Source organism: Tachyglossus aculeatus, chromosome 1 (assembly GCF_015852505.1).
Source record: "Tachyglossus aculeatus isolate mTacAcu1 chromosome 1, mTacAcu1.pri, whole genome shotgun sequence".
Lineage (NCBI taxonomy): Eukaryota > Metazoa > Chordata > Mammalia > Monotremata > Tachyglossidae > Tachyglossus > Tachyglossus aculeatus.
This window is the reverse complement of record NC_052066.1, coordinates 13,982,181-14,054,269: the sequence shown is the minus strand read 5'-3', so window position 1 is coordinate 14,054,269 and position 72,089 is coordinate 13,982,181. Positions and strand designations below refer to the sequence as shown.

Genomic DNA, 72,089 nt, shown 5'->3' with positions numbered 1-72,089 from the left:
CCGAAGGTCACACAAAAGACGTGTAGCAGAGCTGGGATTCGAACCCATGACCTCTGACTCCAAAGCCCATGCTCTTTCCACTGAGCCACGCTGCAGCATCCAATCTGATTAGCTTATCTCTACTCCAGTGATTACTACAGTGCATGGCATACAGTAAGCGCTTAAAAAATGTTTAAAAGAAAAAAGTGCTTATTAAATAGCTGGAACCACAAGGGAACCAGTGTCTGGGACTCCAATCTTGACTCTTCTAACTTGTTAGATTGCAGGTTTTCTTTTTGTCTGGCAAGATGTAGGCAGGGGCCCAGAAGAGAGCGGGCTGTGAGGGGGCGTCCACTGAGAGCCAGACAGATGTTCACCAACTGGAGGTGATGGTGGAATGACCACCAACCGTGGCTCAGTGGAAAGAGCCCGGGCTTTGGAGTCAGAGGTCAGGGGTTCAAATCCCAGCTCCGCCACTTAGCTGAGTGACTTTGGGCAAGTCACTTAACTTCTCTGGGCCTCAGTTCCCTCATCTGTAAAATGGGGATTAAGACTGTGAGCCCCCCGTGGGACAGCCTGATCATCTTGTAATCTCCCCAGCGCTTAGAACAGTGCTTTGAGCCCAATGTTGGGTAGGGACCGTCTCTATATGTTGCCAACTTGTACTTCCCAAGCGTTTAGTACAGTGCTCTGCACACAGTAAGAGCTCAATAAATACGATTGAATAAATGAATGAATGAATTATTATTATTATTATTAATGACAGGGGGAGCAGCGTAGCCCAGTTGATAGAGCCCAGTCCTGGGAGTCAGAAGGACCTGGGTTCTCATTCCAGCTCTGCCACTTTGCTGTGTGACCTTGGGCAAGTCAGTTCACTTCTCTGGGCCTCAGTTGTCTCATCTATAAAATGAGGATTGAGACTGTGAGCCCCATGTGGGACAGGGACTGTGTCCTACCTAATTAACTTGTACCTACCCCAGTGCTTAGAATGGTGGCTCGCACATTGTAAGCACTTAATAAGTATTATTATTATTATTATTATTATTATTATTATTATTATTATCACCATCACCATCATCATCATCATCATCATCATTTTTAATAAACACCTACAGGTGAGAACATGGTTCATGGTCACGGTCATGGTCATGGGTTCTAATCCCAGTTCCGTCACTTTCTGCTGTGTGACCTTGGGCAAATCACTTCACTTCTCTGTGCCTCAGTGACCTCATCTGTAAAATGGGGATTCAGATTGTGAGCCCCACATGGGACAGGGGCTGTGTCCAACCCAATTATCTTGTATCTACAGAGCTTAGAACAGAGCCTGGCACATAGTAAGCACTTAACAAATACCGTCATTATTATTATTAGAAGATTCCCACCTTGCCTCCTGGAAGCAACCATTATTACTTACTTTGGGAAGAGTTGCTTGGAGACCTGGTTTATTTCTAGATCCTTTCCAGTGGAAGCAGTGTGGCCTAGTGGAAAGAGAACCGGTCTGAGAGTCAGCGGACTTATCTTGGGTCTGCCAATTGCGTGCTGTGTGACCTTGGGCAAGTCACTTCACTTTTCTATGCCTCAGTTACCTCATCTGTAACATGGGCACAGAGATTATATCCATCCTGATGATCTTGTTTCTATCCCTGCATTTAGTAAGCACTTACCAAATACGAGAAAAAATAAAACAAAAGTGACTCCCAGTTTTCTGGTGGCCTGCGGCATTATCTGTGGTTTTGATTTACGTTGGGGCCTCTTCCACCCTCTTTGCTTTCAGTTTCCCCATTTACACTCTCCCATTTCAGCTTCTTGGGTCTCCTGCTGTCACTCAGTCTCCTCACACGGCCCACTCAATGAAGCTGTATTAAGGTGAGCAGAGACTGACAATGTTTCAAACTTCAATGCCGATGATCTTGTCTAGCTATTTGATACTGATTCCACCCCAGAAGTGGAATTGCTCCAGGATCCATACTGAGCACCTCTCTGGGACCCAGGTTCCACAGACATAGAAAAAGTTTTACAACACTCCAGCTCTGTTGTTCTTTGGTTTTGTCTGGAGCCTGATAAAACCCTGCTGCCACCCTCTGCTGGAATTCCTCCAAAATTTGAGCTGGCCTTCCAGATTCTATTTTCTGTTTCTTTTTTTATTATTGCATCATTGGTCAGTGTGCTGCCTTGCCACTGACTTTAAAGAACTCCATCACCTTGCCCCTTCCTGCCTCACCTTGCAAGTCTCCTACTACAACCCAGCCCATAAACTTCACTCCTATAGTGCTAACCTTCTCACTGTGCCTCCATCTCATCTATCTTGGTGCCAACCCCTTGCCCACATCCTGCCTCTGGCTTGGAACGCCCTCCCTCCTCAAATAATACTACTAATAATAATGATGGCATTTATTAAGTGCTTACTATGTGCAAAGCACTGCTCTAAGTGCTGGGGAGGTTACAAGGAGATCAGGTTGCCCCATGTGGGACTCACAGTCTTAGTCCCCATTTTACAGGTGAGGTAACTGAGACACAGAGAAGTGAAGTGGCTTGCTCAAAGTCACACAGCTGTCAATTGGCAGAGCCGGAATTTGAAACCATGACCTCTGACTCCAAAGCCCGTGCTCTTTCCACTGCGCCACGCTGCTAAAATCCAACAGATAACTCTCCCCCGCTTCAAAGCCTTACAGAAGGCCCATCTCCTCCAAGAGGCTCTCTCTGACTAAGCTCTCCTTTCCTCTTCTCCCTCTCCCCTCTGGAACCCCCTAATTTGCTCCCTTCATTCATTCCCCGCTCCCAGCCCCACACATTTAATTAATTGTTGTGTTTTTTAGCACTTACTATGTGCCAGACACTGTGATGTACATATCTGTAATTTATTTATTTGCGTTAATGTCTGTCTCCCTCTCTAGACTGTAAGCTCACCGTGGGCAGGGAATGAGTCTGTTGCATTGTTATTCATCCATTCATTCACTCAATCTTATTTATTGAGTGCTTACCCTGTGCCGAACACTGTATCAAGTGCTTGGGAAAGTACGATACAATGATAAACAGAAACATTCCTGGCCCACAATGTTGTATTGTACTTTCCCAAGTGTTTAGCACAGTGCTCTGCACACAATAAGCACTCAATAAATGCGACTGACTGACTGCCTGCCTCCGTCATATCATTCTGTCAAAGCTTTCATACTGTATTGGCAATAAAACAATTTCATTGCTTGTACCACTTTTCTGATGCAGGTTGATACATTCCCTCAGTTTTCTTCAGATTTATTATCAGCCCATAATGCCTGAATGATTTGGTGAAATGCTTTCCAGTTGATACCTACAAAAGGTCGAGGGGAGGTTTTGAGAATAGCTGTTGTCTTTTCCTCTCTAGACTGTAAGCTCATTGTGGACAGGGATCGTATCTAGCAACTCTGTTAAATGGAACTCTACCAAATGCTTAGTCCAGTGGTCTGCACACAGTAAGCGCTCAATAAATATGGTTGATTGATTGATCAATCATAAACACAGGGGAGACAAGGGTTACTTATTTATATTAATGTCTGTCTTCCCCTCTAGACTGTAAGCTTGTTATGAGCGGGGAATGTGTCTGCTATCTCTGTTTACTGTAATAGCACTTAGTACTGTGCTCTGCACATAGTAAGTGCTCAATAAATGCTATTGGTTGATTGACAGGGACTTGAGCCGGGGGCTGAGGACTAGGAGATAGGCTTTCAGGAGCTCACAGACCAGACAAAAAGCCACCCTTCCCTAAGTGCTCGGGTCTTGTCAGAGACTTGTGGTGGGAGAGACTGAGAGCTCACAGCTCAACAGCTGTGGAGCGAAGGCCTTTTGTTTCACTGTGTCCAACCTGATTATCTTGTATCTCCCCCAGTGCTCAGAACAGTGTTTGACAGAGTAAGCACTCAATAAATACTATTATTATTAGCAGTATGGTCTGGTGGATAGAGCATGGGCCTGAGAATCAAAAGGTCATGGGTTCATTCATTCATTCAATCATATTTATTGAGCGCTTACTGTGTACAGAGCACTGTACTAAGTGCTTGGGAAGTACAAGTTGGCAACATATAGAGATAGTCCCTACCCAACAGCGGGCTCACAGTCTAGAAGGGGGAGACAGACAACAAAACAAAACATATTAACAAAATAAAATAAATAGAATTGTAAATATGTACAAGTAAAATAGAGTAATAAATATGTACAAACATATATACAGGTGCTGTGGGGAGGGGAAGGAGGTAAGGCGGGGGGGTGGGGAGGGGAAGGAGGGGGAGAGGAAGGAGGAGGCTCAGTCTGGGAAGGCCTCCCTGATGAGGTGAGCTCTCAGTAGGGCTTTGAAGGGATGAAGAGAGTTAGCTTGGTGGATGTGCAGAGGGAGGGCATTCCAGGCTAGGGGGAGGACGTGGGCCGGGGTCAATAGTGGGACAGGCGAGAACGAGGCACAGTGAGGAGGTTAGCGGCAGAGAAGCGGAGGGTGCAGGCTGGGCTGGAGAAGGAAAGAAGGGAGGTGAGGTAGGAGGGGGCGAGGTGATGGACAGCCTTGAAGACGAGAGTGAGGAGTTTTTGCCTGATGCGTAGGTTGATTGGTAGCCACTGGAGATTTTTGAGGAGGGGATTAACATGCCCAGAGCACTTCTGCACAGAGATGATCCGGGCAGCAGAGTGAAGCATAGATTTAAGTGGGGAGAGACAGGAGGATGGGAGATCAGAGAGGAGGCTGGTGCAGTAATCCAGTCGGGATAGGATGAGAGATTGAACGAGCAGGGTAGCGGTTTGGATGGAGAGGAAAGGGCAGATCTTGGCGATGTTGCAGAGGTGAAACCGGCAAGTTTTGGTGATGGATTGGATGTAAGGGGTGAATGAGGGAGCAGAGTTGAGGATGACACCAAGTTTTCAGGCTCGTGAGAGGGGAAGGATGGTAGTGCCATTCATTCATTCATTCAATAGTATTTATTGCATCAACAGTGATGGGAAAGTCAGGGAGAGGGCAGGGTTTGGGAGGGAAGATAAGGAATTCAGTCTTGGACGTATTGAGTTTCAGATGGTGGGCAGACATGGGTTCTAATCCTGGCTCCAACACTTGTCTTCTGTGTGACCTTGGGGAAGTCACTTTATTTCTCTGAGTCTCTCAGTTCCCTCATCTGTAAAATGGAGACCAAGACTGTGGGCTCTGTGTGGGACAGGGACTGTGTCCAACCTGACTGTCTTGTATCTACCTCAGTGTTTAGAACAGTGTCTGTCACATAATAAGTGCTTAACAATAACCATAATTATCATTATTACTATTATTATTATTATTCACAGTGTCCCACACTGTGGTTTGGGAAAAGACCAGAAATGAGGTTCTATTCTACACACCCACCATTCCAATCCTTTCTTAACACAGTTGTTTAAATACCTGTGCTCCTTTCCTCCTTAATCAATCAATCAACCAATCAATGGTATTTATGGAGCACTTACTATGTGCAGAGAACTGTGTTAAGCACTTGGGAGAAACAACAGTTGGTAAACACATTTCCTGCCCATAACAAACTTATAGTCTAGAGGGGAGACAGACATTAATATGAATAAATACGTAATTTTTAATATATGATTTAAAGATATGTACAGTATTGCTGTGGGGTTGAAGGTTGGACAAATATCAAATGTCCAAAGGTCGCAGATTCAAGTGCATAGATGATGCAGAAGGGAGAGGGAGCCAGGGATAGGAGGGCTTAGTCAGGGAAGGTGTCTTGGAGGAGATGTGAACTTAATAATCCTGATATTAGACTGTGAGCACCATGTGGGACAGAGACTGCATCCAATTTCCTTGTATTGTATCTAGCTCAGTGCTTAGGATGGTCCCCGACACATTCATTCATTCAATCGCATTTTTTGAGCACTTACTGTGTGCAGAGTACTGTACTAAGTGCTTGGGAAGTACTGCAACATATCGAGATGGTCCCTACCCAACAATGGGCTCACAGTCTAGAAAATACCACAATTATTATACTTGTTATTCAGTAGGAAGGAGGCAGAGAACACAAGCCTGGGTGTCAGAGGACCTGGGTCCTAATTCTGACTTTATTATTATTATTATCATGTGTTTGTTAAGTGGTTGCTCTATGTAGAGCACTGTTCTAGATTACTCTATCAGCCTGCTTGCTGACCTCCCAAAAAGGGGATTTGGAAATTTGTGGGGATCAGGGTGGGGTGAATAAAAGGGGAAACTCCAAGCACAAGAGTGACACAGAAGAGACCGGTAGAAGAGCAAATGAGGGCTTAGCTAGGAAAGGCCAAATTTATTCAGGGAAAACCCACATAAACACATGCTTAGGGGTGGGAAAGATGGTGGCAATGCTATAGAGACTAAGCTAACCCTCCAATCAACCAATTCATTCGCCTTGTTGGACGGTACTTTGGATCCCAGGTGTTAGAGACACAGTGGGACTGGCCGGTTTTGAAAATTGGCAGCCTTTTGAACAGAATGGAGTTAGAGTCATTGTTTACATCCATCGCTTTTAAGTGGTCATTTGTTTGCAGACAATGTTATTGCAGTTGGAACAAACATGGCAATCTGCTGGATTCTTTTAATAAACAAAAGCTATTTAACTCTAACCATAAATTACTCTGCTATGGCTAGAAGATACGATCAGTCATGCTGAAATAACCCAGCTGGTATGAAATCTGTCATTTGAAGATATTTTGTTTCCCTATCACCTCCACATATTTGTATATTTTAAAAGAGGATGGAGTGGAACAATGAGGGAAAGAAAAGAATTCAATTTTCTCGGACCTCTGACTCCATATTTCCTGCACTAAATTCCTTTCACTGTGTCCAACCACAAGAGTTTTGTACATCAGGGATCTCGACCACTGGTCCTGGAGAGACAGTGTGTAGATCACAGTTGGTCTTGCTAAATGCCACATATTTTATATTTGATATTTCCTTAGCTGGTTGTCATTTTTGAATGTGTCATTCATTCATTCAGTGGTATTTATTGAGCGCTTACTGTATGCATAGGTTTACAGATGAGGTAACTCGTAGTGGAAACACCACAGGCTGGGAGACAGAAGGGCATGAGTTCTAATCCCGACTCTGCCACTTGCCTGCTGTGTGACCTTGGACAAGTCACTTGACTTCTCTGGCCTCGATGGGGATTGAGACTGCAAGCCCTGCATGGGACAGGGACCGTGTTCAACCTGATTAGCTTGTATCTAACCCAGCACTTAGTACAGTGCCTAGCACATAGTAAGTGCTTAAAAAATACCACAATCATCACTTACACTATACTGTATAACCTTTAATTCATTCATTCAATCATGTTTATTTATTGCTTAGTGTGTTCAGAGCACTGTATTAAGTGATTGGAAAATACATGGCCTAGTGGCAAGATCAGGGGCTTGGGAGTCAGAGATCATGGGTTAAAATAATAATAAAAATAATGGCATTTGTTAAGCGCTTACTATGTGCCAAGCACTGTTCTAAGTGCTGGGGGAGCTACAAGGTAATCAGGTTGTCCCACGTGGGGCTCACAGTCTTAATCCCCATTTTACAGATGAGGTAACTGAGGCACAGAGAAGTTAAGTGACTTGCCCAAAGTCACACAGCTGCCAAGTGGCAGAGCCGGGACAAGAACCCACGACCTCTGACTCCCAAGCCCATGCTCTTTCCACTAAGCCACACTGCTTCTATAATCCGGTTTCACCACATGTCTGCTGTGTGACCTCGGGCATGTCACTTAACTTCTCTGTGTGCCTCAGTTATCTCATCTGTAAAATGGGGATTGAGACTGTGAGCCCCTTGTGGAACAATCTGATTACCTTGTATTTACCCCAGCACTTAGAATAGGGCTTAGCACATAGTAAGTGCTTAACAAATTCCATAATAATAATAATTATTATTATTATTATTACAATTCGGCAACAAATAGAGACAATGCCTACTCAATGGGCTGACGTAAGAGGAGCACCTTAGAACTGCAGACTCTCTAGATTGTAAAGTCATTGTGAGCAAGGAATGTGTCTGTTATATTGTTATATTGTAGTCTCCCAAGTGCTTAAATATGATTGAATGAACGATTGACTGCAGAAAGAACAGGAAAAGGAATCAAAGATCTTGCCACTGGATTTGGTAATAATAGTAATAATAATAATAATACCAGCATTTGCTGAGCATTTGCTCTGTGCCAGGTACTATACTGAGTCCTGGGAGAGACACAGCATAAGAAGATCAGATAAAGTCCCTGTCCACATAGTGATCACAATCTAAGGGGGAAGGAGAAGAGGAAACTTATACCCACTTTTACAAAGGAGGAAACTGAATCACAAAGAGGTGACTTGCCCAAGGTCACACAGCTGGTAAGCGGCAGGGCCAGAATGAGAAGCCAAGTCTGCGCTCTTTCCATTGGCCCACATTGCTTCTCATCCTTGACTTTGGTCAAGTCACTTAACTTCTCTGTGCCTCGGTTACCTCATCTGTAAAATGGGGATTAAGACTGTGAGCCCCCGTGGGACAACCCGATCGCCTTGTAATCACCCCAACACTTAGTAAGCACTTAATAAATGCCATCATTATTATTATTATTATCATTATTATCCTTCTCTTTGGGGGATATTAGGCAAATCTCTTAGTCATTAGTAGCCTCAATTTGTCCCTCTATAAAATGGAACTGATTACATGGCCCTACGAATTTTCAGGGCTGAGGTGAGAACAGGGGAGCTAATGACACTGATGGTATTTCTCAAGTGTTCAGTTTGCGTTTACTATCCCAAGCACTGGGATAGAGACAGGGAGCAGTGTAGTCTAACGAGCCTGAATGTCAGAGGCCCAAGGTTCTAATCCTGGCTCCAACACTTACCTGCTGTGTGACCTCAGGAAAGTCAGTTCACTTCTCTGGGCCTCAGTTCCTTCCTTTGAGAAATGGGCATTCAATATCTGTTCTCTCTCTGTATGTTGCCAACTTGTACTTCCCAAGCGCTTAGTACAGTGCTCTGCACACAGTAAGCGCTCAATAAATACGATTGATTGGTTGATTGATTAAACTGTGAGACCCATGTGGGACCTGATTGTTTTATTCATTCATTCATTTATTCATTCATTCAGTCAGTCATATTTATTGACCGCTTACTGTGCAGAGCACTTACTAAGTGCTTGGAAAGTACAATTCAGCAACAAAGAGAGACAATCCCTGCCCACAGCAGGCTTACCATCTTGGTGTACAGAAAGCATTTAAAGAATACTACAATGACTAGTATAATCAGATTATACTAGTCACAGACAGGAAAGTGGGTATTTGCAACTCCTTTTTATTGATGCAGGAATCTAGGCACCGAGAAGTTAACTGACTTGCCTCCCAAGGTCACATTGATTCCAAATTCTGTGCTCTTCCCACTAGGCCATGCTGCTTTTCCTCTGCATGAAATGCTCTTTGCTAAAGGGGCTTTGTAAAACAAATGAGTATTCCAGATTGATGACTGGGTGTTTTCTCCTCACAGTGCATTTGAGCAGCGGTGCTTTCTGGGACTGATTGATAATGATATCACAACTGTTAGGTCTACATGACAAACATCTGACGTTTTTAGTTCCCAAACCAGCCATAACTTCTTGAAAAATCAAGTTTTGCCAAACCTCTATTTTTGATTTATGACTTCCCAGATGCTGATTCTTGGGTGATGGGCTGTGGGCATTTTGTGTGTGTCTCTCCTTACGGCATTATGCAAAGAGCCAAAAATGGAATACCAGCATGTCAGTGACTCGATTCAAGTCAGCTGCAGTTTTCAATGTTGTCTAAACCTTGAGCGGAGTGAAAAGATCATGCCGCTAGAGATCAGTTTGGGACCATCTGTCCACTTTAAAGGGATCTATCCTATCCCTGGGTAGATGCCATGTATCTGCCACTTAATGATTTTAAAAATAATTCTGACATTTGAGCACTCACTATGTGCCAAACTGTAGTAAGCACAGGGATACATGTTAGATAATCAAGGCGGACAAACACCCTGTCCATGTGCGATGCAGTCCCTGTCCCACATAGGACTCACAGTCTAAGGGAGAGGGAGAACAGGGATTGAATCCCCATTTTACAGATGGGGAAACTGAGGCTCAGAAAATTTAAGTGACTTGCCACAGATCACACTGTAGGCAAATAATAGAACCAGAAGTAGAACCCAGGTCCTCTGACTCCAAGGCCCATGCTCTTTCTGCTAGACAACACTGCTCCTGCTGTGCAAACTTAGGCAAGTCAATTAAGTCAATTAAAATTGACGATGGGATGAAGCTCCTGCTTATACAGCAAGGGATTAAAAATTGTCTAATTATCTCTGAGGTGTAACTGTTCATTATAATTGGGCCTCAGTTTCCTCATCTGTAAAATGGGCATTAAGTATGTGTTCTCCCTCTCCCTTAAACAGTGAGCCCCTGGAGGGACAGGGGCCATTTTGATATGCTGTTAGCCCGTTGTTGGGTAGGGACCATTTCAATATGCCAACTTGTACTTCCCAAGCACTTAGTACAGTGCTCTGCACACAGTAAGCGCTCAATAAATATGATTGAATGAATGAATGATTATCCTATATCTACCTCAATGCTTAGCGTGGCGCTTAGCACCTGATGAGCACTTAGAAAATTCCACCATTATTTTCATGGAATCCCAGGTGGACAGAAGGTCACATGTAGTCCCCTCCCCACAGGGCTGGACCTGGAAGACACCCCTCCACTCAAGAGTAAATGTTGTTGCTGAAAAAATTCCATTTTTCCAGACTTGTAAAGAAGAGGGAGAGGGAAAATGGGATGGGATGAAACTCCTGCTCACACAGCAAGGGCTTAAAAATTGTCTAATTATCTCTGAGGTGTAACTGTTCATTATAATCATGAAGGTATCTATTAAGAGCTTCCTATGTGCTAAGTGCTAATAACAATACCAAATAACTGGATTGGACACATCTGTGGCTCAAAATACAAGAGGGAGGAAGGGCATGCATTTTATCCCCATTTTAGAGATGAGGAAAACTGAGGTCCGACCAGGTTGAGTTACTTGCCCAAAGTCACATCACAGATTGAGGGTAGAGCGGGAACTAGAACTCAAATCTCCTAACCCACAAGGCCATGCTTTTTCATTCGACTACATCATCACCACAGATCGGACCAATTTGTAAGCAAGGACGGTCCTCAATCGTATTTTCTTTATCTATGTTCAAGGAGCTCAGACAGCTTCAAAGTGTATGCTGCTCAACTCATAATTGATTTAACTACAGCTCAAACATTGTCCAGGGGTCAGAGGATCTGGGTTCTAATCCTAGCTCCACCACTTCTCTGCTTTGTGACCTTGGGCAAGTGACTTGACTTTTCTGGGCCTCAGTAGCCTCATCTGTAAATTGGGGATTTAGATTGTGGACCCCATATGGGACTGAGACTGTGTCCAAACTGATTTGCTTGTATCCACCCCAGTGCTTAGAACAGTGCCTGGCACATAGTAAATGTTAAATAAATACCACCATTAATGCCCTGACAACCTCTAGGTCATGTAGAAATTCATTCATTCAATTGTATTTATTGAGCGCTTACTGTGTGCAGAGCACTGTACTAAGTGCTTGGGAAGAACAAGTTGGTTGGCAACATATAAAGACAGTCTCTACCCAACAACGGGCTCACAGTCTAGAAGGAGGAGACAGACAACAAAACAAAACATGTGGATAGGTGTCAAGTCGTCAGAACAAATAGAATGAAATGTCCCCTTCTTCTGTTTGCCTCTCCTACTGCACTGTAAAATCCTTGAGAGGGGTGAAGAGATTATACTAATTTACCGTACTATAGTCTCCCAAGTGCTTAGGACAATGTTCTGAACACAGAGGATGCAAAGCAAGTATTATTTCTGATTGACTGTTGGATTGATTGATAGAAATGAATGACTGAATGGAGAGCCAGAGATAGTAGGAAACTACTTCCACTGGCCAGTAGATGACCAATTTTGTCTTAGATTTTTTTGCCATCTGAAGCTATGAGAGACTTAACTCTAATCTTGTCAACTCAACATTCACCAAACCCTTTATATATTTAATGCTTCAATCCTTAGCATTTCTATGCCAATGATCTCATTCTTGCTGAATCCAACAGCTCCTACTCCATCCTGATCCTCCTCGACCTCTCTGCTGTCTTTGACACTGTGGACCAGTGGACACTGGATACATTATCCAACCCTAGCTTAAAGGACTCCATCCTCTCCTGGTTCTCCTCTTATCTCTCTGGCCATTCATACTCAGTCTCCTTCGAGGGCTCCTCCTCCCCTTCCCATCCCCTAACTTGAGGGGTCCCTCAAGGCTCAGCTCTTGGTACCCTTCTATTCTCCATCTTTACTCACTCCCTTGGAGAACTCATTCACTCCCATGGTTTCAACTACCATCTCTTTGTGGACGACACTCAAGTGACTTGCCCAAAGTCACACGGGGGACAAGTGGTGGAGCTGGGATTAGAACCCATGATCTTTGACTCCCAAGCCTGTGCTCTTTCCACTAAGCCACACTGCTTCTACTTGGCAGAAAGGGATGCAGCACTGAGATACACATTTTCAGTTTTATCCACATGAACCAGTGCCAGCCAGAGGATTGAGACTGTGAGTCCCATGTGGGACGGGAACTGTGTCCCACCTGATTTGCTTGAATCCACCCCAATGCTTAGTACAGTGCCTGGAAAGTAAGTGCTTAACAAATACTATTAGGTGAAAGAATAGAACCTATGTGTCCGTCTTCCCAGAGCACGGCTCCTTCTACTGGACTTCCCCTCACAAATGACAGACACACAAATGGAGATTTTTTCAATGGTATTTGTTAAGTGCTTACAGTGTGTTAGACTTGTACTAAGTGCAGGAGTAGATACAAGTTAATCAGGTTGGACACTGTCCATGTTTCATGTGGGGCTCAAAGTCTTAATCGCCATCTTCCAAATGAAGTGACATGACTTGACCGAGGTCACAACAGCAGACAAGTGGTGGAACAGGCATTAGAACCCAGATCTTAATAACTCCCAGGATAATGCTTGTTCTCCTTGACCACTCTTGTATACATTCTGCGTCTCAACAAAGTCTAGCACCAGAGAAAGAGAATGAAGTCTGAATTAAAGCAGTTTTGACATATATATGAATTCCATGACCATCTGTTATTTCAAGAGAGAAGTGTTCCAGTCAGCATTAAGTCCCTGTATTTTGATGAATAGAACTGCAGAACCTCCAAATATCGCTGTGAGTTTATTCTTCTGGCCATAAACTAACACAGTGTCATTGCAAATCACCCAGGATCTCAGAGACCTCTTCCACACCAAAAAACTCAATATTCCTTGATCAGTTGCCTAGGGCTACTATCATTTCACTACAAATATGACTCATCTTTCTATAAGCCTCTCAATCTTATCCTAAACAATCAATGGCATTTATTAAGAGCTTACTGTGTGCAGAGCACTGTACTAAGCGCGTGGGAGAGTATAATACATCAGAGCCAGCAGGGACATTCTCTGCCCACACGGAGTTTAGAGTCTAGAGGGAGCTTAGAGAAGCAGCGTGGCTCAGTGGAAAGAGCATGGGCTTTGGAGTCAGGGGTCATGGGTTTGAATCCCAGCTCTGCCAATTGTCAGCTGTGTGACGTTGGGCAAGTCACTTAACTTCTCTGTGCCTCAGTTCCCTCATCTGTAAAATGGGGATTAAAGCTGTGAGCCCCCCCTGGGACGGCCTGATCTCCTTGTAACCTTTCCAGCGCTTAGAACAGTGCTTTGCACATAGTAAGCACTTAATAAATGCCATTATTATTATTAATGTAATCTATTTTGGGTACCTACACTCTGGGATAGAGAGGCTCCTGAGGCAGTTTCTGTTTTCAGTCATTCATTCAATTGTATTTATTGAGCACTTACTGTGTACAGAGCACTGTACTAAGCACTTGGGAGAGTACACTATAACGATTTAACAGGTACATTCCCTTCCCATAACGATTACATCACAGGAGACAACGTGGAATTAGAATTAAAATATCTCAAAGAGAGAGACCGTGACTGATCTCTGCTCTGAGATCAGTATCATCAATTGAATTTATTGCACATCTATAATGTGCAGAGCACTGCGACTTTCAGATTACTTAGAACTATTAAGGGTGCTCAATAAGTTATTGCCGATGATGGTCATTCCAGATATAGACATCATGATCCTCATCAAATATTCTCAGGACTGTGAGCTCTTCAAGACTGTAAACTCCTAGTGGACAAAGAATGTTTGCCAAGTCTGTTATATTGTATTCTCCCACGAATCTAGCCCTGTGCTCTGCATGCAGTAATCACTCCATAGATATGACTGATTGACTGGTAGATTCTCAAACACCCACAGATGCAGGTGCATAGCTTTGCAGTAAATAGCATATTGAGCGTGAAGGTACATTTTGCTCATTTTAAGTCCCCTGCAATTCCTAATTGAAGATTTTCCACCCAAACCCAGAGTAGAACTGCAGAAAATGTCACAGAAAACCAAACCAATACTTTAAAAAACTTACTATCATTATTATAGTATTCATTAAGTACTTACTATGTGTCAAGAACTGTGAAGCACTGGAGTAGATACAAGTTTTCAGGATAGCTCAAAGACATGAGTCTCAAAGACGAAGTAGGAGAACAGGTATCAGATTCACTATTATACAGATGAGGTAACTGAGAAATAAAGTGACTTGCCCAACTAACACGGCAGATAAATGGAGGAGCTGGGATTGGAACCCAAGTCCTCTGATGCCCAGGCCCCGGATATTTGCAGTATGGCCTGGTGGTAAGAGCACAGGTATAGGAATCAGAGGATATAAGTTCTAATCAGGGCCAATTTGTACTTCCCAAGCGCTTAGTACAGTGCTCTGCACATAGTAAGCGCTCAATAAATACGATTGATGATGATAATCCCGGCTCTGTCACTTGTCTACTGTGTGACCTTGAGTAAGTCACTTCACTTCTCTGTGCCTCAGTTACCTCATCTGTCAAATGTGGGACAACCTGATTACCTTGTATCTACCCCAGCTCTTACAACAGTGTTTGGCACATAGTAAACACTTAACAAATACCATAATTATTATTACTTTTCAATAGCAATAGCTAGAGAGGCGGGTCAAACTTGGAATGTGTTAGGGCAGAGCAACACAAATCATTGCTTGAGGAGGAAGTGTGGTCTGGAGGAAGGGGTTCAAAACAAAGAGTCAAGGGACCTGGGCTCTACTGGCTGATCATAATCAAATTACCTGCTTCCCCTGACCCCAACTTGATCATCAGTAGAAATTAAGATAAAGTAGGATGTGAGCCCTGTTTGGGATAGGGATTGAATGTGGTTTCAAAAGGTTTAGTTTTTTTTAACGATATTTGTTAAGCATTTATTATATGCCAGGCACTGTCTAAACGCTGAGGTAGATATAAATTAATCAGATTGGAAACAGTCCCTATCCCACATAGCGCTCACGGTCTTAAAAATGGGCATTAAGATTGTGAGCCCCACGTAGGACCACCTGATTACCTTGTATCTACCCCAGTACTTACTACAGTGCTTGGCATATAGTAAGCACTTAGATAATACCATCATTATGTTATTCATGACTATTTTACAGATGAGGGAACTGACGCCCAGAAAAGTCAACTGAATTGCCCAAGGTCAAACAGCAAACAAGTGGCCGAGCCAGGATTAGAACTCAGGTCCTTCTGATTGCCAGACCCCTGCTCTATCCACCAGGCCACGCTGCTTCTCTATTTGCATCTACATAGCACATTAGTATTGTTATAGGTAGGTGAATTGTACTTTCCAAGCACTTAGTACAGTGCTCTGCACACAGTAAGTCCTCAATAAATACGATTGAATGAATGGAAGAAAAAGTAAAAGAAATTAGTATCATTTAGTTTAGAGAAGGAGAAAAAAAGATTATATTGTTTTGAAGAGTTATGAAGATTATGAAGGATTTAGAAATGGAGAGGGTGTTCCATTTTTCTCCAGTCCTAAGGGTAAGAGAACAAATTGGAACCTCAGTGGTACTGGTACTTGCCAAGAGTACTGGTTCTGTAATTAATGGGAAATGCCAAAATGGAGTCTCAAGAGCAACTTTGTAAAAACAATAGTGGTATTCATTATACACTTACAAGTGCCAAGCACTGGGGTAGATATATCAGACATACTATCACTCTCATCACTTTAAGTCCTAATTGAAGGCACATCTCCCAAGTGGCCTTCCCCAACTAAGCCCACATTTCCTCTTCTCCCACTCCCTTCTGCACCATCCCTGCACTTGGATTTTCACCCTTTCTTTATTCACATTTTCCTCAGTTCCGCAGCGTGGCTCAGTGGAAAGAGCACGGGCTTGGGAGTCAGAGGTCATGGGTTCTAATCCCGGCTCCACCACTTGTCGGCTGTGTGAATTTGGGCAAGTCACTTAACTTCTTTGTGCCCCAATTATCTCATCTGTAAAATGGGGATTAAGATTATGAGCCTCACATGGGACGATCTGATCACCTTGTATCCCCCCAGTGCTTAGAACAGTGCTTTGCACATAGTAAGAGCTTAATAAATGTCATTATTATTATTATGTCCATATCCATAATTAACGTATTAATATTAATGCCTGTCTCCCCCTCGAGACCACAAGCTCTATGTGGGCAGGGAGTATGTCTGCCAACTCTGTTGTACTGTATTCTCTCAAGCGTTCATTCATTCATTCATTCATTCAATCTTATTCATTGAGTGCTAACTTTGTATAGAGCACTGTACTAAGGAGAGGACAATACAATAATAAACAGGCACATTTCCTGCTGACAATGATCTCACAGTCTAGAGGACTTAGTACAGAGCTCTGCAAACAGTAAACACTCAATAAATTAAATTGATTGGTTAGATATAAGATAATCAGGTCAGGCACATTTCCTATCTGACATGAGGCTCACAGTCTGAGTGAAACAGAGAATGGGCATTGAACACCCATTTCCATGTGTAAACTGAGGCACAGAGAAGCACAGCATGGCTCAGTGGAAAGAGCATGGGCTTAGGAGTCAGAGGTCATGGGTTCAAATTCCACCTCTGCTGCTTGTCAGCTGTGTGACTTTGGGCAAGTCACTTAACTTCTCTGTGCCTCAGTTACCTCATCTGCAAAATGGGGATGAAGATTGTGAGCCCCACATGGGACAACCTGATCACCTTGTATCCTCCCCATTGCTGAGAACAGTGCTTTGCACATAGTAAGCACTTAACAAATACCAAAATTATTATTATTACAGAGAAATTAAGTGACTGGCAAATGGTCAAAAATACATAGTAAGCTCTTAAATACAACAGTAGTTATTATTAAGTTCCCTTGCTACTGGAAAAAGGAGGAGGCTAACAATAGCTGTCGAACAGATGGGGGAATAGAGGTAGATAATAAGTTGCAGTCATTCAAAAAGGTACGCAGAATCAGTGTCCAAATTTATAGCCCTTTCGTATTTGATTATTTATAAATGTCAGCACTTATGTACATATCTTTCAACTCTGCTGCTTCCCCTACCTGTAATTTAATTTAGTGTCTGTTTCTCCAGCTAGATTGTAGATTCTTTGAGGGCAAGGTTCATGTCTACTAGTGCTCTTGGACTGTCCTAGGTGCTTAATGCAGGCCTACTGTACAGAGTACATGATAATAATGATAATTGTTGTGTCTGTTGTATTGTACTCTCTCAAGTACTTAGTACAGTACTCTGCAAATAATAAATGCTCAATAAATACGATTGTTTGTTAAGTGCCAAGCATGGAACTAAGCACTGGGATAAATACAAGATAATCAGTTCCCATATGGTGCTCACAGCTGAAGTAGGAAGGAGAACAGATATTGAATCCCCATTTTTCAGAGGAGGGAACTGAGGCACAGAGAAGCTGAAATGACCGAAGACACACAGCAGGTACGTGACAGAGCCGGGATTAGAACACAGGCCCTCTGACACCCTGGCCTGTGCTCTTTCTCCTAGGCCATGATGATTCTCATTAATAATTCAGTGATTGATAACAACTATTGATTGATTGAGCAGATAGGGCTTTCCAACAGTGCCTAATTTAGGAATTTCTTAGGCTCTGTGGGAACCTAGCTCAATAAATACAGGCATCAGAGGGCTAAGTGCTATGTTCTTTTAGTCTTAATACCGACAGAAAATGATGACATGAAGTAAGTTCCCTTTTGATTTTGCAGGAGCGATTTATCTCACCTTATCCGTATTGTCCCTTTATAAATAGTTTGCTCTACAATGCTAAAAAAAACTCTCATGCATTTTCCCTCATTTCTTCTTGGATAACCATCTATGTTTTGTTTTTGTAAAACAATCCAGCAATCAATGAGATTATTAAGCACTTATTATATGCAGAGCAACCAATCAATCAGTCAATCAGTGATTTTTGTTCAGCACTTATTGTATGCGCAGCACTGATCTAGTCACTTGTGAAAGTAAAATAACAGAGTTGGGAGACACAATCCCTGCTCCCAGGGAGTTTCCAGTATACTTGTTTTGTCTTATGCTGCCCAGCACAGGGGAGTCTTGACTTGGAGCAGATTGCCTTCCACTTGCTAGCCACTGGCCCGCCAGGAATGGAATGGGTAGGCCTCTACTTGACTCTCTGTCTCCCAAAGTTGAGATTGGTAGAGTACTGGAAACTCTGCAGGTGCAACCCTGAGAGGGTGTTACAGTCTATGCTTAGAACAGTGCTTTGCACATAGTAAGCACTTAATAAATGCCATCATTATTATTATTATTACAGGGGGAAGTAAACATTGAGAAGTGGCATTGCTTAGTGGATAGAGCATGGGCCTATGAGTCAGGAAGAGCTGGTTTCTAATCCCAGCTCTGCCACATGTCTGCTGTGTGACCTTGGGCAAGTCACTTCACTTCTCTGTGCCCCAGTTATCTCATCTGTAAAATGGAGATTAAGACTGTGAGCCCCATAAGGGACAAGGACTGTGTCCAACCTGATTAACTTGTATCTACATCAGTGCTTAAAAACAGTGCTTGACACATAGTATGTGCTTAACAAGTACCATTATTATAATTATTATTGAAGTAAGTTACAGATATGGTAAATTCTATATTAAAAGGATATTTATGGAAGTGCTGTGGGGCTGGAGTGAGTTGCAAAGTACGCAACCAAGTACATAATAATAATAATGGTATTTGGTAAGCACTTACTTGGTGACAGGCTCTGTACTAAGCACTAGAGTCCAGAGGGAGGATGCGAGCAAATGATCCTAAGTGCTTGGGAGAGTACGATATAACAATAAGCAGTCATATTACCTGCCCACAGTGAGTTTTCAGTCTAGAGATTGTTCACTGGGACAGTCACTGGAGGTTCTTGAGGAGAGGGAAGATATGGATTAAGTGCTTTTTCAGAATATTGATCTGAGAAGCAGAGTGAAGAATGGAGTGGAGTGAGTAGAGACAGAAGGAAAGGCGGTCATTGAGGAAGCTGATGCAGTAGTAAAAAAGGAAATGATAAGTGGTTGGATCTGCATAGTAGCAGTTTGGATAGAGCATTTAGTACAGTGCTCTGCACACAGTAAGCGCTCAATAAATATGATTGAATTAATGAATAGAGAGCAAAGGATGGACTTCAGTGTAAAGGTTGAACCCAAAGGATTTGAAGTTGGATTGAATGTTGTGGTTGAATGAGGGAGATGAGTTAAGGATAATGCCAAGATTATAGGTTTGGGAGACAGGGAGGATGGCTGTATTGGGAAAGTCATGAGGAGGACAGTGTTGGGGTGAGAAGATGAGGAATTCTATTTGGGCATGCTAAATTTGAGGTTTTGGTGGGAAAGCCAAAAAGAGATATCTTGAAGGCAGGCAGAAATAAGAGGTACTCAATGTACCTTGATCTCATCTATTGCCAACTACCACTCAATCTCATCCTGCCTCTGGCCTAGAAAGCCCTCCCCCTCTATATCTGACAGATGATCACCCTCTCCACCTTCATAGCAATTACTGTTATAATTATGGTATTTGTTAAGAGCTTACAAAATGCCAGGCACTGTTCTAAGTGCCAGGGTAGCTACAAAATAATTTGGTTGGAAACAATTCCTGTCCCACAATGGGCTCACAGTCCTAATCCCCATTTTAGAGATGAGGGAACTGAGGCCTAGAGAAGTTAAGTGACTTGCCCAAGGTCACAGAGCAGACCAGAGGTGGAGTCAGGATTAGAACCCATGATCTTCTTTCTCCCAGGCCTGTGCTCTATCCACCAAGCCTTGCTGCTTCATAACCTTACTGAAGGCACATCTCCTCCAAGAGGCCTTCCATGACTAAGCCTTTATTTCCTCTTCTCCCACTCCCTTCTGTGTCACCACAGTACTTAGACTTGCAACCTTTATTCAGCATTTCCTTAGCTCCACAACACTCACATACATACATAATGTAATTTATTTACATTAATGTCTGCCTCCTTCTCTAGACTGCAAGCTCCTTGTGGGCAGGAGTACTCTCATGAGTACATAGTATAAAGCTTTGCTCTGAACACAGAATGCACGCAGTGAATACAATTGATGGATTTCTTGATTGATTGATTGAAATTTCCGAGAAAATGAAAGATCAAGGTTGGAGAGTTGAATCTGGTAATCATCCATAGTGATGATAGTTGAAGTCACAGGAGCAAATGAGTTCTACAAGAGAGTGGGTTTAGAGGGAAATAAAAGGGGACCCAGAACTGAACTATGTGGCACTCCCTAGTCAAAAGGTGGGAGGCAGAGGAGAAGCCTATGAAAGAGACTGTGAAGGTGTAGTCAGAGAGATAAGAGAACCAGGAATGGACATTATCAATGAAGCCAAGGCTAGGTAATGTTTCCCACAGAAGGAGGTAGTCTACCATGTTGAAGGCAGCACAAAGATTGACAAAGATTAGGTTGGAGTAGAGGCAGTCAGGACCTCAGAGAGTCCAGTTTTTGTGGAGTAAATGGGGCCAAGGAGAGAATTGGTGGAGGAGTGGAAGCAATGGGTATAGACTCACTCAAGGACTTTGGATAGGAATGTTAAGAGGGAGATGGGGTGAAAACTGGAGGGAAATGTGAGGTCAAGTGATGGGCATTGGATAGGGGAGACATGGACATATTGGAAAACAGTGGGAGAGGAGCCATTGGAAAGTGAATGGTTGAAGATGGCAGTCTGGGAGGAAAAAAGGCAAAGCATGCATGTTTTGATAAAGTGAGAAGGGATGGGATTGAAGGCAAGGGTGGAGGGAGTAGAATTTTAGAGGAGAAAGGATATCTCCTCTTGGGACACTGTTGGGAGAGATGGGAGTGAAGAAGAGGGAGCAAGAGGAGGAATGAATTGGAGAGGAGCAGGGGAGTCCTTGGGAAACCATGCCAGTTTCAAATTTAATGACAGACGTGCTTGGCCAGGTCACTAGGGAAAAGAGATGGCGGAGGAGGGTGACAGAGTGTTTAAGGAGGAAGGTAAAAGTGAAATAGCTGTTGCACACAATGACATGAGAGTCAGGAAGGACGGGGAACTAACATTGGTGGATGGAGGAGCGGGCAGAGTTAAAGCAGGTGGGGATTAATTTATAATGGATGAGGTCAGCCTGGGGTCTGGATTTCTGAAAGCAGTGCTTCACAACTCACGCATAGGCATGGAGGAAGTGGACTGTGGAGGTGATCCAGGGCTGCGAGTTAGTGGTTTGAGATTGATGAAGGGACAAAGGAAGAGAGCTGAGGTTAGTGGAAAGAGTGGTGTTGAGAATATATATTTGTGCACCTACAGAAGGGAATAGGGTATGGAGACCAAATAGGGCTTGGATTACTCTTCCATAAGTGTATTCCATTTCCATTCATACTGAGATCCTCATTTTCCATTTCTCAAGAGCATTAAGCAATTTTACAGCTGAGAAATGGGCAGATTTTCAAAAAATTAAAGTAGGGAAAAAGATCCGGTTTACAAATGGTCATCTTCGGGAGGCCTTCCCAGACTGAGCCCCTTCCTTCCTCTCCCCCTCGTCCCCCTCTCCATCTCCCCATCTTACCTCCTTCCCTTCCCCACAGCACCTGTATATACATATATATGTTTGTACGTATTTATTACTCTATTTATTTATTTATTTATTTTACTTATACATATCTATTCTATTTATTTTATTGTGTTAGTATGTTTGGTTTTGTTCTCTGTCTCCCCCTTTTAGACTGTGAGCCCACTGTTGGGTAGGGACTGTCTCTATATGTTGCCAACTTGTACTCCCCAAGCGCTTAGTACAGTGCTCTGCACACAGTAAGCGCTCAATAAATACGATTGATTGATTGATTGATCTCATCTCCAAGGTTTAGGGCACCATAATAATTCACTGCCTCTTGAAACAATTGATACTGAGCAAAACCAAAAAGGAATGTCCACTGGAATGGTTAGTACTCTACTGCAGCATGGACCTGGGAGTCAGAGGACTTGGGTTCTAATCCCCGCTCGGCCACATGCCTGATGTTTAACCTAATGCAAGTCATTTCACTTCTCGGTGCCTCATCTGTAAAATGGGGATTCAATTCCTGTTCCCCTTCCTACTTAGATTGTGAGAACTTGGTGGGACAGGGATTGTCTCCAACCTGATTATCAAGTTTCTTCCCCAAAACTTAGACCAGTTTTTGACACACAGTAAGCACTGAACAAATACCACAATTATAGGTGTTATTATTATCATTATTATTATTCTTATTGCTTCCTTCAGTGAGCTATCAAATGAAGACCCGTGGTTAATGGCTTAGTTCATTTAGCTTGAAAAATACCTTGCATGTGTATTGAAGTTTTGTTTTACTAAAGCATGCTTTTTTTTTCAGCGGTACTTGTTAAATGCTTACTATGTTGCAGGCACTGAACTAAGCACTGGGGTAGATACAAGCTAATTCATTCATTCACTCATATTTATTGAGCGCTTACTGTGTGCAGAGCACTGTACTAAGCGCTTGGGAAGTACAAGTTGGCAATAATCAATCAGGTTGGACCCAGTCCATGTCCCATATGGGGCACAGAGTCTCCTACCCACTTTATGGATGAGGTAACTGAGGTACAAAGAAGTGAAGTGACTTGCCCAGGTCACACAGCAGATAAGTGGTGGAACTGGGATTAGAATCCAGGTCTTTCTAATTCTCACTAGACCACACTGCTTCTCATATTTCTCATATAGCTTATCCCATTTTGTTCTCCAACCTTCCATGGGACGTGTGTTTATTTACCCATCCCCATTTTAGAGATGAAAAACAAGAGGATGAGAAAAAGTCTTAAAGGTATTGAGTGAGATGAATAATTGTTCTCCCTTCTCTAAACCTCATTGTCTATCAGTCATGTGATCCAGGAGGAAGCCAAGGGACAGGGATACCACAGTGGATTCACAAGGTGAGAGGATGGGGCAGGGCCCAGAATAACTTCCATCTGCCTGAGAGAGGGAAGGGCTGAGCCCCAGAAAAATTGCTGACCAGTGGGGAAAGGCCAGGGCAGGGCCCACGAACAGAAGATGACTGGTAGGGAGAGGCTGGGGCAGAGCCTGGGACAGGGCCTGGGAACAGCAGACAACTGGTGAGGAGAGGCCGGGGCAGGGCACAGAAAACTGCCACCTGGTGAGGTGAGGCTGGAGGAGGGCCCAGGAATAGTGGACGACTGGTGGGGAGAGGTTGGGGCAGGGCCCAGGAACAGGACAATCAACGAGGAAAGGCCAGGCCAGAGCCAGGGATAGGGTCCGGAGACAACAGCTGAACAGTGGGGAGGGGAGGGGTCAGGGCCCAGAACAACTAGAAACTGGTGGGGACAGGGCCTGGAAACATCGGTTGACTGGTGGGTAGGTGGGCCCAGAGTACATTTAGCAACTGTTAGGGCTGTGGTGCACAGAGCATTCTGGAAGCAGAGTCCTGGTTACCACATAAAGTGTGGCCAATTCCAGAAGGAGTCACATGCCCAATCTGGTGGAGAAAGAGATGAAAATAATCAGATAAAAACACAGAGAAGCTGCGTAGCCTAGTGGAAAGAGAGCTGGTCTGGGAGTCTGAAGGACCTGAGTTCTTATCCTGACTCCACCGCTTGTCTGTTGTGTGACCTTGGGCAAGTAATTTCTCTTCCTCTGTGCTTCAGTCCTAATAATAATAATAATGATGGCATTTATTAAGCGCTTACTATGTACAAAGCATTGTTCTAAGCGCTGGGGGGATACAAGGTGATCAGGTTGTCCCTCTTGGGGCTCACAGTCTTAATTCCCATTTTACAGATGAGGCAGCTGAGGCCCAGAGAAATGAAGTGACTTTCCCAAAGTCACACAGCTGACAAGTGGCAGAGCCGGGATTTGAACCCATGACCTCTGACTCCAAAGCCCGGGCTCTTTCCACTGAGCCACGCTGCTTCCTCATCTCATCTCATCTGTAAAATGGGAAGTCAATATTAATTCGTCCTCCTACTCTAACTGAGCCCCATGTGGGACAGGGACTGTGTCCAATCTGATTAACTTGTGTCTACTCCAGGGCTTAGACCAGTGCTAGGCACATGGTAAGTGCTTAATAAGTACTATAGTTATCATTCTGGCCTAACCGAAAACCTATTTATGGAGACAGTATACCCTACTGGAAAGAGTGGGGAAACAGGGGTTCTTAATCCAGCTCTACCATTGGTCTGCAAGTCTCTTATTTATCTTGAGCCTCAGTTTACTCATCAGTAATCTTCTCTCTTCTCACCACCTCACCCTCCCTCTTACATTTTCACCCCAATTTTGACCAATGACTAGCTGATTTGATTATCTTGTAGCTAACCCAGTGCTTTATACAAAGTAATCACATAATAAAGTTTAACAATTACCTCACAAAATCAAACAATTATATATCATTGAAATGGGCAGATAAAATATTGGAAAAGACACGTGAATGTCAAATGCTTTATGGAAGCTTGAGAAATTAAGCTGTAGGCCCAATGATATTGCCCCCAGAGTGACTGTGGCTAGTTTTTAAACCCAGATGATAAAGTCAATTAAAATCACCCAGATTTTGAAGAGACTGTTTAATAGGTGTTCAAGTTAGATAATTATCCTATTCCCAAGACAAAATCCATTTTGGAAATAATATGTTGGGGGAGGACAGAAATTGATCTAGCTGGACACATTCTAATAGCTTGTTTAAATTAATCCTTAACAAGGACTCAAAAAACTCCACTGTTTATTAGAATAATACACTGGGGTATTTATCAAAGATTCTCTTTTGGCAGCTTTAATAAACTACTTATTCTGGAGCCAGTAAAGGTCACTCTGATGGTTCCAACACAGAGTATTTCTGGAGAGCCAAGTTTTCATCCTTTGTATTATGAATAACATATTTTGGTCAGTAGCAAAGTGAATTTTAAGAAACGTTAGCACGAAGAGGACTTGGAGATGGAAAAACATGTAGAGGTCAAGGATCCCGATGGGGATTCCTTCAAACTGAAATTTCCATGCTGAGCCAACTTCTCACAGCAGTTTCTGAAACAGGACTCTAGACTGTAAGCTCATAGTTGGCAGGGAACGTGTCTACCAAATCTGTGGTATTCAAAGTGCCAGCTTACTCACTGTGCCCCCGTCTTGTCAACTCCTTGCCCACATCCATTCTCCCACTAGCCTGGAACTCCCTCCCCCTGTCTCTATATAACTTCAAAGCTTTACTAAGATCACATGCCCTCTAAGAGGCCTTCCTGGAGTAAGCCCCATTTTCCTCTGCTCGCTCTATCTTCTGCGTCATCTATGGAGTTCAGTCTCTGACCTTTGGACATCTGAAATTCACCCTTCCCACAACCCCACTGCACATATGTACATATCTTTGAATTAGATATTATAAATTACTTATTTATTCATACTAACATCTTTCTCCCCCTCTAGACTGTAAGCTTATTATGGGCAGGGAAGGTGTCCACTAATTCTGTTGTAATGTACTGTCCCAAGTGCTTAGTACAGTGCTCTGCACATAGGAAGCGCTCAATATATATGACTGATTGATACTCTCCCAAGTGCTTCATACAGTGTTTTACACACTGTGAGCACTCAATAAATAACATTGATTGAATGTACTTCCCAAGCACTTAGTACAGTGCTCTGCACACAGTAAGTGCTCAATAAATAGGATTGAATGAATGAATGATTGAACCGAGGCAGTGGATCATTGTGATTTTGGCTACCCAATAGCTTGATCTTGGGGAGGCAGCTGTGTATTCTAGATGATACTTTGCCATCAAAGGGTAAATCTGCAAATAATAATGATAATACTAATAATAGTAATAATAATTCTTATGGTACTTGTTAAATGCTTACTCTGAGACAGGTACTGTTCTAAGTACTAGGGTAGATAAGTCAATCATGCATTGTCCTAAATGCCGGGGAAAGATACTGGATAATTAGATTGCACAGTCCCTCCCCCACATAGGACTCACACTTAAGGGAGAAGGAGAATAGGGATTGACACCCCAGTTTGACAGCTGAGGAAATGTAGAAGTTTTAGTGCCTTGCTCGAGGTCACATAACAGGTATGTGTTGAAGGCATGATTAGAACCCAGATCCCCAGAGTCATTCATTCATTCATTCATTCAGTCAGTCAGTCACATTTATTGAGCACTTGCTATGTGCACAGCATTGTACTAAGCGCTTGGGAAGTACAAGTTGGCAACATATAGAGACGGTCCCTACCCAACAACGGGCTCACAGTCTAGAAGGGGGAGACAGACAACAAAACAAAACATGTGGACAGGTGTCAAGTCATCAGAATAAATAGAAGTAAAGCTAGAGGCACATCATTAACAAAATAAATAAAATAGTAAATATGTACAAGTAAAATAAATAGGGTAATAAATCTGTACAAACATACAGGTGCCATGGGGAGGGGAAGGAGGTAGGGTGGGGAGCATGGGGAAGGGGAGAGGAAAGAGGGAGCTCAGTCTGGGAAGGCCTCCTCACCGTACCTCGCTCTCGCCTGTCCCGCCATCGACCCCCGGCCCACGTCATCCCCCGGGCCTGGAATGCCCTCCCTCTGCCCATCCGCCAAGCTAGCTCCCTTCCTCCCTTCAAGGCCCTGCTGAGAGCTCACCTCCTCCAGGAGGCCTTCCCAGACTGAGCCCCTTCCTTCCTCTCCCCCTCGTCCCCCTCTCCATCCCCCCATCTTACCTCCCTCCCTTCCCCACAGCACCTGTATATATGTATATATGTTTGCACATATTTTTTTACTCTATTTATTTATTTATTTGATTTATTTGTACATATCTATTCTATTTATTTTATTTTGTTAGTATGTTTGGTTTTGTTCTCTGTCTCCCCCTTTTAGACTGTGAGCCCACTGTTGGGTAGGGACTGTCTCTATATGTTGCCAATTTGTACTTCCCAAGCGCTTAGTACAGTGCTCTGCACATAGTAAGCGCTCAATAAATACGATTGATGATGATGATGATGATGATGAGGTGAGCTCTCAGTAGGGCTTTGAAGGGAGGAAGAGAGCTAGTTTGGAGGATGTGTGGAGGGAGGGCATTCCAGGCCAGGGGGATGACGTGGGCTGGGCTCCCAGGCCTGGGCTCTTTCCACCAGGCCACATTGGTTCTAGCTCTTCTAGAGCACCCACGATGTGTGGAGGGAGCCGACTACTTCTGTGTCAGGGTGATAGCTCAGTCAGAATCTTAGGAGATCAGGTGATTGCCTGTGAAAATTGCAGAGAATTGCTTGGCTGGCTAGAACTCAACCAAGGCCTATACTTTGTCCAACACTATCAGATTTCAGAATCTCAGATTTCATAATGTCCAGCTGATGGGCTTTCGGAGATTTTTCCCTGTCAGCCATTCCCCTGTCCCCACTGCTGTGGGAGGAGGCTCTCTGTGATCTTCAGAGCCCCGGGGGACAGGTGGTGGAGTGTGTGGTTTAAATTGAGGGACTCTGAGGAAATTAGAAAACATGCAGGAGGCCTAGTGGAAAGGCCATTCAAAAGCAGCATGGCCTAGTGGAAAGAGTTCAGGCCTGAGAGTCAGAGGACTTGGGTTCTAATCTCAGCTCTGCCACATTCATTCATTCATTCAATCGTATTTATTGAGCGCTTACTGTGTGCAGAGCACTGTACTAAGCGCTTGGGAAGTACAAGTTGGCAACATATAGGGATGGTCCCTACCCAACAGTGGGCTCACAGTCTAGAAGGGGGAGACAGACAACAAAACATAACATATTAACAAAATAAAATAAATAGAATATGTACAAATAAAATAGAGTAATCAATATGTACAAACATATATACATAACCACAAAAGAACAATAAATAATGATCTAGAAACAGAGAAATGTGGAACCAGAGATGTCACAATTACAGATGGAGATCTAGGAGGTGTCAGTCTACACTTGGAACTGACACCGAGGGAGCTGATGAGCGCACCATTCATTCAATCATATTTATTGAGCTCTTACTGTGTGTAGAGCACTGTACTAAGTGCTTGGGAAGTACTGTGTGCCACATGTCTGCTGTGTGACTTTGGACAAGTCACTTAACTTCTTTGTGCCTCGGGTCTCTCATCTGGAAAATGGGGATTAAGACTGAGCCCCATATGGGACAGGGACAGTGTCTGACCTGATTACCTTGTATCTAACCCAGTGCTAAGAACAGTGCTTGGCACATTGTCTTGTCATATGCCGTCGAGTCATTTCTGACCAATAGCGAAGCCATAGACACATCTCTCCCAGAATGCCCCACCTCCATCTACCATCATTCTGGTAGTTTATCTATAGAGTTTTCTTGGTAAAAATATGGAAGTGGTTTACCATTGTCTCCTTGCAGTAAAACTCGAGTCTCTGCCCTCATTCATTCATTCATTCAATCGTATTTATTGAGTGCTTACTGTGTGCAGAGCACTGTAATAAGCGCTTGGGAAGTACAAGTTGGCAACATAAGGAGATGGTCCCTACCCAATAACGGTCTCACAGTCTAGAAGGGGGAAAAAAACAACAAAACAAAACAATGCCACTGATGCCCAGCACGAGTGAGTTTTGACTTGTAGCATATTGCCTTCCACTCACTAGCCACTGCCCAAGCTAGGATTGGAATGAGTAGGCCTCTGCTTGACTCTTCCTCCCATAGCTGAGACTGGTAGAGTACTGGAAACTCCCCAGGAGCAACCCTGAGAGGAAGCATGGCACACAGTAAGCTCTTAACAAATACCACAATTATTATTATCATTATCATTGTTATTATTATTATTAAAGGGCAAAGGATGAGGATTCAGAGGGGCTGGGTTCCAAATACTCCACTACTCCTCTTAACTGTAATCTACTTCAATGTCTATAGATTGTAAGCTTCTTGAGGACAGGGATCTGATCCACAACTCAGTTGCACTGTACTCTCCCAGATGCCCAGTTCAGTGTTCTGCACCCAGTAAGAGCTCAATAAATTCCAGATTGATTGACCGAGTGATCCCAGCTTCACCACGTGCCCACGGTCTAACCTTGACCAAGTCGGTGCTTTAATTTCCCTGTGAGTGGAGCCAAGATGAGATAATATTTCCAGAAGAAAGGAGTGAACAAATTAGATATTGATGTCATTAAGATAAAGGTATATTTTGTTGTGGCAGTAGAAGTAGTATTAGTAATAATAATAATATTCATTTAAGCACCTACAATATGCAGAAAAATGTAATAAGGACTGGGAAAGAATGCAAACTCTCTTCAGTTTCTCTCTAATCTATGAAAATGTGTGTCTCCTCCCAGAGACTGTTAAACTAATAGTAGCCAGGAACCATGTCTATCAACTTTATTGTATTGTATGTTCTCCCACGGGCTTAGTACAGAGGTTTGTACACAGTAAACAGTCAATAAATACCATTGATTGATTGATTGATCGATTGATATCCCTTGCAGTTGAAGTATTTAGACATGGAGACCGTTAATATTACCAATCTGGTTCTGTTTCTCAATTAGTCTTCACCAATCAAGTTTCACAAATATAGTGACTCAACAAATAATGCTAACCAACTGACCATACGGCATTGGTCCTTGTTCTTTTGATAAAGCTTCTTGTAGACTGCTCTGTACTCCTTGTTTTATGCCTCAAGCTATAAGAGCTCATAAAATGGTAGTTTTCTTTTCAAACCGAAGGTTTTTAATCTTCCAAGAGGAGTACTATGAAGGAATGATCAAAAATAAATGCGAAAAAAACCCAAAGTAATATAACAGAAAAATGATGTTTCAAGTTTGAATAATGGAAAAGAATGCCTCCTATAACATGATATTGTCTACCATGAAAAGATGAAAAACAACACAATAAACCCAGTTCTTCATGCTTAGATACCGGAGCAGCTTTACGATTTCCACCTGATTTTTGTAATTCTTACAGTCCGATGAGGGTCAAAAAACACATTTTCCGGTCAGATCCCCTTTCCAGATTTGCACCCACACTCCATCAAGGTTATCCAAACTTTATTTTTGACCATCCCGATAGAAAATCTTCGGGGAAACTCAGTTATATGCTTCTTTAAGTGGTTGAGGGTTCTTTACATTTTGAAAGGGAGGAAAGATTTAATCTCCTTTCAGAACACTGATTGGGAATAAGGATAACTTTCTCCCCATGGCATTTCTAATCCTAACCTAGTGATTGTCTCTGTTGCTGAATTGTATTTTCTAAGCGCTTAGCACAGTACCCTGCACACAGTAAGCACTCAATAAATACAATTGAATGAATGAATGAAGGCATTATTTTCTAAAGATCGCCTTGGTGGTAAAAAAAATCAACACACGTACACACACACACACACACACACACACACACACATTCAAAATAGAGGTCACCTTCTGCAGACAATTAAAATTCCTTCCATGGCAACGTACAATACCTGCCTTACTCTAATTATCCCTTGACTAGCTCACTTGAAATTTTCAGCATCACTGGGATAATTGGGATAAGGAAGGTATTTTAAGTAGCCAAGGATTCATTCATTCAATCATATTTATTGAGTGCTTACTGTGTGCAGAGCACTGTGGTAAGCGCTAGGGAAGTACAAATTGGCAGCATATAGAGACGGTCCCTACCCAACAATGGGCTCACAGTCTAGAATGAAAGTACAATTTAGAAACAGAGACAATGCCTGCCCACAATGGGCTCACAGTCTAGAAGAGTGGAGACAGACATCAAAACAAGTAAACAGGCATAAATACCAACAATATGAATAAATAGAATTACAGATATATTGGCATGTCACTCCACTCCTCAAAAATCTCCAATGGTTGCCTATCAACCTTTGCATGAAGCAAAAACTCCTCACTATTGACTTCAAAGCTCTCCATCAACTTGCCTCCTCCGACCTCACCTCCTTTCTCTCCTTCTCCAGCCCAGCCCTCACCCTCTGCTCCTCTGTCTCTAACCTCCTCACTGTGCCTCATTCTCACCTGTCCCGCCGTCAACCCCTGGCCATGTCCTAACTCTGGCCTGGAATGCCCTCCCTCCACACATCCACCAAACTAGCTCTCTTCCTCCCTTCAAAGACCTTCTGAGAGCTCACCTCCTCCAGGAGGCTTTCCCAGACTGAGCCACCCCTTTTCTTCTGCTCTTCCCCCCGCATGTCCCCCATTCCCTCCTCCTGCCCTGCCCCTTTCCCCTCCCCAAAGCACTTGTGTATATTTGTACATATTCATTACTCTATTTTATTGGTGATGTGTATATATCTATAATTCTCTTTATCTATTTTGATGGTATTTACCCCTGTCTACTTGTTTTGTTTTGTTGTCTGTCTCCCCCTTCTAGACTGTGAACCCGTTGTTGTGTAGGGACTGAATCTGTTGCCGAATTGTACTTTCTAAGCACTTAGTACAGTGCTCTGCACACAGTAAGTGCTCAATAAATATGATTGAATGAATGAATGGATGAACATATACACCTTAAAACAAGTAAACAAGCATTTCTATAAATAAATAAAATTATAGATATGTACATATATACACAAGTTCTGTGGGGCGGGGGTAGGGCAAAGGAAATCAGTCAGGATGATGGGGAGGATAGGGGGAAAGTGGAAGAGCTGTATTTTGAGAAAACTGTGCCTGAAATAAAGAACTGTGTCTGAAATGAACAACTCTGAATTCTTTTCAGATTAATTTCATTTCCCTTCAGAAAAAAGGACCAACGGTATTTATGGAGTACCTACTGACTGTGATCCAGTGTACTAAATGCTTGGAAAAGTATGACAAAAGTAAGATACCCATTTCCTGACCCCCATTAGCTGCTTATAGCCAGCATTTGTGCCTAAAACGGAACAAGCCATGCAAAAAAACAAACAAACAAACCACTGGTTGATGTTTTATAGGATTCCTGGAATGGACAGGGAATAATAATAATACTAATGATGATGGTATTTCTTAAGTGCTTACTATGTACACTGTTCTAAGTCCTGGGGTAGGTACAACGTTATCAGGTTGTCCCAGGTAGAGCTCACAGTCGTAATCCCTATTTTATAGATGAGGTAACTGAGGCACAGAGAAGTTTAGTGACTTGCCCAAAGTCACATAGCTGACTAGTAGCAGAGCCAGGATTAGAACCCATGACCTCTGACTCCCAAGCCTGTGTTCTTGCCACTAGTCTTGGCTTGATTTTGGAGTTCAGTGTGATTCCTCGTGGAACTCTAGGGACTTGGAGATCAGGAGTGTTTAAATATTGTTTTTTGATTATTCATTATGCTCTCTCAGTTGTCTTCCACAGATGCCATACTGTTCCGCTGTGTTACAGCTGGTAGAGCTGAATTTCTTAGTGTCCTGTAGCAGTTTTAATTATGAACCAAAGTGCATCCTCAGTTTAGACTTGGTTCCATCTCTCCTATTTGGTGTGCATTACATCTAATCCCATTAATGACTCCATTGATTTTAAAATCCTCATTTTTGCACTTTTACATATGGTCTGTCTCCTTGGCTTCTAGCAAACCTGTTAGAATATAATTCCCTAGTTTTTTCCCTTTGTCAATCATAATTTGCTAGGGTGCAAGCATCTACACCCCCTAGCCATGTAAGCAGCTTGGCCTAGTGGAAAGAACATGGGTTTGGGAGTCAGAGGACTTGGATTTTAATCCCAGCTCTGTTACATCAATCAATCAATCAATCGCATTTATTGAGCGCTTACTGTGTGCAGAGCACTGTACTTGGGAAGTACAAGTTGGCAACACATAGAGACAGTCCCTACCCATCAGCGGGCTCACAGTCTATAATGGGGAGACAGAGGACAAAACCAAACATGACTTCTGTGTGACCTGTCGCAAGTCATTTCACTTCTTTGTGCCTCAGTTGCCTCATCTGTAAAATGGGGATTAAGACTGTGAGCCCCATGCGGGAAAGGGATTGTGTTTAACCCAATTATCCTGTATCTACCACACAGCTCAGAACACTGCTTTGCACACAGTAAGCACTTAACAAATACCATTATTATTATTATTATTATTAAGTGGAAGGCTCAGTTTTCTCATTTAAAAAAAATGTGAATTGAATGCTCTTACTGCTCTTACTCTCTGAAACTGTGAACCCTGAGGGCATGAACAGCTTGATTCCACCCCAGCTCTCAGCAAAGTGTTTAGTCTCCCCCTAACAAACCCTAATTCCCTTTTCTCCCACTCCCCTCTGTGTCACCCTTGCACTTAGATTTTTAACCTTTACTGACCACTCCTTCATCTCCACAGCACTTATGCACATATCTATAAAATATCACCTAATGCAGTCTGTAGCAGAGGTAATAGTTACAGTGGGTCAGACGTTATGATTCTTCAAACTGTCCCGAGAGTCAATCAATCAATCATATTCATTGCATGCTTAATGTTTGCAGAGCACTGTATTAAGGACTAGGGAGAGTACGATACATACCTATCAGCATTTATATTCATGTCTGTCTTCCCTACTAGACTGTAAGCTCGTTGTGGGTAATAATTTGTCTACCTATTCCATTATAATATACTAACCCAAGCGCTTAGTACACGCCCTGCACATAGGAAGCACTCAATAAATATGATTGATTGATTGATTGACACACTATAACAGTGTTAGTAGACACATTCCCTGCCCACAACGAGTTTACGGTCTAGATCAGAAAGTGTAAAGTGCTGCAGTAAGTAGGAAGGGAGCCCTTGTTAACGTGTAAGTACAGGGATTTCCTTCAAGAAGTTCTAAAATGCATTTCAAAATAAACAGCTAACCTACCTGGACATGCGCTGAATGGGAAATTGAACAACCCAAATGCAAACTTAGCCAACCAGAAAGAATCACGAGTAGATCATAGGCAGAAAGACAGGTTGAAGGTAAAAATTGGCGGCTTGAAAAATTGGAGTATGGAACTAGATGGAGGATGAGGAAATAGCCAAGATATTAGGGAGACAATTTCCATCCTTTTACTAAATAAAGAATATGGACATTTGCTTAAAGCCGACATCCTATTTGCACAGATGGAAGTTGAAGAATTAGGAAGATAAAGAGTCATGCATAAAGTGCTATTTCATTTTAAATGGATAAAGAAGCAAGTGTTGCAGTTGAGTGCAAAAAAGGAACTTTTAAAAGCAGTTTTATAAACTCTCAGATTCTAGGAGCAATTGCCAAGGACAGTTTGCAAGACTCTGACCTTAATTTTTACAGCTAGGGAAAGAAAAATACCTAGTATCAAGCTAGTCAGAAAGAGGCCCAGCTTTGTTGGTTATGCTTTTCTTTATGCTTCATCTAAAAGCAGTCAATCAATAATATTTATTGAGCACTTACCCTGGGTACAGCACTGTCCTTAACATTTGGGAGAGTACACTAGTTAGTAGACACGATCCCTGCTTCAAGGAATTTGCAGTCCTAGAGGAGCAGCATTGCTCAGTGGAAAGAGCCCGGGCTTGGGAGTCAGAGGTCATGGGTTCTAATCCCAGCTCTACTACTTGTCAGTTGTGTGATTTTGGGCAAGTCACTTAACTTCTCTGAGCCTCAGTTACCTCATCTGTAAAATGGGGATTAAGACTGTGAGCCCCACGTGGGACAACCTAATCACCCTGTATCTCCCCCAGCATTTAGAACAGTGCTTCTCACACAGTAAGCGCTTAACAAATGCCCTCATTATTATTATTATTATTGATGCTTTTGACATTGCGGACCAGTGACTTAATGAGTCAGTCAGTCAATCATATTTATTGAGCACTTACTGTGTGCAGAGCACTGGACTAGGCATTTGGGAGAGTGCAATATAATAATATAGCAGACACATTTCCCGTTCATTATGAAATAACAGTCTAAAGAGGGAGAGATCACCCCCTTCTCCTGGAAACACTGTCCAACCTTGGCTTCACTGATACTGTCCTCTCCTGGTTTTCCTCCTCTCTCTCTGGCCATTCATTCTCTGCCTCTTTCACCAGCTCCTCCTCTGCCTTTAAGGGAGGTGTCCTTTAACTGTGGAAGTCCCTCCAGGCTCACTCCTGGGTCCCCTTTTGTTCTCCACCAACATCCACTCCCTTGGAGAATTAATTTGCTCCCCCGGTTTTGACGATCATCTTCACGTGGATGGTTCCAGAAGCAGCGTGGCTTGGTGGAAAGAGCACGTGCTTGGGAGTCAGAGGTCATGGGCTCTGGTTCTAGCTCCTCCACTTGTCAGCTGTGTGAATTCTAGACTGTGAGCCCGTTGTTGGGTAGGGATTGTCTCTATCTGTTGTCGTACTTTCCAAGCACTTAGTACAGTGCTCTGCACACAGTAAGCACTCAATAAATCCAATTGAATGAATGAATGAAGTCACTTAACTTCTCTGGGCCTCAGTTACCTCATCTGTAAAATAGGGATTAAGGCTGTGAGTCCCACATGGTACAATCTGATTACTTTGTGTCTACCCCAGCACTTAGAACAGTGTTTGGCACATAATAAGCACTTAACAAATACTAGCATTATTATTATCATTATTATTATTACCTATCCAGCTCTGTCCTCTCTCCTTCTCTGCAGGCTCATATTTCCTCCTATCTTCAGGACATCTCTACTTGAGTATCCCACTGGCACTTTAAACTCAACATGTCCAAAACAGAACACCTCACCTTCCCACCCAAACCTTCTCCTCCCCATGACTTTCTTACAACTGTAGACAGCACCACCACCCTTCCTGTCTCACAAACCCATAATCTTGGCATTATGTACAGTTTACAATATATATTTTGTAAAACAATCCCTCTGCATTAGCTCCTTTGGGGTAGTGATCATCTCTTCTACTTGTATCATACTCCCTGAAGGGCTTAATGTAGGAGTCTGCACACAGTAGGTTCTCAGTAGTTGTAATCAATCAATCAATAGCATTCATTGAGTGTTTACCACAAACAGAACACTATATTAAGCACCTGAGAAGGTACAATACAATAGAGTTGACAGTCACATTCCCTGTCCATAATGACCTTACTGTACAGAGGGGGAGATAGACATCAATATAAACAGTGAATCAATTAGATTTATTCAGCACTTACTGTGTGCAGATCCCTGTACTTAAGCACTTGGGAGAGTAAACCGTAACAATGAACAGACATATTCCAGAGTTCTAATTCCCACTCTGCCACTTGCTGGTTGTGTGACCTTGGGCAATCAATTCACTTCTCCGTGCCTCAGTCACCTCATCTGTAAAGTGGGAATTATGACTGTGAGTCCTTTGTCCAACAAGGATTGTATCCAACCTGGTTTCCTTGTATCCAACCCAGCGTTTTAACAAATACCAAAATTATTATTATTATTACTATGATTCTTATTAAGTGCTTAACAAATACTTTCCTAACACTTAGTGCTCTGCACACAATAAGTGCTCAGTAAATATGACTGACTGACTGAATGAATGAAATGCCCTATGAAAGAGACACTAGCATCTACCAAATGTGTCTCTTTATTGCCTCTTGCTTTCAAATCTAATAAAGCATCTTGTGCTTGTCTGTCTCCCAGTTAGAGTGTAAGCACTCTGAAGGTTGGAACAACACTTTCATTTTTGTTGTTCTCTCCCAATCGCAGTACAGCGAGCTGCTAACAGGAGGCAACCGATAAATACAACTGACGGTGATGCCGAAACATCTCTGATCCTGGAAGATCTGGGCTCAGAAGCATTATACACCTGGGGAAAGAAGAGATACATTTTCAAACTGAAAACGCTCAATCTACTGAACACGCAGAGGATGGAAGTGGGGAACACAGGATTAAGGGATGACAACATTCAGTTGATTTTGTTTGAGCTGAACAATTGCGACGCTGAACTTTAACCAATGCCAGCAGACAGACCCCCTACATTAACTTCTTTGTGTAATGCTGAAATGCCCAACTGTTCATGCATAGAAAAAATGCCCTTTAAGCTACGACCACCATAAAAGACATATATGAAGCCATTTTCTCTATATAATTAAAATCTCAAATAAGTGCATATTTTGCCAAAGCTGGGCCCATTTGAATAGGCCTTCTAACTTCAGCAGTTTCAAGGAGCAGCCGTGCCTCTAGAGGCTGATTTATTTATGCCTTGGCTTTGCATATCTTAGGATTTGATGCATACATTTTTTAACACCTGACGTGTTCTTTGAGGGATAAAAAAAACTCAACTTTTTTTCTGAATAATTCCATTCATTCTGTAGCCATCCAGTGCAATCCCCTGTTTATCTGCTCATTACTGTGACTGAAAATGGGTTTGTCAGGAGAAATGTAAGTGAAAAAATGGAAATGTACACTGAGGGCATCTTGGTAACGCAGCAAATAGGCAAAAACTTTTCTTTTTTCCCCCTAAAGAGATGAATACTTTTCTCCTAGTTTCTTTCAGAGGGAATATTTTTGAAAAGGCTTTCATGGACAATGAGCATAATTTTAAAATGAAAAGTGTGGAAGGCCCTTTAATCTGAAAAAAAAAAATACCCTCCGAATCACAGATGTTGCCAAATAGCATCTATCCTTAAAAGTGAACTGGGAGTGGATTATGCAGAAACTGTGAATTAATTTCCCCATGACTAAGTATGGGTTGAAACTCTACTATAAAGTAGGAGTCTGGATGGTTAAAAGTTAGTAAGGCAGTTGATATATGTGTTACTTATTGTATTTACTAGGGTATTTATTAAGTGCTTGTTATTTTTGTCTTATAATGTGGAGATGTGTCTGATCCATAGAGATGCCATGGACACATATCTCCCAGAATACCCCACCTCTATCTGCAATTGTTCTGATAGTGAGTTTTCTTGGTAAAAATCCAGAAGCAGTTTACCATTGCCTCCTTCCAGGGAAGTAAACCTGAGTCTCCATCCTTGGGTCTCTCCCATGCCATTGGTGCCCAGCACAAGTGAGTTTTGACTTGTAGCACGTTGCCTTCTACTTGCTAGCCACTGCCCAAGCTAGGAATGGAATGGATATGACTCTGCTTGGCCCTCCTGTAGTTGAGACTGGTAGAGTACTGGAAACTCTCCAAGTGTGACCCCGAGAGGTGTATTAAGTGCTACTTATCCTATTTACTAAGCACTTTAGTACAGTGCTCTGAACACCATGATTGCTCAATAAATATCCTTGATTAATCATGACACAAACCGTGCTAAGCCCCTTCCTTCCTCTCCCCTTCGTCCCCCTCATCTTACCTCCTTCCCTTCCCCACAGCGCCTGTATATATGTATATATGTTTGTACATATTTATTACTCTATTTATTTATTTTACTTGCACATATCTATTCTATTTATTTTATTTTGTTAGTATGTTTGGTTTTGTTCTCTGTCTCCCCCTTTTAGACTGTGAGCCCACTGTTGGGTAGGGACTGTCTCTATATGTTGCCAACTTGTACTTCCCAAGCGCTTAGTAGAGTGCTCTGCACACAGTAAGTGCTCAATAAATATGATTGATTGATTGATTGATTAGATTGGGCACTATCTTTGTCCATGTTGAACCAAAAGGATTTGGTGACGTGTGGGTTGAATGAGAGAGACGAGCTGAGAATAACTCCAAGGTCACAGGCTTGTGAGGCAGGGAGGATGGTAGTGCTGTCTACAGTGATGGGAAAGTCAGCGGGAGGACAGGGTTTTCGGTGGGAAGATAAGGAGTTATGTTTTGGACATGTTTAGCTTGATTTGTCAGTGGGACATCCAGGTAGAACTGTCCTTTAAGGCAGGAGAAAATGTGAGGCTGCAGAGAAGGAGAGAGGTCAGGGTCACTGTGGTCACTGGGGGTGTCCTGGTCACTGTACTCTGGTGGGCCGCAGTCCTGTGGTGGTCAATGTGGCTGTGGAGGTCACTGTGACAGGAGTGCTCACTAATAATAATAATAATGATGATGATGGTATTTATTAAGCATTTACTATTTGCAAAGCACTGTTCTAAGCATTGGGGAGGTTACAAGATGATCAGGTTATCCCACGGGGGGCTCACAGTCTTAATCCCCATTTTACAGATGAGGTAATTGAGCCACAGAGAAGTGACTTGCCCAAAGTCACACAGCTGACAATTGGCTGAGCCGGGGTTTGAACCCATGACCTCTGACTCCAAAGCCCATGCTCTTTCCACTGAGCCACATTGCTCCTGAGGTCACTGGTCAAACTGGGGTTGCAGTTGTGACTTCTAGACTGTGAGCCCCCTTCTAGACTGTGAGCCCACTGTTGGGTAGGGACTGTCTCTATATGTTGCCAACTTGTACTTCCCAAGCTCTTAGTACAGTGCTCTGCACACAGTAAGTGCTCAATAAATGCGATTGATTGATTGATTGATTGTGACTATGAGAATCTGAGCCGCAGGAAGACCAAAACTCTGCAGTTCGGCTATGGATCTGATGTTTTTTATTGTATTGTGTTTTGTATTCATTTCTGTCCTCCATCTTTCATTTTGATTTCATTTGAATTTTTTTCCCATATGTGTTATTTATTTACTATCCCCCTTTTCCCCTTTATTCTTAGACTGTGAGCAGGGCACCCATCTGATTCTCACCCATCTAATCCATCCCCGCACTTAGCAAGGTGTTTCATGTATTGTAGGTACTTAAATCCTAGCACTGTTCCTGCTAGGTGGGACTCTAGATGACGCTTGCTAAGATTTGTTACTTCTGTATCATTTGGTCTATGCCACGGTGGTTAATCTTGGATGGTCAACCTATGCCAACCAATCCCTTTGAGTTATTTAACAACTGAGAAAAATGAAAGAAACATCTTTCAGAGAACCACATTATGAATTGGGAGAATGGAATAAAAGCTGAAGAGAAGCAGCATGGCTCAGTGGATAGAGCAAGGGCTTGAGAGTCAGAAGGACCTGGATTCTAATCCCAGCTCCACCACTTGTCAGCTGTGTGACTTTGGGTAAATCAGTTAACTTCTCTGGTCCTCATTAACCTTATCTGTAAAATGGGGATTAAGACAGTGAGCCCTATGTGGGACAGGAACTGTGTCCAAACTGATTAGCTTGTATCCACCCCAGTGCTTAGTAATAATAATAATAATAATAATAATGGTATTTGTTAAGCACTTACTATGTGCAAACACTGTTCTAAGCGCTGGGGGGATACAAAGTGATCAGGTTGTCCCACGTGGGGCTCACAGTTGTCATCCCCATTTTACAGATGAGGTAACTGAGGCACAGAGAAGTTAACTGACTTGCCCAAATTCACACAGCTGACAAGTGGTGGAGCAAGATTAGAACCCATGACCTCTGACTCCCAAGCCCAAGCTCTCTCCACTGAACCATGCTACAGTGTCTGGCACATAGTAAGTCCTTAACCAATACCATAAAAGAGTAAGATTTGAAATCTAGTCTTCAGCAGTTTTCATCAAGGCAGCTTTGTTTGTGCACCTCTGACTCACAGGCTGTGTCAATCAGAGGGGATAGCAATCAATCAATCAATTCTTTATTGTTTACTGTGTGCAGAACACATATTATGCACTTGAGTAAGTACAATGCAACAGAGTTAACTGATCCATCAATCCATCATACTTGCTGAGCACTTATTGTGTGCAGAGCACTGCGCCAAGTGCTTGGGAGAGTACAAGATAACATATAACAGATACACTCCCTGCCCATAATGAGCTTACAGTCTAGATGGGGAGACAGATATTAACATAAATAAATGAATTATGAATATGTATATATGTGCTATGGGGCTGGGGGGCGGAATAGTGGTGAATAAAGGGAGCACAAAAGGGTGAAGCAGAAGGAAGTGGGAAAGGAGGAAGTGAGGGCTTAATCAGAGAAGGCTTCTTGGAGGAGTTGGGCCTTCAATAAGGCTTTGAAGGTGGGAAAAGTAATTGTATGTTGTATTTGAGGAGGGAGGGCGTTTCAGCCCAGGGGCCTTTTACTTGTACATATCTATTCTATTTATTTTATTTTGTTAGTGTGTTTGGTTTTGTTCTCTGTCTCCCCCTTTAATCATCAATTGTATTTATTGAGCGCTTACTGTGTGCAGAGCACTGTACTAAGCGCTTTTAGACTGTGAGCCCACTGTTGGGTAGGGACTGTCTCTATATGTTGCCAACTTGTACTTCCCAAGTGCTTAGTACAGTGCTCTGCACACAGTAAGTGCTCAATAAATACGATTGATTGATTGATTGATTGATTGATGTGGGCAAGAAGTCCACTGTGAGATAGATGAGATCGAGGTACACTGAGTAGATTGGCATTAGAGGAGCGAAGTTTGTGGGCTGGGTTGCTGTAGGAGAGTAGTGAGCTGACGCAGAAGCGGGCAAGGTGATTGAGGACTCTAAGGAGTTTCTGTTTGATACGGAAGTGGACGTACAACTGAGGGAGGTTCTTGAGGAGTGAAGAAATATGGCCTGAATGTTTGCTTTAAATAATGATTGGGTCAGCAGAGTGAAGTATGGACTGAAATGGGGAGAGACAGAAGGCAGAGGGCTCAGCAAGGAGGCTGATACGGTAATCAAGACAGATACGATAGGTGAGTGCATTTAACTTGGTAGCAGTTTGTATGGAGGGGAAAGGGTGGATTTATTCAATATTGTGAAGGGTTATATGATCCTTGTCCACCATGAGTTTAGAGAAGCAGCGTCGCTCAGTGGAAGGAGCACAGGCTTGGGAGTCAGAGATCATGGGTTCAAATCCCAGCTCTGCCAATTGTCATCATCATCATCATCAGTCGTATTTATTGAGCGCTTACTATGTGCAGAGCACTGTTCTAAGCGCTTGGGAAGTACAAATTGGCAACATATAGAGACAGTCCCTACCCAACAGTGGGCTTACAGTCTAAAAGGGGGAAATTGTCAGCTGTGTGATATTGGGCAAGTCACTTAACTTCTCTGTTCCTCAGTTACCTCATCTGTAAAATGGGGATTAAGACTGTGAGTCCCACCTGGGACAACCTTATCACTTTGTATCCTCCCCAGTGCTTAGAACAGTGCTTTGCACATAGTAAGCACTTAATAAATATCATTATTATTATTATTTTTACTGGATATGATGACAAAACTGCCTATAAAAAAGGCAAAATTAGTTTTACACCATGATGCTCCATGGGAATGTATGTGCCTTCTATTAGAATTCAGGACTGGACGGTGAATGAAAACAAACTTTTTAATTCTTGGTATTCAACCAAGATGATATCCCCCGAGAAATTAGACTGGGCAGTCACATTTCATCTCTTTATCAACCCATGTCACAAATGTCCCCGTGTTCTTTAGAGCAATTTGGCAAGAATCTCAGCTTCTAGACATACTTGGGTCCCATGGCAATTCTAAAATGATGGTTAAATAAACCTCCAATTAAAAACCTAAATGAAACCGTTTGTTCTCATTTGAAGGCTGCCCAAATGTAAATCTACCTTTTTCAGCTAGTCTACTACAAAGAAGCTAACAGATAGTGAATATTTGAAATTCCCTCATTTTTATGTGGTATTTGTTAAGCATTTTCAATGTGCTGAGCATCGCACCAAGTGCTGGGGTAGAGACAAGGTGATCAGGTTGGACATAGTCCCTGTCATTCATTCATTCATTCATTCATTCATTCATTCGTTCATTCAGTCGAATTTATTGAACGCTTACTGGGTGCAGAGCACTATACAAAGCACTTGGAAAGTACATTTCAGTAATAAAGAGAGACAATCTCTGCCCACACCGGGCATACAGTCTATAAGGGGGGAGAGAGACATCAAAACAAGTAAACAGGCATTAATATAAATAAATAGAATTATAGATATGTACAAGTGCTGCGGGACAGGGAGAAGGGGGGTGGAGCAAAGGGAGTGAGTTGGGGCGATGGAGAGGGAAGGGGAACTGAGGAAAGGGGGGACTTAGTCTGGGAAGACCTCTTGGAGGAGGTGAATCTTCAGTAGGGCTTTGAAGGGGGGAGGTGTGATTGTTTGGTGGATTTGAAGAAGGAGGGCATTCCAGGCCAGAGGTAGGATGTGGGCCATGGTTTGATGGCAGGGCAAGCGAGAACGAGGCCCACGGAGAAGGTCAGCGGCACCGGAGGAGCAGAGTGTGTGGGCTGGGATGGAGAAGGAGAGAAGAAAGGTGAGGTAAGAGGGGGCAAGAGGATGGAGAGCTTTGAAGCCAATAGTGAGGAGCTTTTGTTTGATAGAGGGGTGGATAGGCAACCACTGGAGATTTTTGAGGAGGAGGGTGACATGTGGGACTCACTGTAGAAGAAAGGAAGATTATATGTCCATTTTACAGTCAAAGAAACCAATGCACATTGATCTTAAGTGACATGCCCAAGGTCATACACACAGCTGCCAAGTGACAGAGCTGGAATTCAGTGGAGAAAATGTGATTCATCATTATTTTATAGAAAGTGTTCCAGGATACATAATGCCTCACTCTAGATGTGTGATAAGGAGGAAGCTAATGGCTTAGCGGATAGAACACAGGCCTGGGAGTCAGAAGGTCATGGATTCAAATCCCACTTCGCCACTTGGCTGCTGTATGACCTTGGGCAAGTCACTTCACTTCTCTGGGCCTCAGTTACCTCATCCGTAAAATGGGGATTGAGACTGTGAGCCCCACGTGGAACAGGGACTACATACAATCCAATTTACTTGTGTCCATCCAACACTTAGTTCAATGCCTGGTACATAGTAAGCATTTAACAAATTATCTTGTCATATGCAATCGAGTCATTTCCAACCCATAATGACACCTCGGACACAGCTCTCCCAGAATGCCCTGCTTTCCATCTGCAATCGTTCTGGTGGTGGATCCATTGAGTTTTCTTGGTAAAAATCTGGAAGCCGTTTACCATTGCCGCCTTCCACATAGTAAACTCAAGTCTACACCTTCGACTCCCTCCTGTGCTGCTGCTGCCCAGCCTGGGTGAGTTTTGACTTGTAGCAGATTGCCTTCCACTCACTAGCCACTGCTTAAGCTAGGAATGTAATGGTTAGGCCTCTGCTTAACTCTCCCTCCTGCAGCCGAGACTGGTAGAGTACTGGAAACTCTCTAGGTGTGACCCTGAGAGAGGGTGTAATGAAGACCATTATTATTATTATTATCATCATTATTATTTTTCTCTGAACAGAGTGGCCCAGAATTGTGTAGAACTCCCTTCCAAATAATAATAACAATAATAATTGTGATATCTGTTAGGAGCTTATTTTGTGCCAGGCACTGTTCTAAGAGCGGGAGTGGATACAAGCAAGATGGGTTGGAAATAGTCCCTGTCCCACATGGGGCGTACAATCAGTCTGATGGATCATATTCATTCATTCATTCAATTGTATTTATTGAGCGCTTACTGTGTGCAGAGCATTGTAGTAAGCACTTGGAAAGTACAATTCAGCAATAAAGAGAGATGTAGAAAATTTGGAGAAAGCCTAAAAATAAGTAGTAGTATAATAGTAGCAGTAGTAATAGTAGTATTTATGAAGTCCCCACATGGTGTAGGGCACCATATTAAGAACTTAGGAATACGGAATAAAGAAATGCTTTGTTCACTGCTCACAAGGAGCTCACAGTCTTTTGGGAGAGATGAACATAAACATATTTAAAGCTGGTGTGGTCAAAATAAATAATCGAGTAAACATATTTCTGAATGCTAAGGAGTGTGTAAATACGTTTATAGGTACTAGAGAGCAATCAAAGTGAATCACTGCGAAGAGAATTGGAATTGATTAGCTCAGAGGGGAGAGACTGAAGAAGCAATGGCTGCACAAATGAAGGTGTGATCTTAAAGGCAAAATGTCGCTTCCCCAAATACATTTCAAAGGGGAAGTTTTTCATTTTGTCATTGGTAAAATCTTGACTCTACAGAGCATATTGTTTTTCAATGAACCTCCACAGAACTCCTCATCTTCCCATGCAAACCGTGTCCCTCCACTCTCTTTTCTGGAACTGTAGACTATACAACTACCCTTCCTGTCTCTCAAGCTTACAGCTAGAAGTCGTGGGTTCTAATCCCAGTTGTGCTACTTGTCAGCTGTGTGACGTTGGACTTAACTTCTCTGTGACTCTGTTACCTCATCTGCAAAGTGGGGATTAAGACTGTGAGCCCCATGTGGGACAACCTGATAAACTTGTATCTACCCCTGTGCTTAGAACAGTGCTTGGTACATAGTAAGCACTTAACAAATACTATTATTATCCAGTGCTTAGAAGAGTGCCTGGCACATAGTAAGTACTTAACAAATACCATAATTATTATTATTTTTAACTCAGCCCATCTTGATCATTCAACCTACATATTCAATCTGTCACCAAATCCTGCCTGTTCTCTTCTCGTCTAATGCCGCTGTGTCATTTCTGACCCATAGAGACGTCATGGACACATCTCTACCAGAAGGACCTGCCTCCATCAGCAATCTCTCTGGTAGCATATTCATAGAGATTTCTTGGTAAAAATCTAGAAGTGGTTTACCATTGCCTCCTTCCGTGCAGGAAATGTGAATCTCCACCCTCGACTCTCTCCCATGCTACTGCTGCCCAGCATAGGGGAGTTTTGACTTGTAGCCAATTGCCTGCAGCTCGCTAGCCACTGCCTAAGCTAGGAATGGAATGGAATGGAATGGGTAGGCCTCTGCTTGACTCTCCCTCTCGTAGTTAAGACTGGTAGAGTACTGGAAACTCTCCAAGTATGACCCTGAGATGACTACAGGCTCTACCTTCCCAATAATGTTAAAATCAACACTTTTCTCTCCATAATAATAATAATGATGGGATTTGTTAAGTGCTTACTATGTGTAAAGCACTGTTCTAAGCCCTGGGGAGGATACAAGGTGATCAGGTTGTCCCACGTGGGGCTCACAGTCTTAATCCTCATTTTACAGATGAGGTAACTGAGAAACAGAGAAGTGAAGTGACTTGTCCAAAGTCACACAGCTGACAATTGGCAGAGCCGGGATTATCCAAACTGCTGCTACACTGAGATATGCACTTAATTTATCTGGCCTTAATTACTATATCAGCCTCCTCGCTGATCTCTCTGCCCCGTCTCTCCCTGATCCAATCCATACTTCACTTTGCTCCCCGGATCATTTTCCTAAGAAGCTTTCAGTTCGCATTTTCCCACTCCTCAAGAACCTCCCGTGGTTGCCCATCTACCTCTGCATCAAACAAAGACACCTTATCATCACTTTTAAATCACTCAGTCAGCAATGCTATCAGATTTCTTACTAGACTAGACTGTAAGCTCGTTTGGGGCAGGAAATATCTGTTATATAGTATACTCTCCTAAGCACCAAGTACAGTGCTCTTTACATAGGAAGCGCTCAGTAAATTTGATTGACTGAATGACTGACTTCTACAACCCAACCTGCTTAGTCTGTTCCTCTCATGTCAAACTACTCAGTGTACCTCAGTCTCAATTATTTTACCACTGACCCCCTGGCCACAAAATAATAATAATAATAATGATAATAATAATAATAATAATAATAATAATAATAATAATAAATTTGTTAAGCACTTACTTTGTGCCAAGCACTGTTCTAAGCACTTGGGTATATACAAGGTAATCAGGTTGTCCCACGTGGGGCTCACAGTCTTAATCTCCATTTTACAGATGGGGTAACTGAGGCACAGAGAAGTTAAGTGAATTGCCCAAAATCGCACAGCTGATAAGTGGCAGAGCAGGGATTAGAACCCATGACCTCTGACTCACAAGCCCATGCTCTTTCCACTAAGCCACGCTGCACTGGCCTGGAATTCCCTCCCCTTCACATGGGACAGACCACCACTCTTCCCACCTTCAAAGCCTTATTAAAATTCAAATTTGCTCCAAGAAGTCTTCCCCAGATAAGCCCTCATTTCCCCTATTCTCTCTCCCTTCTACATCATCTAGGCACTTGGATCTCGAAAGAGCATGGGCCTGGGAGCAAGAAGGTCATGGGTTCTAATTCCGGCTCCATCACTTGTCTGCTTTCTGACCTTGTGCAAGTCACTTCACTTCTCATGTTCCTCAGTTCCCTCATCTCTCATGTTCCTCAGTTCCCTCATCTGTAAAATGGGGATTGAGACTGTGAGCCCCATGTGGGACAGGGACACAGTCCAACCCAATTTGCTTGTATTCCCCCCATTGCCTTCTACTTTCCTTCTACTGCCAAGGCTGCATGCTTTGCTCCTCTAATACCACTTCATCTATCTCACCACCAACACCTCACCCACATCCACATAGAGAAGCAGCGCGGCTCAGTGGAAAGAACACGGGTTTTGGAGTCAGAGGTCATGGGTTCAAATACCAGCTCTGCCAATTGTCAGCTGTGTGACTTTGGGCAAGTCACTTAACTTCTCTGGGCCTCAGTTATCTCATCTGTAAAATGGGGATTAAGACTGTGAGCCCCCTGTGGGACAACCTGATCACCTTGTAACCTCTCCAGCACTTAGAACAGTGCTTTGCACATAGTAAGCACTTAATAAATGTCATTATTATTATTATTAGTAGTAGTAGTAGTATTAGTATTATTAGTATTATTATTATTATCATCATCATCATCATCCTGCCTTTGGCCTGGAATGCCCTGCCCCTTCATATCCAACAGACATTTACCCACGCCACTTTCAAAGGCTTATTGAAGGCCCATCTCCTCCAAGAGGCCTTCCCTGACTAAGCCCTCATTTCCTAATTTCCCACTCCCTTCTGCATTGCCCTGACTTGTTCCCTTTATTCATCCCCCATCCCAGCCCCACAGCACTTATATACATATCTGTATTTTATTCATTTATATTCATTTATATATATATTTATATATATATTCATTTATATCTATGAGGAGCAGCCTCCTCATGGTGGCGGCAGTGGCGAGGTGAGCGACGGGCGGCGAGGCTGGCGCTGGTCTGACCGCCCCCGACCCACCGCCGGGACGATGGTGAAGTACTACCAGAGGGGGACCTGGGTTGGGAGTCAGAAGGTGACAGGGCCAGGAGGCTGAGGACAAGCAGCAGCAGCAGCAGCAGCAGCAGCAGCAGCAGCAGCAGCAGCAGCAGCAGCAGCAGCAGCAGCAGCAGCAGCAGCAGCAGCAGCAGCAGCAGCAGCAGCAGCAGCAGCAGCAGCAGCAGCAGCAGCAGCAGCAGCCCATGTGTCTATCTGCCCAGAAGGCCAGATGCCTGCTCTACAACCAGAACCAACACACTGAGGCAAAGGTCGCGGGATGGCCCAGCCCACACCCTCCACTCCTCTGCCGCTAATCTCCTCACCGTGCCTCGGTCTCACCTGTCCCGCCATCGAGCCCCGGCCCACATCCTCCCCCAGGCCTGGAATGCCCTCCCTCTGCCCATCCTCCAAGCTAGCTCTCTTCCTCCCTTCAAGGCCCTACTGAGAGCTCACCTCCTCCAGGAGGCCTTCCCAGACTGAGCCCCTTCCTTCCTCTCCCCCTCGTCCCCCTCTCCATCCCCCTCATCTTACCTCCTTCCCTTCCCCACAGCACCTGTATATATGTATATATGTTTGTACATATTTATTACTCTATTTATTTTACTGGTACATATCTATTCTATTTATTTAATTTTGTTAGTATGTTTGGTTTTGTTCTCTGTCTCCCTCTTTTAGACTGTGAGCCCACTGTTGGGTAGGGACTGCCTCTATATGTTGCCACCTTGTACTTCCCAAGCGCTTAATACAGTGCTCTGCACACAGTAAGAGCTCAATAAATACGACTGATTGATTGATTGATCTATGTCTGTCTCCTCCTCTAGACTGTGAGCTCTCAAAGAAATTATGATCTACAGGGGAAGACAGACTTTAAAATAAATTACAGGTAGGAGAAGTAGTGGAGTATATCAATATGGACATAAGTGCTGTGGAGCTGGGGTGAATATCAGAGTGTTTAAAGGGGAACACAGCAAAGTACACAGTCAATGCAGAGGGGAGGGTGGGTAGGGGAAATAAAGGGATATCACCTGTCCCCTCCTATCTCACCTTGCTACTCTGCTACTACAACCCAGTATATATTTATACCTATGCATTACCATATTTGTTTTATTTGTACATATTTACTACTCTATGTATTTTATTAATTATGTGTATGTAGCTATAATTCTATTTATCCTGACGGTATTGACACTTGTTTTCTTGTCTTGTTTTGTTTTGTTGTCTGTCTCCCCCTTCTAGACTGTGAGCCCATTGTTGGGTAGGGACCGTTTCTCTTAAGACTCTCCATCATCTCATCCACTCCTACCTCACCTCCCTTCTTTCCTTCTCCAGCCCAGCCCGCACCCTCCACTCCTCTGCCACTAACCTCCTCACTGTACCTCGTTCTTGCCTGTCCCACCATCATCTCCCGGCCCACATCCTTCTCCTGGCCTGGAATGCCCTCCCTTGACACATCCGCCAAGCTAGCTGTCTTCCTCCCTTCAAAGGCCTACAGAGAGTTCACCTTCTCCAGGAGGCCTTCCCAGACTGAACCCCCTTTTTCCTCTTCTCCTCTCCATCTCCCCCACCGTACCTCCTTCCCCTCCCCACAGCACTTGTATATATATATATATATATATATATATATATATATATATATCTGTATAGATTTATTACTCTATTTTACTTTTACATATTTACTATTCTATCTATTTTGTTAATGATGCGCATATAGATTTAATTCTATTTTTTCTGATGATTGTGACACCTGTCTACATGTTTTGTTTTGTTGTCTGTCTCCCCCTTCTAGACCGTGAGCCCGTCTGTTATTGGGTAGGGATTGTATACGTTGCCGACTTGTACTTCCCAAGAGCTTAGTACAGTGCTCTGCACACAGTAAATGCTCAATAAACACGATTGAATGAATGAATGAATGACTTGTACTTCTGCACACTGTAAGTGCTTAATAAATACGATTGATTAAATGAATGAACCCAGCCCACACACTTCGCTTCTCTGATGCCAATCTTCTCAGTGTACTTCAAACTCATCTATCTTGCCTCCGACCTCTCGCCAACATCCTGCCTCTGGCCTGGCTGCACTCCCTCCTTGGATCCGACAGAAGATCACTATTTATTTAAAGCCTTACTAAAGACACAAAGTCACCAAGAGGCCTTCCCTGACTAATCCTTCCTTTCCTCTTTTACTCCCTTCTTCATTGCCCAGACTTCAGCAAGCCATTTCACTTCTCTGGGCCTCAGTTACCTCGAATGGAAAATGGGGATTAAGACTGTGAGCCCCATATGGGACTGAGACTGTCCAACCTGACTACCACCACAGAGCATAGAACAGTGCCTGGCACATAGTAAGCACTTAAGAAATAACTCAGTTATTATTGAGAAGCAGCATGGCCTAGTGGACAGAGTACACAGGCCTGGGAGTCGGAAGGTCATGAGTTCTAATCCCAGCTCTGTTGCCTGTCTGTTGTGTGACCTTGGTCAAGTCACTTCATTTCTCTGTGCCTCAGTTATCTCATCTGTAAAATGGAGATTGAGGCTGTGAGCCCCACCTGGGGCCAACCTGATTTGCTTGTAGCCACCTCAGCACTTAGTATAGTGCCTCGCACATAGTGAGCACTTAACAAACACCATAATCACTATTATCTCTAATTTCCCTTGAGCTAGGAGCTGAGGTCCTGATGGAGGGTGACTGGACTCAGACTCACCCTGCCACCACGGAAAGCATGATACAGAGGGAGCCATGTATGATGGAAGGAATACTGGCAGCCATGTACTGGCACAGGTTGGGTTTGAGGGAGGACACTTGGCAACCAATCAATCCATTAATCAATCGTGCACATTGAATGTTTACTGTGGTTAGAGCTCTACTGCCTGCTGTGTGATTTTGGGCGGAAAGACCAGGGGCTCAGGAGTCAGAGGACGTGAGTTCTCATCCCCGCTTTGTCACTTGTCCTACATTCATTCATTCATTCAATCGTATTTATTGATTGCTTACTGTGTGCAGAGCACTGTACTAAGTGCTTGGGAAGTACACTTCAGCAATAAAGAGAAACAATTACTTCCCACACCAGGCTTACAGTCTAGAAGAAAGGAGAGAGACATCAAAACAAGCAAACAGGCATCAATATAAATAAATAGAATTATAGATACATGCACATCAAAACTAGTAAACAAGCATCAATGTAAATGAGTAGAATTATGGATATGTACATATATACACAAGTGCTGTTGGGTGGGGAGAAGCGGGTAGAGCAAAGGGAGCAAGTCCAGGTGAGGTGGAGGGGAGCAGGAGCTGAGGAAAGGGGGGGCTTATTTGGGGAAGGCCTCTTGGAAGAGGTACACCTTCAGTAGGGCTTTGAAGGGGGAAGGGTAATTGTTTGGCAGATTTGAGGAGGGAGGGTGTTCCAGGCCAGAGGTTGGACGTGGGCCAGGGTCGATGGTGGGACAGATGAGAAAAAGCCCCAGTGAGAAGGTTAGCACCAGAGGAGTGGAGTGTGTGGGCTGGGATGTGGAAGGAGAGAAGGAAGGTGAGATAAGAAGCGGTAAAGTGATGGAGAGCTTTGAAGCCAATAATTAATATAATACCAAGCACTTGAGAGAGTATGATATAACAATATAATAGACACCTTCCCTGCCCACAATGAGCTTACAGTCTGCAATCAGTCAGTCAACTGTATTTATTGAGCACTTATGTGTGCAGAGCACTGTACTAAGCACTTGAGAGAGTATAATATAATAATATAATAGACACCTTCCCTGCCCACAGTGCGCTTACAGTCTGCAGTCAGTCAATTGTATTTATTGAGTGCTTCCCTGCTCACAATGAGCTTACAGTCTAGAGGGGAAGAACAGGATTAAGTAATGTGTCTCTTGGAGCCAGGCTCAGCACATGATTAGACTGTAACCTCTTTGTAGATAGGGAATGTGTCTGCTTATTGTTGAATTGTACTCTCCCAAGCACTTAGTCAGTGCTCTGCACATAGTAAGCACTCAATAAGATTGAACAATAATAATAATAATAATAATAATAACAATAATAATAATAATAATAATAATAATAATGGTATTTGTTAGTGCTTACTATGTGCCAAACACTGTCCTAAGCACTGGGGTAGATACAATGTAATCAGGTTGTCCCACGTGGGACTCACAGTCTTAATCCCCATTTTACAGATGAGGTAATTGAGGCACAGAAAAGTGAAGTGGCTCGCCCAAGGTCTCACAGCAGACAAGTGGCAGAGCCAGGATTAGAATCCATGAATGAGGAACATGGCCAGTGGGGATCAGGGCAAGAGCGCTGTCATTCCCAAAAGATATTCTGACGCTGGACACCCAATATTCCACCCATTCTCAAAGGAATTTCCACAACCTCGGGACCACAACCGTCTCAGAACACCTTGCAATGCCCTGCTGATAAATTTAGAGATCCCCTTTTCCTCTCCCTACTTAAACCTCCAGAAACCTCCCTCCATGGTAATATGACAACATTCTTCCCACTTCTATGATAGGGGAACCTCACACTCACCAAATTTAAGAAATGCAGCCTTTTCTGGAAAATCTAATATCATCCAATAAAATATAAACATTGTCAAAAATGTCACCACTCTAATATGATGTTGAAGTGTCATATCACAGTCCAATCACACTGACAATCTTCTCTCGGAGGAATGCAAATATATATTTATAACTGGCAAGGAACAAAAAAATCTTCCTGAATTGCCTTTGCTTTTCTCCATCGTCACAATTAGCCATTTATCCAATGTGCCCAACCCTAAACTGCAAATGCATATTGTTATTATGCAGGAGCCAATCAAATGCAGCTATTAAGGTAATTTAATACTAATTATCTACCCCATCATAAATGTGTACACTTTTTATAAACAGCTGCCCATAAAAATAAAGAAGGAGGGAGAACAGAGTTTTATTGTGTTCCAAGAATAGGCAAGAGAGAGCGAGAGAAATAAGTTTAGACAAATGGAATTTGGCATAAGAAAAAGATTCAGCTTTAAAGAAATCCTGATGAGCTCTTATCCAAACATTACATTATCAAATTAATGAAGGTCACCTCTTTCGCATAAAATCTCCATGGTTTCAGCAGTACTTCAGAACACAAATGGTGGCTCTCTTCTCCCCTATCAATTTCTTTTCCATTTAATTTTAATGTAGAGCTAAGGGCACTGTCTCTTCTTTCCCTTGTATTTCAAGCCTTCTGCCATACCCTAATGAGATCTATAATGTTTTCTACAACCTTGGAGTTCTTAATTGTAGTTTACTATCTGCCATAATATTATACTTTCAACCATCGGGAGTACTAGATCAAAATTAGGGAAATCAGAGCCAGAGGCCATCAGAAGTTTGCCTATTATTTGGAAAATTCAGCACAGTGGTGATGATTTGCTATCTGGAACCACAATTTCTTGGATCTTGTAGAGAAGACACTCTCAGTCCCTGCAGTCTTTAGAGAGCTGACATTCAAAAGCAGGGTGATGTAACATGTGCTAAGTGCTCTGCACACATTACATTACACAGACATTCCCAGCAAACCTCAGTACTATTTGAGCCTGCCAAGGTAGTAGTATGGCCTAGTGGAAGGGGCACAGACCTGAGAGACTGAGGATCTGGATTCTAATTCTGGCTCTGCCACATGTCTTTTGGGTAACCTTGGGCAAGTCATTTCAAATCTCTGGGCCTCAGTTACCTCATCTTTAAAATGGGGATTGGGACTGTGAGCCTCACATGGGACATAGATTGTGATCAACCTGATTATCTTGTACCTACCCCAGTGCTTAGTACAGTGCCTGAAACACAGCAAGTTCTTAATACCATTTTTTTTTAAAAGCATTCATATATCAGTCACCAGGCAGGAGACAGACACCGGGTAACCTGTGAGCTTGCGGATGGTGGGTTGGAAATGGTTCACAGACTCGAGGATTATGGGAAATAGAAGCAGGGCTTATTAAAATTATAGTACAAGGAATTGTGAGAGGTAATCTGCAGATGGCAAAACTATTCCTAGATTAATTAGCAATGAGCAGACTGGTCAGCAGACTACCCAACTTCCTGCTACTGGTAAAACTGGGAAGGAGAAACTGGTTGTTTCCATGGGCTACCTGTCCAACAACCCCAAATGGGCTTCCTTTCAAGTAACTCCAAAAGGGCTGCCTCTCAAACCACCCCAACACAGACTACCTTTCATCATCACTCAGAGGTCAAGTTCCCAAAGGGGAATATTCACTTTTCCTACCTCAAGCGAGGAGGTCCAATTGGTCACTCAGCACCAAACTGGGTCTGACAGAGTGGGCGTCCTGACTCTAGATAGAGGTAATTTGCCAAAGCAGTGTGTCAGAGTTCCAATCTACTTCAAAGAGTTCTTAGAGATCCCTTTCCCTGATAGACCTTGCTAATTCCAAATCCCCTTCCCTTCCTTTGGCCATATTTGGGGTGAAAAAGGATCATATGACAAGAGCCATCGCAATATTCTCATTCTGGGTCTAAACTGTTAGGCCTTACTGCTCCCCCAGCCATTCCAAGGGTAGTAATGCCAGGAGCTGTGTGAAAATATCATGCTTCCCATCGCTCACTGCCATGCCATTCAATACTGGTGAGCTAAGCTTGTTAACTTGGCCAGGGTGTGACTGGTCTAATTTGATCAATCCATTAATCAATTGTATTTATTGAGTATTTACTATGTGCAGAGCACTTTACTAGTGCCTGGGAGAGCACAATACCAAATAATTCACAGACACGGCACACAATGAACTTACAGTCTAGATGGGGAGACAGACATTTACCTTTAAACATAGATGCTTTTGCACAGTTGTAGTTTATCTTACAATGTGTCTCCCTTTCTAGATTTGTAACTTCCTGGAAGGCAGAGGTCATATCTAAGAACTCTACCACTAACCCACAACCCTGCATCTCCTCCACAGTACATTTCCTTCCCTCCCATGCATGAAGCACAGAGCTTTTCTGGCAGAAATACAGATATCAGGCTGACCTAGTCCATCTCAAGTTCATCCTTGTGTGATTTAACTCTGCTCTCTCCTCTGCCCAGCAAAATTATTTCTCCATCCTTATTGATACCCATGCCTATTGCCCTTAATAGTTATTCCAGATGTTTAACTTCCATCTTAAACTCCCCCTGTCTCCCCATCTCCTGCCCCTAATAACTTAGCCACCTAGTTTACTGAAAAAATTGAAATCATCCAGAGTGATCTCCCTAAAATCTCCCATGCTCCTCTCCAGTCCCTCCATCCCCCTGCCCCTTCTTCAATTCTCCCATCTTTCCCAACCATATGCCAAGGGGAGATCTCCAGTCTTCTCTCAAAATCAACCCCCACCTATTATCTCCTGGTTCTTCTTCGTATCTGGCCTCTCATTCTCAGTCTCTTTTGAAGACTCCTCCTCTGCCTCCCACCCTCTAACTGTGGGATTCGCTCAAGGTTCAATCCTGGGTCTCCTTCTAGTCTCCATCTACGCCCACTCCGTTGGAGAATTCGCTCACTCCCATGGCTTCAACTACCAGCCCTATGTGGATGATTCCCAAATCTACATCACCAGCCCTGATCTCTGTCCCACTCTGTAGTCTTTCATTTCCTCCTGCCTTCAGGATATGTCTACTTGAATGTCCCACTGTCACCTCCAGCTTAACATTTCCCAAACAGAGCTCCTTACTTTCCTACCCAAACCCTGTCCTCCCACTGATTTTCCCATTACTGTAGATGGCACCACCATCCTACCTGTCTTGCAAACCTGTAACCATGGCATTATCCTTGACTTCTCTCTCATTCCACCCACATATTCAGTCCATCACTAAATCCTGTAGGTCCCATCTTCAAAACAGCACTAAAATCCACCCTTCCTTTCCCATTCAAGCTGTTACCATTTTAATTTAAACACTCATCCTATTCCGCCTTGATTCCTGTATCAGCCTCTTGCAGACTTCCCTGCTTCCTGTCCCTCCTCTCCCCACCCATACTTCACTCTGATACCTGGATCAGTTTTCTATAGAAATGTTCAGTGCACGTTTCTTCTCTCCTCAAGAACCTCCAGGGGTTGCTCATCCACTTCTGTATCAAAGAGAAACTCTATACCATTGACATTAAAGCAATAAACCACCTTACCCTGCCCCCATCTCACCTAGCTGCTTTCCTATTACAACTCAGACAATGCACTTTAACTTTCTAATGCAAAACCAGTTACTGTACCTCAATCTTATCTATCTCACCACCAACCCCTTGCCCACTTCCTGCCTCTTGCCTGGAATGCTCTCCCTTTTCATATCCAACAGACATTTATCCTTCCCTCTTCAAAGCCTTATTGAAGGCACATCTCCTTTACCCTGACTATGCCCTAATTTCCTAATTTCCCACTTCCTTCCGCATTACCCTGATTTGCTCCCTTTATTCATCCCCAGTGCCAGCTCCACAGCACTTATGTACATATCCATATTTCATTTATTTATATTAATGTTTGTCACCCCCACTAGATTGTGAGCTCGTTAATTCATTCATTCAATTGTATTTATTGAGTGCTTACTGTGTGAAGAGCACTGTGCTAAGCAATTGGAAAGTACAATTCAGCAACAAAGAGAGACAGTCCTTGCCCACAATGGGCTCACAGTCTAGAAGCGGGGAGACAGATGTCAAAACAAGTAAACAGGCAGGCAGCTGATTGTGGGAAAGGAATGTGTCTTTCTATTCTGTTGTACTCTCTCAAACGTTTAGTAGAGTGCTCTGCACACACTAAGCACTCAATAAGTACAATTGATTGACTGATTACTAAGTGCTATAGTTGATAAAAAAATCATAGGTTGGACACAGAGTCCCTGTCCCTTTATTGAGTGGTTGTGTGCCGAGCACTGTGTGAGCCACCTGGGAGAGGACAATGCAGCAGAACAGGTAGAAATGTTCTCTGCACCCAAGGCCTCACAATCTAAAGGGGGAAACAGGCAATGGAATTAATTACAGATGGGGGAATGTCAGGGAATAGGGATTTGTACTTGAGTGTTTGTGAAGCTGGAAATGGGGTGAATATCAAGTTCTGAAGGACTACAGATTCAAATGCATAGGCAATGTAAGAGGGAAGGTGATTAGAAGAAACGAGGACCTAGTCAGGGAAGACCTGTTTTTGATTTTAGGAGAGTTTTGAAGGTGAGAGAAAGGTGGTTTGTAGGATTTGAAAAGGGATTCAAGTCCAGGCCAAATGGAGGATGTGGGCAAGGGGTCAATGGTAACACAGATGAACTTGAGGTAAAGTGAGTAGGGATAGATAAAGTGGTCAGACAGAGGAACTTCAGAGTGGGTGAGCGTAGAGATTGCACATTGACTAGGGATGATGAGGTTGAGTCGGTGAATGGGTGAGTGGGGTGAATTGGGAGGTCGGTGGATTTGAAAAGAGAGTGGAAGTGAACAGCTGTAAGGTCATTGGGAGTATTCACATGGATGTTGAAGTACCTGGGGATTAGGGTAAAGAAAGAGGAGAGAGAGAATGCAAGAAAGGGATTGAAATTGGGAGGTAGGAGAGCTGGTAGATGTCTGTGATTAGTCTGTGTATCTGTCGGATTCAAATACCGACTCCGCCAATTGTCAGCTGTGTGACTTTGGGCAAGTCACTTAACTTCTTTGGGCCTCAGTTACCTCATTTGTAAAATGGGGATTAAGACTGTGAGCCCCTCATGGGACAACCTGATCACCTTGTATCCCCCCCAGCGCTTAGAACACTGCTTCACACATAGTAAGCACTTAACAAATGCCATCATTATTATTATTAGTAGTAACTGGAGTGGGTGGCAGAGAAGGATGATTTGGGAAGTGGCACGATCTCATGGAAAGAGAACGGGCTTGGGACTCAGAGGACATGGGTTCTAATCCCAGCTCTGCCATGTGTCTGCTGTGTAAACTTGGGCAAGTCACTTCACTTCTCTGGGACTCAGTTACCTTGTCTGTAAAATGAGGTTTGAGACCATGAACCTCATGTGGGACAGAGATTGTGTCTAATCTGATTACCTTGTATCTAGCAGAAGCAGTGTGGCTCAGTGGAAAAAGCCTGGGCTTGAGAGTCAGAGGTCGGGGGTTCTAATCCCACTCTGCCACTTGTCTGCTGTGTGACTTTGGGCAGTCACTTAACTTCTCTGGGCCTCAGTTACCTCATCTGTAAAATGGGGATTAAGACTGTGAGCCTCATGTGGGACAACCTGATTACCTTGTATCCCCCCAATGCTTAGAACAGTGCTGGGCACATAGTAAGTGTTTAACAAAAGCCATCATTATTATTATTATTACTATTATCTACCCCAGATCTTAGAACTGTGCTTTGCACATAGTAAGCACTTAACAAATATCACAATTATTATTATGGTTACTATTATATGGGTCTCGAAGGAGAGGAAGGAGAGTGATGAGGATGTGGGGTGGTGGGTTGCATTGTGTAAACTCGTTATGAGCAGGGAACACATCTGCTAATTCTGTTGCATTTTACTCTCCCAAGTGCTTAGTGCAGTGCTCTGTCCATAGTAAGCACTGAATAAATACCACTGATTGATTGATTGATTGATCGATAAACACAGAGAAGCAGCATGACTAGAGGATAGAGCATTGGCCTAGGAGTCAGAAGGACCAATGTTCTAATCCCAGCTTCACCAAATGCCTTGTGTGTGATCTTGGGCAAGTCATTTCATTTCTCTGAACCTGTTACCTCATCTGTAAAGTGGGGGTTAATAATGTGAGCCCCAAGTAGGACATGAAATGTATTCAGTCTGATTAACTAGTATCTACCCCTGGATTTAGTACAGTGTCTGGCACATAATAAGCACCTAACAAATATAATTAGGAAAAAAAAAGCACTTACTGGCAGTCAGTCAATCGCATTTACTAAGTGTTTACTGTGCGCAGAGCACTGTACAAGCATTGATGCGAAGTTGGACGTATTCCCCATCCCACATGGGGCTCAAAATCTAAGTAGGATGAGGGACAGATGTTAAATCCCCCACTTTACAGCTCAGGAAACTGAAACACGGAGAAGTAAAGTAACTTGCCCAAGGTCACGTAACGAGCAAGGGACACCATACACATTAGAATTCAGGTCCTCTGACTCACAAGCCCATGCTCTTTCCACTTGTTCAGATTGCTTCTTCTAGTTCTTTCAAGAGAAAGAATTGAAAAGTGTGCCAGGTGGTAAATAGGTCATTCAGGAGTGCAGTGGAGGACAAGTCTAGCAGAAAGGGGCCAGCACGCATCACCCATTCACTGACCTCTGTGAAGACTGCTTTCTGGGATCTGGTCATAGGGTCCACAAACAAACCACTGCATTGCCCAGGGGGTTTTAGTTAGATCATTAGTGTACCATCTTGCTTTCTGCCGGGAGTCCAATCAGGGAAGCAAAATGGCAACGGAGGACTACTATTATCTGTCTTCCAAGCACCATTTATTTTAATTCCTCCATCCTGTGATTTGGCATCTTGTCTGGTAACAATTAGTGTGATTTTCCCCCCCTGGAGAGAAGAGATGGAAGATTGTACAACCAAAGATTCTTTTTAAGCCCCTGCCTATGTTGACAATGTTCAAGGCTACATTGCCAATATCAATGTCTGTTCCAAGAGGAATTAATAATAATATTAATAATGATAGTATTTGATAAGTGATGTGGCTCAGTGGAAAGAGCATGGGCTTTGGAGTCAGAGGTCAGGGGTTCAAATCCCAGCTCCGCCAATTGTCAGCTGTGTGAATTTGGGCAAGTCACTTAACTTTTCTGTGACTCAGTTACCTCATCTGTAAAATGGGGATTAAGACTGTGAGCCCCCCATGGGACAACTTGATCACCTTGTAACCTCCCCAGCACTTAGAACAGTGCTTTGCACATAGTAAGTGCTTAATAAATGCCATTATTATTATTCTTATTATTATATGACAAGCACTGTTCTAAGCACTGGGGTAGATACAAGGTAATCAGGTTGTTCCATGTGGCGCTCACAGTCTTAATCCCCATTTTACAGATGAGGTAACTGAGCACAGAGAAGTTAAATGGCTTGCCCAACGTCACACAGCAGACAAGTGGCGGAGCAGGATTAGACCCACATCACTGACTCCCAAGCTAATGCTCTTTCCACTAAACCACACTGCTTCTCTAGGCCCAGGACATATACCTATGCATAAACCCAAGATTATGTGCCAGCCCTGATAACTGAGGGGGAATAAAAATCCAAATGAGTTCTCCTTTGGTTTCCTAGCATAAGGAATGAAGAAAACAAGCCAATTATTTTGAGTTTGTTTTTGTTTTTTCCTCTTCAAACTGTGAAAATACTGCTCTAGGGTCTCCTGCAACTTCCAAGAACCATTCAAGATTTTCACCCTTTGCTCTGCTCCCTCTTCTGGGTACCATTAATTTCTCACCAAGCTAGTTGAGACTTCTTCCCATCTCATCCTAGAGGTCAAATGTCCATGAGAGTTGATGGGGTGAACTTCGAGCAGTGGGGTATCCTCTGAGTTTGCCTTCCATCATATAACTCCAAGCAATGCACCCAAACTACAGATAGAAATCCTATATTCTAGAAAGCCCATTATTGGGAATTCAAAATAAGCTAGCCAACCAAGAGCACTTGTGAAATTAAATGATATTGGATATGGGCTTGTCTGAGAGAGCTACAATAACAGACTCGAGTCATATAACTCAACAAAATTGGGTTCAGCTTTTCCTCACGTTTAATTCATCACTTTCTGTCTAAGGTGCCTCTCATTCAGTGACAAGTTTCACAAGTACAGGGATGGCATTTTTTTTTACTATATATTTTCCTCATTCTGCCCATTGTAGGCACTTGACTGCTTAGTACAGTACTCTGCACACAGTAAGCACTCAAAAAATAGGACTGACTGTCCAACCTACATAACATCAACAGTCAGTCAATTGTGTTTATTGAGTCATTTGTATTTGTATTTACTGGTTGCAGAGTACTTTATTAAGTGGTTGAAAGGCAAGATATCATTAGAGCTATCCCTGTATTTAACCCTCTGCCTTTGGTTGGCATCTACATACCCAATTGGGTGGAAGTCTCTTGTGGATACAGACTATGCCAGACCTTTCTGTGGTGAGAATAATAATAATAATTACTATTATAATTATAATGATGATATTCATTACGAACTTACTACGTGCCAGACACTATACTAAGCACTGGGGTTATTACAAGCAAATTGAGTTGGACACAGTCCCTGTCTCATGTCATGTCTATTACGTGTTGCACGTAATAATAATAATAATGCTGATAATGATGTTATTTTCTATGTGGTAACTTTGTGCAAAACACCGCACTAAGTGCTGGAGTAGTTAATCCAAGTTAATCAGGTTCACACACAGTCCCTGTCTCTTCCCCTCTAGACTGTAAGTTCATTGTGCGAAGAGATTGTGTCTGCTTAATGTTATATTGTACTTTCCCAAGAGCTTAGTCTAGTGTTTTGCACACAGCAAGCACTCATTAAAAGCGATTGACTGATGACTGACTTACTGACTTATGGCATATGGTGTAAGTAGGAGGGGAAAATGTGTTTCATCCCCATCTTACATATGAGAAAACTGAGGCTCAGAGAAGTTAAGTGACTTGCTCAAGGTCACACAGCAGGCAGGTGGCTCAGCTGGGATTAGAACTCAGGTCTTCTGACTCCCAGGCGCATGTTCTTTCCACAAAGCTGCAATGTTTCTATTAGAAGGCACAGAAGGACCATTTGGAGCATTACCATTCCTCTGCCGGTTTGGAATTTGAATTCTTCTGAAAAAAGCTGTCCATTATACCACACTGAGAAACTGGGGAAAAAGATCCCACTGGTTCTCTAGATCCCTCTTAGACTGTAAGCTTGTTATGGGCAGGTAACATGTCTGCTCATTCTGTTGCACTCTTCCAAGTGCTTAGTACAGTGCTCTACCCATACTAAGTGCTCAATAAATACTATTGACTGCTTTATCAATCAATGGTATTTATTGAGTGCTTACTTTGGGAGGAACACTGCACAAAGCACTTGAGAAAATAAAATACAATTTAATAATAATAATAATTGTGGTATTTGTTAAGTGTTTACTAAATGCCTGGCACTGTACTAGGCACTGGAGTAGACACAAGGTAATTGGGCTGGACACAGTCGACAGTCCACGTTGGGCTCATAGTTTTAATCCCCATTTTACAGATGAGGTAACTGAGGCGCAGAGATGTGAAACGACTTGCCCAAAGTTATTCAGCGGATGAATGGCAGATCCAGGATTAAAACTCGGGTCCTTCCGACAACCAGAACGTGCTCTATCCACTAGGCCGTGCTGCTTCTCTACCAATAACAGTGCAATACAATGACAATAACAATGCAGTACAATAACAATACAATATGATAAAACAGTACAACTGTACAAAGCAGAATATAATACATGAGAACTCAACATATAGTTTCAGTAACACCAAATCAGGACTCTGGGATAACCAAAGCAAGGAACTCATTCTTCTGATTCAGGTTCTTTTTTCTATTCCCAGCCTCACTGGGAAGGCTAGTCAATGGTTCCAGATTGAAGGGAAACAATAGAGGGGAGACAGAAAACTGTATCACGGAAAACTAATGCATGTGTGATGAATAAGGAAGAGCAGATCAACTCCCATCCTGATCCCATGCTTTCCTTCAGGCAAGTAGGCAGGACTTATTTTTTGAAATGGCAGGAATCTCCAATTCCAACACGCATCATGAGGAGAATGTTTTCCACCACTCTCTAGGATGAACATGGAAATCATCGGTATCACTTTCAAACAGCAGCATGGCCCAGGGGAAAGTGTGAGGACTTAGTAGTTAGAGGACCTGGGTTTGAAACCTGGCTCCATCATCATTATAATCATTATGGTACTTCTTAAGTGCTTATTATGTGTCAAGCACTGTACTAAGCACTGTGGGAGATATGAGATGATCAGGTCAGACATGGTCCCTGTCCCTCCTGGGGCTGACTGTCTATGTAGGACAGAGTCAGATTTAATATGCCTTTAACACATAAGGGAACTGAGGCACAGAGAGGTTAAACAATTTGCCTAAAGTCACACAGGAGACCAGTGGTGGAGCCATAGTTACAAGCCAGGTCTTCTGACTCTGAGGCCTGTGTTCTTTCCACTAGGCCATGCTGCTTCCCAACGGATAATCTTGCTGCTCTGTAACTTACCTGTTGTGTACTCTTGGGCAAGTCACATAACTTCTTTGTGTCTCAGTTTCCTAACCTGTAAAATTCATTCATTCATTCATTCATTCAATCAATTGTATTTATTAAGTGTTTACTGCATACAAAGCACCGTACTAAGTGCTTGGGAAAGCACAATACAACAATAAATGGTGGCATTACTTGCCAAAACAAGCTCACAGTCTAGAGTACAAATAAATACAATTATAGATATGTCCATAAGTGTTGTGGGGCTGGGATGGGGGAAGAGCAAGAGCGGCAAGTCAGAGTGACACAGAAGGAAGTGGGAGATGAGGAAAAATGGGGTTTAGTGTTGGGTAGGGATTGTCTCTATTTGCTGCTGAATTGTACTTTCGAAGCGCTTAGTACAGCGCTCTGCACACAGTAAACACTCAATAATTATCTTGTATCTATTCCTGTGCTTAGAACAGTGCTTGGCACACAGTAAGTGTTTAACAAATTAGCAGGGATTGTCTCTATTTGTTGCTGAATCGTACTTTCCAAGCGCTTAGTACAGTCCTCTGCAAATAGTAAGCACTCAATAATTATCTCATATCTACTCCAGTGCTTAGAATAGTGCTTGGCACACAGTAAGTGTTTCACAAATTAGCAGGGATTGTCTCTATTTGTTGCTGATTTGTACTTCCCAAGTGCTTAGTACAGTGCTCTGCACACAGTAAGTGCTCAATAAATACGATTAAATGAATGAATGAATAAATATGATTGAATTAATCCATCAATGGGAAGGCCTGTTGGAGGAGATGCTCCTTCAATAAGGCTTTGAAATGAGGTAGAGTGGTGGATTTGAGGATGGAGGGCATTCCAGGCCAGAGGTAGAATGTGGGCCAGGGATCGGCAGTGAGATAGGTGAGATGAGGTACTGTGAGAAGGTTAGAACTAGAGGAGGAAAGCATGCGGGCTGGGTTGTAGAAGGAGAGAAGCGAGGTGAGGTAGGAGGGGAGAAGGGGATGGACTGCTTTAAAGCCAATGGTGAGGAGGTCGATAGGCAACCAACGGAGATTTTACCTCTTCTCCCTCCTACTTAGACTGTGAGCCCCATGGGAGACAAGGATTGTGTCCAACCTAATTATCTTGTAACAACCCCAGTGCTTAGTACATAAGGAGTGCTCAACTAATACTAGACTGTAAGCTTGTCCTCTAGAGTGAAAGCTCACTATGGGCAAGGAAATGTGTCTACCCACTCATATCATTTTATCATTCTCTCCGAAGCACTTAGTACAGTTCTCTGTATACGTTAAGCACTCAAATAGGATTGATTGATTGATGGACTACAATTATCATTAGCCAACATCGCCCTCGGTGACACAGAAGTGATTCCAGAGACTGGTCATCCTTCAAGAAGGCAACTTTTTTGTTCCAATCAGAGACCCTTCTCCCCAGAATCAAAGCTGGTCATGAAAAATCTTTGTGGTGTCCCCTCAGCTTCCACAATGGATTTTGCTGTTTTGAGTACTAGAGGCCCCAGAGAAGACAAATGTGTAATTACTTCTTGACCCATTCTTCCCGGTTATACATTTTCATGAGATGCCACGATTCATTATTTGCATCGATATGTACAGAAGGATAGGAATGCTTAGTTGATATTCATTTATTCAGCAGTCTGTAATCTATATTTAATGGAGTACCAGACTGTGGCATAATAAACCGTTTAAAAAGATAGCTGCTGCTTACACAGGGGTTATTGCTTGAATAACCTGTACTTCTTTTTCATTACAAAACTAAAAGAGCAAGGCATAAATTCATACAAGTAAATGAAGTTAACATTTAATGGCTTGAAAAATGATCATGCGAGTTAGTACTGGACAATGCTAAGAGAGGTTCTCAAACAAAGCAAAGAGGTCAAAAACTAACTAAATAAGAACTAAAAAGGCACTTACAGGGAATTGTGAAATATGGCTACAGGAGCAAAAAATGGGATTTCCTCCATCAGTGACTGTTCAGGAGCCTGGAGACCATTAATTAGTCGCACTAGTGACTTTGTGGCCAATTAAATCTTTGGATGCAGGTTTGTACAAGGGGGAATCAGAAATACCGCTTCCTTAAAGTTGTATGTGTTTTTTGGAAATTCTCCTTTTCCAGGTCTGAAAAGTTTGTCTTCCTTCCAAACATTCTGTCTGAACACCACTCCAGCACAATTAAATGTAAGCATGGACCCTGAGGCCCTTAACCAGATGAATCCAAAAGCCATGTGTTTTGAAATGAGTTTGCACACAACGCCTCAGTCTGGATGACGCCACATTCTGTCTTCAAAACGGCCTGCTTACACTGGCAGATGGCTTTAAGCAGCTTCCCTTGGACTGTTTCTTTTGGCAATATTTTCTTGAAATTCTAGGAAAACACTGGGAAAATTATCGGTGCTTGAATATAGGGAAGAGTTCGAAGAATGGCCTAGATCACACTGTCTGGAGGATTGTGGGACTGGCCTTTAACCCGTGTTATGGTCATCACCGGATGTCTGCAGAGCTGAATCCAGACAAATGCGGACTTTTCCTTTCCCCTGTCTCCATTTTGGAATATTCTGACCGGCCCATGAGGGGACTCTGGTTACTTCAATCCGCTGTCTCGATCATTTTTCTCTAAGGTTGGTTCTGCGCACTTGTCCCCTCTTCTCAAGAACTTCCGAAGGTCTCCATCCACCTCTACATCAAGCAGAAACTCACCGCCCTCCATCAGCTCACTCCCCCTTCCATATCAGGTGCTTTCCCACCACAATCCAGACAGCATACATTGCTCCTCTAACACCAACCTACTCACTGCCCTATGCGCTTATTTCACCTTACTCACATCCTAAAATACCTTAATTGATTGTGGGGAACTCCTTCCGCCTACATAACCAACAGACCAGAACTATATCCTTCTTCAAAGTTTGACTGAAATAATTTCTCCTCCAGGAAGCCTTCCTTGACTAAGCTCTCATGCACCCACAAAATGACCACCTCACCCAAAGAATTAGGCTCACCCCTAAACTCCTTGTTACTCCCACCAAATGTGCACCCCCACTATTTTGATTCATATAGCCTTAGATTCATTTCCAGACTGTGAGCCCGTTGTGGGGTAGGGATCGTCTCTATTTGTTGCTGAATTGTACTTCCTAAGTGCTTAGTACAGTGCTCCGCCTACAGTAAGTTCTAAAAAAATACACTTGAATGAATGAATGAATTTACTTCTTTTTCTCCAATTTATTTTACTGTCGGTCTTCCCCTTTAGACTGTATGTTCCTTGAGGGCAGAGGTACTGTGTTGTACTCTCCAAAGAGCTTAGTATAATACTCTACACAAAGTAACTGCTCAAAAACTCTCACTGATTGATTGATTGATTAATGACAGAAGCTGTTTTTCTTCATGGTCCTCGGGAAGGCAAACAGCAAAAGACTTATGGGGTGGATTCAGAGATGGAATTTCAGTTGAGAACTTGGTTTGGTTTTAAGCATGATATTATTATTACTACAATTATTAATAACAATAATATTTGTTAAGCGCTTACTTATGTATCAAGCACTGTGCTAAGTGCTGGGGTAGACAAAAGCTGATCAGGTTGTACACAGTCCTTGTCCCAATCTTCATCTCCATTTTACAGATGAGGGAACTGGATGCCCAGAGAAGTGAAGCAACTTGCTTAAGGTCACACAGCAGACATGGTGTGATGTGGTATTAGAACCCATTTCCTTCCGACTCCCAGTGACTTCTCCACTAGGCCATGCTGCTTCCCCATACATCCACCAAGCTAGTTCTCTTCCTCCCTTAAAAGCCCTATTGAGAGCTCACCTCCGCCAGGGGGTCTTCCCAGACTGAGCCCCCCTTTTCCTCTCCTCCTCCCCATCCCCTCCGCCCTACCTCCTTCCCCTCCCCACAGCACTTGTATATATATTTGTACAAATTTATTACTCTATGTATTTTACTTGTACATATTTACTATTCTATTTATTTTGTTAATGATGTGCATATAGCTTTACTTCTATTTGTTCTGACTATTTTGACACCTGTCTACATGTTTTGTTTTGTTGTCTGTCTCCCCCTTCTAGACTGCGAGCCCATGGTTGGGTAGCGACCGTCTCTATTTGTTGCCGACTTGTACTTCCCAAACACTTAGTACAGTGCTCTGCACACAGTAAGCGCTCAGTAAATATGATTGAATGAATGAATCAATCAATCAAGGTTAAGAAAAGGCTTAAGATCTAGAGGTTGGCCTGACTGTCTGATTTCCCCTTCCCACTCTTTCCCAGGTGGCCAAGCTCCAACTTTAACCGGCTGGGAGAAGCTGTGTGGCCTAATGGAGCACGGGCCTGGGATTCAGAAGGATCTGCATTCTAATCCCTGCTCCCCCACCTCTCTACTGTGTGACCTTGGGCAAGTCATTTCACTTCTTTGGATCCCAGTTACCTCATCTACATAATGGGAATTAAGACTGTGAGCCCCATGTGGGACAGGGACTGAGTCCAACCTGATTAACTTATATATACCCCAGCACCTACTACAGTGCCTGGGACAGAGTAAGCACTTAACAAATCCCATTAAAAACAAAAACAAAAAACCTGTCCCAATTTTCTGGTGAGCCAGGTAGCATTTAATCTCCTCACAAACCTCTGACCTATTCAGTTAATCACAGAGAAGACCAACCATTTCTGAATGAAACTCCTTGTGGTAAGGGAACATGTCTACCAATTCTATTATAGTGTGATTCCCCCCCCCCCCCCAAACACTTAGTATAGTGCTCTGCACTCAATAAGCGCTCAATAAATAGTATTGATTACTTGATTTAAAGGTTGCTGACTCTCCCATACATATTAATCAGATTTCCTTAGTAACCGTTCAATTCTCCACTTAATTTTGCATCTTCTTGCTTTGCTCATTGGTACTGGCTGTAGAGGACCGAGAATAACTTTCCAGATGACTTCAGTTCACCTCTCCTCAGTTTCTCCTTTTTACCCCCGACAGCGATGAGAGCCCCTGGTCTGTGCTTTAATCCAACACTAATTTGGCTTTAAAGGCAGGCTTCAGAAAACCAAATCAGAATGAAACATACTTCTGAAGCCCAGTTAGCTCTGTTAATTGATTCAGTGAAAATATTGTTAAATAATAGACTGTGACTGTGAGCCTGCTGTTGGGTAGGGACCGGCTCTAAATGTTGCCAACTTGTACTTCCCAAGTGCTTAGTACAGTGCTCTGCACACAGTAAGCACTCAATAAATACGATTGAATGAATGAATGAATGAATGAATAGAGCACTGAATGAAGTATAGTTTCCCTTAGGAAATCATATCAAATGCACAGTAGATTGCCAAGATCAAAAAATTAACCCAAACAAAATAAATGCATTAAAAAACAGTGAAAAAGAACACAAAGTTAAGTCATCCAAAAGACCATGTAAGTACGTACCAGTAATAAGAAGTACCAGTAGAGAAGCAGTGTGGCTCAGTGGAAAGAGCATGGGCTTGGGAGTCAGAGGTCATGGGTTCTAATCCCAACTCCACCCTTATCAGCTGTGTGACTTTGGGCAAATCACTTAATAATAATAATAATAATAATAATAATGATAATAATAATAATAATAGTACTTGTTAAGCTCTTACTATGTGAAAAGCACTGTTCTAAGTGCTGGGGGGATACAAGGTGATCAGGTTGTCCTATGGGGGGCTCACAGTCTTAATCCCCATTTTACAGATGAGGGAACTGAGGCACAGAGAAGCGAAGTGACTTGCCCAAAGTCACACAGCTGACAATTGGCAGAGCCTGGATTTGAACCCATGATCTCTGACTCCAAAGCCCGTGCTCTTTCCACTGAGCCACGCTGTTTCTCTGGACCTCAGTTACCTCATCTGGAAAATGGGGATTAAGACTGTGAGCTCCATGTGGGACAACCTGATTACCTTGTATCTCCCCCAGAGCTTAGAACAGTGCTTGCACTTAGCACAGTGCTCTGTACACAGTAAGCGCTCAATAAATATGATTGAGTGAATGAATGAATGAATGCTTGGCACATAATAAGTGCTTAACAAATACCAAAATTATTAATATAATATTTTAAATATTGATTAATTGATTAATGAAGAATGTCCTTATGAGTACACACACACTTGGATCTGCATTTGGATCTGTGCTCTTTGGGCATTTATTTGTGGTATTTGTTAAGCACTTATGATGTGCCAAACATTGTCCTAAGCACTGAGGTAGATACAAAATAATCAGGTTGGAGGTAGTCCCTGTCCCACATGGGGCTCGCAGTCTTAAACTCTACTTTACAGATGAGGTAACTGAGGCACAAAGAAGTAAAGGGACTTACCCAAGGTCACACAGCAGATATGTGGCAGAGCCAGGATTACAGCCCATATTCTCTGACTCCTTGGCCAGTGCTCTATAAACTAGACATACTGCTTCCCATTTGGTAATCGCCCCACCTTCATCGCCCCAATACTTATGTCCATATCTATAAATTATTTACCTTAATGCTTGTCTCCCTTTCCAAACTGTATGATCACTGTGGACAGTGCCCACGTCATCCCCCGGGCCTGGAATGCCATCCCTTTGCCCATCCACCAACCTAGCTCTCTTCCTCCCTTCAAGGCCCTATTGAGATCTCACCTCCTCCAGGAGGCCTTCCCAGACTGAGCCCCTTCCTTTCTCTCCCCCTCACCCCCTCTCCATTCCCCTCATCTTACCTCCTTCCCTTCCCCACAGCACCTGTATATATGTTTGTACATATTTATTACTCTATTTATTTATTTATTTATTTATTTTACTTGTACATATCTATTCTATTTATTTTATTTTGTTAGTATGGTTTTGTTCTCTGTCTCCCCCTTTTAGACTGTGAGCCCACTGTTGGGTAGGGACTGTCTCTATATGTTGCCAACCTGTACTTCCCAAGCGCTTAGTACAGTGCTCTGCACACAGTAAGTGCTCAATAAATACAACTGATTGATTGATTGATTGACAGGGAACATATCTACCAAAACTGTTGTACAACACTCTCCTGAGCATTTAGTAATAATAATAATAATAATAATGATAATAATAATAATAATAATAATAATAATGGCATTTGTTAAGACTTACTATATGTGAAGCACTGTTCTAAGCCCTGGAGGGGATACAAGGTGATCAGGTTGTCCCACATGTGGCTCATTGTCTTAATCCCCATTTTACAGATGAAATAACTGAGGCTCAAAGAAGTTAAGTGACTTGCCCAAGGTCACACAGCAGACATGTGGTGGAGCCGGGATGAGAACCCATGACCTCTGACTCCGAAGCCTGTGCTCTTTCCACTGAGCCACACTGCTTCTCTAGTATAGTGCTCTGCACACAGGAAGTACTCAACAAATATCACTGATTCACTCCCTGCAAATATGTTTTCAAAGTGATGTCTTTCTCATCTTACTCAGCAAAAAAAAATCTTGGGCTAATAAACCAGAGACATGCAATTATCTAATGCTAAATTGAAATAAACTTCTCTAAAAAAGGTAGAGGGGAAGAGGAAAAAAAGGAAATCAGCCAAACACTGAAACATCATCTGTGAGAGAATGCTGCAAGAAATACTAACATTGAAATTCAAAAATGCTACTACAGAAGAGTATGAAGTGAAAAGCTTGATAACATGGTGCAGGTAGCGTCCCACATCCACTCACTAACCTCTACTTCTCTCTTTCTCAGCAATCTAGCATTTCCTCATGCTGCCAGGACATCTCTGCACGTATATCCTTCTGGCATCTCAAGTACAATATACCCAAAACTGAAATTCTCATCTTCTGTATCTAATTCTCTCCGTACCTAACTTTCCCATTACATTTGACAGCACCAAGCAATGGTATTTACCAACCACTCAGTATGTGCAGAACACTGTACTAAGTGCTTGGAAGAATACAGTCCAAGAGAGTTAGAAGACGTGTTCCCTGCCATTCAAGAGCTTTCAGAATAGGTGTGACCAGAATAGATAGACCCGTATATAAATTACAGGTCTATATATTAGTGCTGTGGGGCTGAAGGAGGGGTGAATATCAGGTGTGCAAAGGGTACAGACTTAGGTGCCTAGATTCTGCGTCAGCCTCTTTGCTAACCTCCCAACCTCCTGTCTCTCCCCACTCCAGTCCATACTTCACTCTGCTGCCCAGATCATCTTTCTGGAAAAAGATTCAACATAGGTCACTCCGACCTCCACAAAAATCTCCATTGGTTGCCCATCCATCTCCATATCACACAAAAACTCCTCACCATTGGCTTTAAAGCTATTACCTTGTCCCCTCCTTCCGCAACCCAGCCTGCACACTTCACTCCAATAATGCTACTCTTTTCACTGTGCCCTGATCTCGCCTGTCTCACTGCCGACCCCTGGCCCATGTCCTGCCTCTGGCCTAAGCCCTCCCTCCTCAAATCCGCCAGACAATTACTCTCCCCCTGTTCGAAGCCTTATTGATAGCACATTTCCTCCAAGAGGCCTTCTTGGACTAGGCCCCACTTTTCCTCATCTCCTACTCCCTTCTGCATTGCCCTGACTTGCTCTTCCCCCATTCCCAGCACCAAAGCACTTATGTATATATCTGTCATTTTATTTATCTGTACTGATGTCTGTCTCCTCCACCTCTAGAATGTCAGCTCATTGTGGGCAGGGAATGTTACCGTTGATTGTTGTATTGTACTTTCCTAAGTGCTTAGTACAGGGCTCTGCATACAGTAAGCGCTTAATAAATATGACTGAATGAATGAATGGTGAATAGGCGACACAGAAGGGAGAGGGAATTAGGAGAAATGAGGGTTTTTT

The 72,089-nt window shown here is 43.0% G+C and overlaps 2 non-coding genes across 2 annotated transcripts; both read right to left on the bottom strand.

The window, feature by feature from the left end:
• Positions 1-28,931: 28,931 nt before the first annotated feature.
• LOC119937505 lies at positions 28,932-29,069 on the bottom strand. The gene has a single exon (XR_005454136.1). It is a non-coding gene; the product is annotated as a small nucleolar RNA SNORA7 (small nucleolar RNA).
• Positions 29,070-44,151: 15,082 nt separating this feature from the next.
• LOC119933632 lies at positions 44,152-44,289 on the bottom strand. The gene has a single exon (XR_005452582.1). It is a non-coding gene; the product is annotated as a small nucleolar RNA SNORA7 (small nucleolar RNA).
• Positions 44,290-72,089: the final 27,800 nt, after the last annotated feature.